The sequence below is a fragment of the Tenrec ecaudatus genome, chromosome 16, assembly GCF_050624435.1.
Source record: "Tenrec ecaudatus isolate mTenEca1 chromosome 16, mTenEca1.hap1, whole genome shotgun sequence".
Taxonomy (NCBI): domain Eukaryota; kingdom Metazoa; phylum Chordata; class Mammalia; order Afrosoricida; family Tenrecidae; genus Tenrec; species Tenrec ecaudatus.
Window position 1 is genome coordinate 72,256,483 of NC_134545.1, and position 72,089 is coordinate 72,328,571.

General features: G+C 39.7%; 1 protein-coding gene across 2 annotated transcripts; it reads right to left on the reverse strand.

Moving 5' to 3' along the window:
• Positions 1-491: 491 nt before the first annotated feature.
• On the reverse strand, positions 492-46,951 carry ATAD1 (ATPase family AAA domain containing 1). 2 transcript variants are annotated; one of them, XM_075534777.1, is made up of 10 exons: positions 46,730-46,951; positions 39,649-39,823; positions 34,159-34,257; positions 31,497-31,617; positions 23,606-23,806; positions 22,729-22,835; positions 13,100-13,189; positions 9,976-10,026; positions 3,898-4,031; positions 492-2,354 (listed from the first exon to the last, which is right to left on the reverse strand). In XM_075534777.1, the coding sequence occupies exons 2-10, from the start codon at positions 39,808-39,810 to the stop codon at positions 2,234-2,236; spliced, it is 1,086 nt and encodes a 361-aa protein (XP_075390892.1). In that variant the 5' UTR covers positions 39,811-39,823; positions 46,730-46,951; the 3' UTR covers positions 492-2,233. The 2 variants fall into 2 exon arrangements, with proteins under 2 accessions (XP_075390892.1, XP_075390891.1); XM_075534776.1 differs by lacking the exon at positions 46,730-46,951 and adding an exon at positions 46,433-46,591.
• Positions 46,952-72,089: the final 25,138 nt, after the last annotated feature.

Here is a 72,089-nt window from a genome sequence, read left to right on the forward strand (position 1 = left end):
ACCCTCGTCACTTGATCGACGGCTCACGGAGGTTGGGTCACTAATAAATGGCTAGTAAGCAGGAAGCCTGGATTTAGATCCCGGCAGTTTGAGTCTAGATTCAGGACCCAAGGTGAAACACCTCAGAGCCCAGAATAGAGTCGTATAAATAAAATATATAGCCACAGAAAGCTAAGCTACCACGGTATCAAATAAAGGTTCTTTAAAATCATATAATAAAATTTTCCGCAATACTTTACAGCCTAAAGTTGCCTTGAGGAATCATGATGGCTCATCAGTATTATTTCTCTAGCGTCCGTTGATAGCTAAATCCATGATAAATTTAGTAACGAACACTATTATTCTAAATTTGAGAGATGGTAAACAGAAAGGTCACAAGAGTGACACATCAACCTTATTTTCAAGCAACACATTATCAGATTATAAACCCCAAAATACACAAGGTTTTAAGTAACCGAAAAGACCAAGAAGTGGAGGTTAAAAAAAAAAAATCAATAAAGGACCCCTTTATTTCTCACTTAAAAATAACAATACAGATGGAGACAACTTTTTGGGGGTATCGGCTTGTGTTCTGCTTTAACATTTTCCATCCTCTTCACAAGTTTTCATTACGGGCTGTCTGTTATCCAAGTGTCCTCCTGTACCTCACCACTCGAGTACAAGGGACGACGAGACTGTCTACCATGTCCTTGTGACTCACGAATCCGTGACTCACGAATACATACTGAGTTTTCAAAGAAATCTAGTGAAATATACGGCGCATCTGTTCTTGTAATTTGGAAGGCACCTCAAGATTGAACTGTGCCTCATGCTGTCTCTTTGTCAATAACAGAACGTGGCTAACAGAATTTCAGACCAAAAAAAATGCGTATGTAGTTTACATGGGATCAACTGACCATAGACACAAGATGAGAACTGTGATGTATATAGTTCTATTTAACTAGGGAACAATGTTTAAGGAAAAAAATGTTAAATTTCAGAGGGAGTATGTTTAGCACATTTAGTAATCTCTAAAACCCACTGCTATCCATTCCGAGGCAGGCCAACCTTACGTCCCTGTGGGCTGCCAAGGACCAAGTCTTTCTGGAAGCAGAAAGCGTCATCTTGCTCCCTCAGAGAAACTGGCGGGGTCGAACTGCTGCCCTTTCAATCACAAGCCCAACATGCAACCTACTCCGCCACCAGGGCTCCACATTTACTCAGAACTACTTGTTTTAAACTATCATTTCATTTCTAAAGACCTAATTATATTTGATCGTGATGAAAGAAAATACAATTTTAGAATAACATAAAAACCAGGGGTACAACAGAACTGAAGGCAGACATCACATACATATGGGACAAATGACACTGAGTTTTTCTCAAAACAATTCTTTTAAAAAGGTTTTAAGTCCATTTTAAAAATTGAAAGTCGAGGAGGAGGACAAAAAAGAAAAAAAAATTGAAAGTTATCTCTGCTGACGGCGCCTGTTTTGAGAAAGATGTGAAGTCAGCACTGCTTTCACTGGCTGCTTTCACTGAGCAAGTATTTTTACTCGCTTTATCTTGACAGTCAATCATCGAGTTACATCTAAATATTTGAGTCAGATGTGCCTGACTGGTTATTCAAGAGCAGACAAAGAATCCCTTAAATTAAAAAAAATTTTAAAAAGGTTCAAGCAAATGATAACCAGGAAAATGGCTGAATCACTGTACCTTTCAGACATAACCTTACATCTTAAGTTATCTTAGTTTGGCTATTTACTATTTGGTACTTTCGATTCAGAGGTTGGGAGTAAAAAAATGTTTCTGTATTCAAAGCTATCTACATAATGTCAATATAAAATGTGTGACTATATACAGTTAACACACACACACACACACAAACACACCTATGAATCTAGGAACCAGCATTAAGGACATCCCCATTTCTCACTGATGGCCCATGACTTCTTTATTACTTTAAGACCAGCTTAGATGCTACAAGGCTGCCACAGCACATGGCTAGAGGGCGCACACACAAGCACACACACTCAGACTATAGTAAATTGTTCCACCTCATGATTTCTGACAAGTAGTAACACCTTTTATATATCAGCTATAGCTCAATAACTTAGAATCCACAGTAAAAAACCAGTGTCATACACATTGAACTTCCTCATTGCTCAAAGAGCACGTTTCCTCCCATTCTAAATCTACTAAGAACAGGGCACACCAAACTTGACCACACCAACTGTACAAATGAGCTTTACTCTTAATCTAAACAAACATGCGTCAAAACATTCTGAAATGCCGCATCCTTCGACTTCTTCATCTTCTCAATTGCCCGATGCAGGTCTTGCTGTTGCACGGGCCGAATTTCATCTTCATCGTGGCTGAAAGGCAAACACCCCCAACAAGATAAGTAAATAACTCTAGTATACTAACATACCATCTCACTGAAATTCTGAAATGTGTAGCAAAAATAATAATTCTCCCTCGATTGTACAAAGGGTTTAACAAGGAAGACTTCTCCTCATGCCTGAGTCCTAAGACAGTCACAACAAACCCCAAGAGAACACCAATTCCCAGGCACTGCCTATGCACGCCCACGTCTTAAGGAGCCCCAGTGATGGCTCAGATTTGGCTCCAACTCAAAAGACCCGAAGTTCTAACTAACCCAGTGGAGTCACAGCAAGAGAAAATACTCCAAGATCCCTTTCTGTAATGGGGCAGTCTTACTCTGCCATGTAGGGTCACACTGTGAGCCAAAACCCTTGATGGAGCACAAGAAGATCACACACAGGCCAAATGGCTGGCTATAAACATTACACTTGTGTTAACCAAATCAAACACTTCACACCAACAATGTACAGAACAGTGCCCTGTGGTAAAAATGTTATATAACAGTGTATTCATCTATCCTTATGGGAATGTAAGTCCAGTCTCAAGGAATCAAGTTATTCCCTAAAACCTGGTACCAAAAATGATCATTCCTAGGTATATATCCATGTTCATGTTTAGCTTTCAATTAATGGACAATGAAATTCCTAACTACTAAAAATCAACTAATTCAAGTCTCTCCTGCTTTAATGATGTAAAAAGAAAACCCTAGTGTGTCTCTTTTATAATTTATAGATAGAAAAATGAGTTATGACAACCTAAATTGATTAAACTAGATTTTTCAGATTGAAAGAAAATTTCCAGGGTGTTGAGGTACAGAATAGCAGGACTCTGCATTAACAGAGTAATTTACTTGTATAATTTTTTTTTTTGTACACAGGTTATATCTCCTATTCAACTTATCTGCAAGAATAAAAACCTTTGGAAGGTTGATTATCCCAGCTACTGAGGTAAAAAAATACTTCCAGTTTTGCTAGAACTACTGAATTAAATCTGGTAACAAATAAATGGCGGGAAGCTCTCCATGCAAGGAGATCCTAACTACAGAGTCCATGGCTACTGGCGGACAGCAGTGCCTGCCTGCAAACCGTCCGTCCAGTGAGCCCATGGGCAGAGGGCTGCTGGATTTGCAGCGCTGAAAAATGTTATCTTTCTAAATACATTACTACTAACAAGTAGAAGCCTGTCTGGTCTCTTTCCGTTTAGAAATGTAAGTTCTGGTGGACAATGCACTCGTTGCCATATAAAATTGAGAGAAGCCTGTTTTCCTAGTACAGGTGGGCAAATGGAGGTCTCTGTCCCAGCTTCCTGCAACACTCTGTATGGATTATCAGCAGAAATTCTGCTTTCATGTCTCCCTCTGTATCACAGGCCATGTCCCATTCTCAAATGCCAATAAACAAATTTAGTTGAGAAGACTGCTAACTCTCAGTCACCCTGCTAATTCTGTTATTTCTATAAGCAGGGTGACTGACTACGAAGAAGCGAAATGCAAGAATCCAAGCTGAAAGTCCTCAGGAGGGTTTAAACACTCACCTTTCTTCAGGTGCAGTGTTGACGTATTCCCTGACGCAGAGGAGGGCAGCGTCTCGGCACATCTCTTTTAAATCACTTCCCGAAAACCCATCTGTCTCTTGGGCAACTTCTAACAGGTCTACATGCCTATCCACCTTAAACAAATAGAAAGCACGCTTTAAGAACCAACAAACAAGGAGGGGGAAGGGGATAATCTGGGGCGGTCAGCATTTATCACTGCAAAACCCCACTCAATGGGATTGAGCAACAGGATTGGATGTGAATGGGTATACTGGATTGTGTACAATAGGGAGAAAAAAACTACTGTAAGGAAAAATAATAACAAGGGATCCTGGGGGTAGGATGGAGAGGGAGGGGAAATAGGGGAGCGGCTATCAAGGAGCCCAAGAAGAAAGAAAATGGGCTGAAACGGATTGTGATAGCATTAGTACTTCACTGCTTGGAATATTATGCTATCTGTAAGAGCTCCCAATAAAATGACTAATTAATAAAACAAAAGATATTTGCAAAGGATCCTTCCATTTAGAATTAAAGAAAGTTAAGGGTTTTATAACAGTGTGTGAAGGAAAATATTAAACAAAAGTTTCCATTCTGTAATTTCAATTTTCATTACTTGTCATGACAGATATGAAAATAGGTCTCATTAGATGTGGTAGGACAGAGAGGAACAGGCATCTACTGTTGGGTTTTCGCCAGAGCCTCAGAGTAGACAATTTCCGATAACATAGTAAACTTGACCTGCCTTGGTCAGAGCTTTTGTAAGAGCAACACTGTGCATATCCCGGCCTTAGTCCCATTCCCACTTCTAATAGTCTCACCTGCACTGTAATGAACTGATCTGCCATCAATTATGATTGTGCGACAGGTTACTTTTACTTGGTATTCCAGGTCTGACATAGCCTAGTTTCTGTGAACCCTGGGACACCGTTATAGTCGTGTGCTGGTAATCTCCCTTACTGGAGAATTTGCCTTTGTCCTGTCTAAGATTTAGTAAATGTGTCCAAAGCCCATACTTGTTAACTATCTCCTATGCCAGATGATGTGTATCAATTCAGGTTAGTTAGTAGAAGGGAAGAAAAAGCTCCCTCCATAATACAATTACCCCTCACTTTTTGAAAGGCTGTTTTACATCATTTTGCTTTTTACAAAAGACCGACATTAGCACCTGTCTTTTGCTGATTGAAATAAGACTACAGATGATTTATTTTGTAAAAATCAAAAGCAGCGTTCAAACATTTGTAGTGAGACATTCAAAAGGCAGCAGGTACCACCGCCACACCACCAGCAGCCTACTGAAGTCAGGCCAATCTCACCCGCCCCCACCAACAACAATGCATACACTTCATTCCTACTTTTTACTGTGTATTTACTGTGTCATTCTGAATTTCCCAAATGTTAGTGTTCTTTAAAGTTTTTTTTTTTAATGTGTTACCTGTCAGGAGTTAGTAGGCTTTTTATGTCTTGGAATGCTCACTCATTTTTCACATGTAAATTAGCGGTAACTATACTTCATGTTACACCACTTCAACGTACAAAAGGTTTCATTGGGACCTACTTTCAGATAGAGGGGGAAAATGTGTACTTGTATAGAGCATAAATTTTACTAAAACTAATTCTTTTTTATACACAACTATAAGCCCAAGCCACTACATTAGCTCTTTTAAATAAGTCATGTTAAGAGCTATCACTCATCAATAAATGGTTATAACAGAGCAAAGCATGTAATCATTCTTTAAAAGCTTCATTCCTTTCGTGGCAGAAAACACAAAATAAAATTCATCATACAAAACCTGTATTCTGCTTAGACATTTATAATAATGGTGTGCTCGTTGTTTAAATAAGTGTGCGTGCTACTTGCTTGTAGCAGCTTTTAACAAAATCATACTAATTTATTTCAGAATCTAGTGAAAGAACAGCATGCCTTCAGCACATAAATGGAAGCTAGTGGGAAATGAGGGATTCCCATGTTCAGCAGCTATTAAGAGGACATTCATATTTGCATCATAAAACTGGTTAGAGACTAATATTTTGTGCTTTCATGAAGAATAAACTAAAGAATGCTAAAAAGTCCCTGCACCCATGACCAATGCAATTCTAAAAGATTTACCAAAGACACTATTGTTTTAAAAAAGAAAAAATGAACATTAAAATCAAGGTTTAAGTTAGACATGAATAATTTACATTTGAATGTAAAACTGTAATAGCCCAAGTACAGCTATCTTATTCAAGAGTTTGAATTTCATCATTTATACATTTATCACCCATGTGTGTCCCTGATATCATAGATATCTACCCTAGATCAGAGCCAACAGAAAACCACAAACCGCTGAGTTAATTCTGGCTCACCGTCCCTGTTAAGAGAGAGGAGAGCTGGGGGCCTCCAAGACTGCAGTTCTATGGGAGCAGAGGCCTCATTTCTCACCCTCAGAACAGCTGATGGTTTCAGAAGGCTGACTTTGCAGTTAGCAGCTCAAAGGGAAACATACTGTGTCATCAGGGCCCTTTGCATGAGACCACATATGTGGTTCAGAATGGTACACTCTTTCAGCTGTGCGATACAATCAACATGCAAACATCCCATTAGCTGGCATGCTTCTGCAAAATTATCAGCAATTGCCTTCTAACAGCTGTTAAATATATTTACATAAACACAAAAAGTCAGTGTGCTAATTTCTCATCTAGGACAGAAGCCCTTAGCCTAGAATCTATGAAAGATTTTAGAAATTTCTCAGAAATTGAACCCTACAAAATCACATTTGTATGTGGTTTCCTTGGGAGGGTTATACATCTTTTATCTGACACTTAAGGGGCCTATGATCCCTGCCTCTCATTTAACAACTACTCATTTAATCTCCATAATTTGCTAATCTTTAAACTTTTCCAAGTGGCAAATATCTTCCTTTTATATATTAAAAATCATTAGACCACTCAAGAATGGCACTAAGAAGACAGAAGCAACCAGAAACATATGCATTTTTGGACAGAAATTCACCTTAAAAATGTTTTGATTCTCTTAAAGTTAATTTATAAACTGATTATGATCCACCTAAAACATTAATGTTTGCTTTATGATGAATAATCCAAAGTGACTCTACAATTCAGAGGGAAATATGAACAAAAATCATGAGGAAAGCTGGGGACACACCATAAGGGATGGTTTGTCCTGCACGATATTAAAAAGCCTCAAGAATTAAAACGTGGAGCTGGTGTGTACAGACACACAACTAATGTCCTGAATACAAAGTATAAAAATACAACCACTCTCTAGGAGAATTGAACACAGGGAGCCAGGGACTAATCAGGTATTCAAAATGTTAACTTGTACCTGCTACCCCCCTGCCTTCTACTTTCATCTTGTTACTAATGTGTACTAAGTACAATGTTGTCATGTGCATTTTGCTGAGGCGGCCATTCTCATGCCAAATCCCAAATCAAAGACTGAATTCACAAAGACATGGATAGTAAGAGGTAGTAATAATGAAAATTAAAAAGAAAAAAAACATCACCACCAATTTACAAGGGAGTTATTGTGGAACAAAACTTCACTGTAAGTCAGGGGCTACCAGTATGCGACATACATGGCCTCTATTCAGCAAAGAAAGATGGTCTGTTCCATGAATGGTATGGGACAACTGGGTATCTCCACGGAGAAACAAAAGCAAAGTTGGATTCATATCATGCATCCAGACTAATCAGAGATATCAATGATTTACACAGAAAATGGCAGAGGAGTTATAGAAATGAAAAAATAAAATTCTACTTAATAAGTCACTCTGCTTCCCTTTCCCTTTAACCTACACCTGCTTCTCATTTACTCTCTGGATTCGCGCGCATTTTTGATGGGGAAAATCCAGACAAACAACCTGACTTCTTTACTATACAATTGAAAGAAAAGGAAGAACGGAGGTTAAGGAGAAGCCTATAATTTAAGAAATTAAATGATACTTTAAAAATTGCAATGTGTGAATTTTACACAGATCCTGCATGAAATGATTTTTTTTAAAAACCTTTAGGAAACCCTGACTGTTCAAGGAAAATAAGAATTACTATTATAATTATGGTACACGAATATTAAAACCGAATACAGGTTTTTGTTGGTGGTGGTGTTTTGTGTTGTTGTTACAGATACGATGGACACGACAGGAAGAGAGAAGTGGTGAGTACAGCAAGAACAGGATTTGCAACGGGGCTAACAGGCGTTCAGAAAAGGAAATCGTAAAAAGGCAAAGATCCCTCTCTGTGCTTTCCCAGTTTAGCCAGCACAGTCAAATAGCAAGATAACAGGTTAGGGATAGAGAGGAATATCATGTTATTCAAATAGATGTGGTTTCTGATTTGGGTGAAAAACAAGAGCTTAGAATCTATAGAAAAGGAATGAAAAATACCTTGTGAATTTAGTAATAAAGGTTGTAACAGGGAAAAAAGCATGAAATCAAAACGACACACTGAAAACAAAACTTTAAGCCATATAACAGTTAAAGGGCAAATACCCTTATTACACAGAGGGGACTATAGGGTGACTACAGCTTGGGACATAATGTCCCCTCACTGGAACATACTTTGACAGAGGACAATACTGGGGACACACAGCAGAGAGTGAGTCCAGTCTGACAACCACTCCCCCCCGCCAGGGGGGCGAACCAAGAAGGGAACCTAACAGGTCAGCAACGGGAGCAAAGCAAAGCCACAAAGCTCCTGGGGAGCTCTCAACATCTAGCTGAGAGGAATTACAAAGAGGAAGAAGGATGAGTGTGATGGTGGGACAGGAGGGAGGTAAAAGGAAACAGAGAAAAGATCTAGGAAGCAAAGCTATGGATAGAGGAATAACATAGGTGTGCACTTATGTAAATATATTAATTCGTAAAAAGAGGTATTGGCATAGGTACTTATATTTATATGATAATACATGGAGGAAGTGGATAGACTTCAGGCCTCTGTTCAAACCCTCCACCAGGAGGGTCCGGGGGAAGGTGGGGGGAGAAGGGGAGGAAAGGGCAACCGATCACACTAATGGACACATAACCCCCACTCCCATCCCGAGGGGGACGAACAACAGAAATGTGGGCGAAGGTTGACAGTGGTTGGCATAAGATATGAAAATAATAATTTATCAAGGGTCATGGGGCTGGGGTGGGGAGAAGAGCTGATACCAAGGGCTCAAATAGAAAGTAAATATTTAGAAAATGACAATGGCAACTTAAGTACAAATATGCTTGATACAAATGATGTATGGATTGTTATAAGAGCCCCCAGTAAAATCATCTTTAAAAAGGAAGTATCATGGCTTGGGTCAGACACATCTTTTTTACAACACTTTAAAGAGGTCTTATACATATTTACCCAATGCAATGTCTCTTGCATTGTAACTTATGAATTTTCTTAATAAGCTCTTTAATAATGAATGTTGTCTGTGAATTCTGTATCATCACTGCATTAGATATTAGAACCCAGAGAAGTGAACCAGAGAACATGAATAGGACAGCACAACTACTTACCATGCATACCGCATACACTCGTACATAAGCCGAGTTCCCAGCACAGTTTTAATGCAGTTTTTGTGGTAAAATTAGGTGCCTCGGCTGATATTCGGGGTGGCTTATACTAGAGTTATACAGTACTTTAACTTTTGAACCATGTGATGACCTTGTCTACAGAAAAACTTAAAAACAAAGGCTATTGATTATTTTGTTTCACTTCTTGTTAAATCTATATTAATTATTTCTTGAAATATCTATATATATTATTTCTTGAAATAATATTACAATCCAATTTTTAAAAAACTCCAAATAGTAAAACACTTCTATTTAAAATCAATCTTTTATATAACCTGCGTAGTTTTAAACAGCTAAGAGATGACAGTTTTTTTAAAACTGAAAGGTTATCTCTTAATTACTTCTTAATTACTTCAAATATACCAGTATACCACAGTTACTGAATTATATGAGTAATAAAGAGTTTTACAGTATTTTAGGTGATGTTCACAGCTACGATATTCTCAGGTTTTCTTTTACTCTTCTAAAATGATCTATGGACATAAGCATGTTTATAGGATGAAGGAAAATGTAATTTTCCACTTACATTTTCATTTTTCAAGATCAGTTTCAAGATTGCTTCTCTCTGTTTCAGAGCCTAAAACCAAGATAATTTTCAGTTAGCAATAAAAAAAGAAAAAAGGCATCAACTACTTTACCTAGTGTTCCTTCCTTTCCAATTGTAACCTGGCTAAAGCAAGTCTTGATTCTAGACTAAACTACAGCTGTCAGCAGGAACAGCATTCTCTCACTCTCTATTCCAGTGCCTCACACGGCGACTGGCAATGAACGACTTCAATGTTTCCTGGGTAAATTAATGTCTATGAATATAACACCTTTCTGCTAAAGCTTGGCAAATCTCTTTCAAAATTTAAGGAAGCTTCTAAAAACTCACAACCACCATAACATTTTATCAATAATTAGAAGAGATGGTAATAATTCCCCTCACAAGTCCATCTACTTCGACATATAACTTTCATGTTCACTAATTTATATCTGTAAATTTTCACTTGGTGCTATTAGTGTTATGTGCCTATAGATATATATGCTTTTGTTCCCCCAGTGATGCCTCAAATTATTACACCAGAGAAAAGAAACGTTAACTCCATTTATAGAATATCTTATACATCCAGACAGTGTAAGTGCTTTTAAAAATCATCATGGCTTGACTCATTCCTATTCCCATAAATATTGACAAAGCAGGGTTAATTACAGAATATCAAATAAAATTATCTGAAAAGCCAAACCAAGACAAACCTCCCGCACTTCAATGCGACAATCAACAGCAAGCGTTAATTTGTTACACTAGCACCAATAGCTACCATTTGTTGATAAAGTAAATGTTTACTTTGGAGGAATTTTCATGTAGCCATACAGCATAATTATGTAACAAAAAAAATTATCTCACAATGAGCACTGTTTGCATTTTGACTAAAAATAGAAAGGGGGCTAAAATTTTCTGTTTCTATGGTGTCCAAATTCACTGGCACTGAGTGGATTCAGACCAGTATTTTGACCATATATAGCTTTTCCTAGACTCTTTACAGGTGCCGACCATCTCATCCTTCTCCCGAAGAGGAACTGGTGGGTTTGAATTGCTCACCGTGCGGTTAGCAGTCCAGTGTCTAACCCAGAGTGCCACCAAGGTACAGTTTCTATGGTAACCACAACTTACACCCCATTTGCTATCTCATACAATTAACACCTTAAACTTACATCTTTAATGAATGCTACTTTCCATACGGCTGTATCCGCCTGTTTTCTTCTGCCATACAAAAAGTATGTTTCCTACTGGACCACTAGCAAAGACTATCAGTTATCACTGTTAAAACTTAAATGAAAAAGAAAAAAGTTCTCATGGATTATAAAATAAAATCCACATAGTTTATCTAAACTTGGCTGCAGCCTCCTCTCCATCTACTTGTCTCAGGGTGCTAAAAAGTCTACTAGAGTTTTGCCACTGAGCATTTGTTTCTGCAGACGAGAAAGCCCTCCTAAGCCCTTCCTTTCCTCATGTGCCCACATGTCTAACCAGCCCGGATCAAGGGCGGCTGGCTGGGTTCTGTAAATCTCTCTGATTCCTTACATGGAAGCAAGTCTCACCATCACTCAGGGGCTCACAGTTCTTTAAACATCCCTTTTTAAAGCACACTCACTTTTTGTGTATCTATCTTCCCAGCGACAGATTTCTATTAGGATAGGGGCATGTACCATTCACCAAAGGTTAGCGGTAGCTGCCACATAGATGCTAATAACTATGACTTATAGGACATAATTTTATAGCTTCCCATATTAAACTAAAAGATATCCTCATTGATTTATCAGTTCAATTTTCAAATAGAGTGGTAATTTTATGCAGATTGTAAATCTGCACGAGAATGGCAAAGTAAAAACTCCTGTACATGATCATACATGGCTGTATGGAGTCCATCGTGCATGACTCAAGCAGGCCTTTTCCTCTTCATCTGAACGTAACAAACCTTACCATTTGAGATTCTGTGAAAAAATTCCAAGGTAGCAATAGTCTATATCCATCTACTTGGGGGTGCTTAATTTTTTAATGGGAATGCTAGAAAGGAGCCAACGCCTTCCTAAGTTGAAGTATAATATCCTATTGACATTGGACATTGATTCAGCTTCAACACATGGGGAATGTTATGTGCAACAGAAGGAAGCCCTGCCAAGCTCTGTGCTAGCACGTTAAATCATCACTGCGGCTACTGTGTCAATCCATCTCACCAGAGGTCTTTCATGCCGTCTACTTCACCAAGTATGATACCACTCACCAGGGAATGATGACATTCCCAAAGCAAGTCCATCTTTCTTATGCTGCAATCCACAGGGCTGTCATTAAGTAATTCTCAGAAGCAGATCATCAAGCCAAGTCTTTTCCTAGTGTCTTAGTCTAGAGCAGCGGCTCTCCACCTTCCTCACGCCACAACCCTTTCATACAGTTCCTCATGTGGTGCTGACCCCCAACCAGAACATGATTGTCATGGCTACTTCATCACTGGAATTTTGCTACTATTATGAATCGGGCGATCCCTGTGAAAGTGGTTGCCACCCACAGGTTGAGAAGCGCTGGTCTAGATGCTCCCCTGGAACTGACGCACTTGGGGGAGGGGGAGCAGTTGCAACACACAGCTTTCAGCACCACAGCAAGACAACCACCACAGTACAACAAAGCGACAAGTCAGCTTTGTATTTGAAGTGATAGCTAATAACTCCTATCACAGGGAAGATGTTAACCAAATGGTCTGTCATTTCCAATTAAGCCTTCAGAGCAGAATAATCCTACAAGTTCATTCCCTTAATTTTATTCTATGCTAAACCCAAAACAATAATTTAGATTTTCTTATATAACTTATTATACCCTAATCACTAAAAACACTAGACTAATTTGAGGTAAATAAAAACATCCAAGAGTCATATATGGCACATAGCAATGATCTTAGGGGTAAAAAAAGGAGAAAGGTAAAGAAGAGTACAAAAGACAAAGAAGCAAATGATTATGGTCCTTGTCTTCTTTCTTCTCTGCCTGTCCCAAAGACTATAAAATTAGTATGACCAGGAAAACAACAAGTACCAACATCCCCTTCTTGGTATCACAATCAAAGACCACTATACATGCTACAATTTAGCTGTTCATTATATCAATGAACACCACCTACCGGTTGATTGATATGAAATCTTGTAGGCATTCTCCTCATGATAGCTGAGTCAAGGTCCTGAGGACGATTAGTGGCTCCCATCACAATGACCTAAATACACAGAGAGTACACACCATAGTAAATTCAACACTGGTTTTCCTTATGTTCACTATTCCTAAAAAGAATAAGCATATGTGGCTTGAAAGAAATCTGTAAGAAGTCTGCCTTTAATCCAGTATTACTCAAATCTAAATTTAAAGTAAATATAAGTTAACCCTAAATAATGTCAAGATTACCAAAACTGGGAAAATTGATCCATTTCACTGGACACCTAGTGATTAAATATAAGTATAACTGCAAGTATAATTACTAAAAAAACAAAAACAAACTTTAATGATTTTAAAACTAATGGATTTTGTACAAAATATAAATGCTTAATGAATATACACCAAATGACTAAAAACCATTTATACTAAGGTTGCAGGTTTGAGCAACACTACTAAAATTGATTTTACCTCTAGGTTTCACATTGACACTCTTTCACTATAAGCACTTCAGTTACTCAGTAACTGAAATAAAACCTCAAACGATGCAACTTTGGGGGAGCGGGGAGGGAGGGAAAAAAAGGAGGAGCTGATGCCAAGGGCTTAAGTGGAGAGCAAATGCTTTGAAAATGATGAGGGCAATAAATGTACAGATGTACTTTACACAATTGATGTATGTATGGATTGTGATAAGCGTTGTATGAATCCCTAGTAAAACGTTTAAAAAAACAATCCAACTTTAAGCGAGGGCAACAAAGTAAAAGAAAACATCAATATGCTGAGAAAGATTTACAAAGTCAGCCCTTCCATGTCTGTAATTTAGTCATAAAAAATACCATGACAACAAGCATCCATTTTAAAAATCAAAACCAGTAAACACAAAGATAAAACTTGCTAATTTCTGCAAGACTTCAATATCAGTTGTCAATATTCTATTATGACCTAAAAAAAAGCATGCATCTGGTATCCAAATGAAATTTATTGATATTCTATGTAAACTTAAAACTCTTCAATATCAGTACATTTTAACCCAAGAAATCTTGGATTTCTGAAGTAATCTCAAATATAACTCCAAAAAATGCTACAATATCTACCAAATCTTATATCCTAGTTCTACTCTTTACATTTAATGCTACACAAGAGCCTCAGAGCCAGGTCACTTTCAGTAACTGTGGGAGACTGCCACCTAGAGGGAAAAACTATCAATTGGGAAACGTCAGTTCAGTAATACAGGGCAACTGCACCCCTTTCCACTCCACCCTCCTGGAATTGCCATTCTCACAACTGGTCCTGAAGAGATCATCTGTCCTGGATTCCCTGTGTTTCCAGTTCCTATCTGTACCAGTGGACATCCTCTGGTCTAGCCAGATTTGTAAGGTAGATCTGCGATCATGATAGTGGGGTGGGAGGACAGGAAGCATTTAGGAAGTAGAGGAAAGTTGTATGTTTCATCGTTGCTACATCGCACCCTGACTAACTCGAATGACTCACCTATTTTTATTGACTTTCCATAAAGCTATAAAATTGATTTTTAAAGAAAAAACTACTATCATATATGAAACAAACCAAATGTTAAGACTAATCAAATGAAATAAGTGCTAAAGACAAAAAATGAGTATAAATTATTACATTTTTTAGATAAAGTCTATTCATCATTAACAGAGATGCAGTGATACAAGAACTGAGTGCACAAAGTCACAAAAGCTACTCTGGGCTTGAGGCGGTATAAGAACAATAACAGAATATGAAAAGCTAGAAAAGGGCCAAGAATTCCAAGTATATGTAGTACAATAGGGCACTAATGAATATGAACAGGATAACTGCAGCTAAGAAAATTCAAGAGTGACTGAAAACACTTGCAGTTTCAGTGAAAGAAATGTTAAGGAGTGCGTTTAAGGCACCAAACCCAACAACCTTCACATATACACTGGCGCTTCCTTTCCCATGCACTGCTTCAAACACTTCATGTGTGAGAATAAGTAAAGAAGCACTGCTACTAGGACTCCAGCTCATACATGTACATACTGATTCCAAAGGAAACGCTTAAACATGCTGCTGTGACCAGTGATGGCGGCAGCCAAGCTCTCGCAATTCTTGATTTGTCTTATTTAGTGTCCTCAAAAAGAGCATCCAATTCAAAGCAGTGACCTGAGGGAATCTAGTTAAAATCAAGGCAAGAAGTCAGTTTGTGAGATTTATGGCAAATGGTTTTTAAGATTCCAAAGGGGTCATGACAGATATTCCCGAAGTTCACAGGATAATCATGGGGGCTTCTGATAAGCATGTTTTAAGAAAATTAAAAACTGCTTTGGTTAGAAAAAGGCCAGGAAAATTGTGCTAAGAAATTTTTTATATTTAAAACAACGTGTCTGCTCATTCTTTTGGAAAACCTATCCCATCCTTCCTACAGCTCCGAATCTTGGCCTTTCAAGATTTCCTGTTGTGCCAAGTGGGAAACCGAGGACCGGGAAGAGCGTGTATGTGGGCAAATTCTTTGTGAGTTGGAGATGTGTACCAGTCACATTCTTATAATTAAAAACAATCCCCACAATATCCTCCCATAAAAGTGCTACCTTAAAGTTACCTCTTACAAGCATGTGGCTGATTGCTATCTGGTGAGCACCTTTATCTATAGGCGGTTGCTCCCCCAGCTCAGGGGACAGTCACTCCCCCATCCCTATTCCTCCAATGAACTCAGGGATTAAGATATTGTCCACTTTGTTATGTATGTGGTTACCTGTAATTAGTGGGGCTTGCATACCCTAAGACTATGTAAATTGGTAGAATACATTCTCTCTCTCTTTCTGACCTGGTTCCTGATACCAAGGAGGTGATCACCCCAAAACTTTTTGTCTGCCTCTTAATTTCTTCCCTTCAATTACACAACCATCCCTTAGGACCCAACTGGATGTGGGCTGGATCCCACAGAGCCGAAAGAAAAGATTTTTAAGGCCCTTGAGGATACCAACAGTGCCAATTTGATATGGGTAAAGAGAAGAGCATGGAATTCTTTAAGGAAAGGTTAGAGATGAAAACACTGCCTCCGAGTATATAGACCTAGATGGAGGATATATTTTTAAAAACTGTCATTTTGATAATGATGTTAATAAAGGTTGCTTGGATTTCATAAAATACTTTATGATTGAATCTAATTAAATCAAATTATTAATTCACTAATTTATTCAGTGCAGATGAGCTCAAATTAAAAATGGAAAGCAGTACTTATTATTTAATAGCTGGGCAACAAAATTAACACATCTCTTAGGCATCAGTTGAGTAAGTCAGAGCTTGTTAAACCTTTAACACAAAATACGAAGATAAACTTTTTAATAAGTTTGACAGCAAACATAATTTGATCTGAACTTATGTCTCAACAACTTTAAGAATATACCAAGGGTTCAAGTAGAAAGAAAATGTTTTGAGAATAATGATGGCAACAAATGCACAAATGTGCTTGACACAATGGAGGTATGTATGCATTGTGATAAGAATTGTACGAGCCCCCAATAAAATGATTTAGAAAAAGAAAAAAGAAATTTAAAATGATATGACATATGGATTCAATTCCAACTAATAATAATAAAAAACAAGTTTAAAATAATAACCCAAAACGTCTATTTATTATTATTATAAAATAATAATAAATAACCTTCACATCTTTCCAGATGAAAAGCACATCGTCAGCTACTTGGTGTCTACTACTGGTGACAGGTTTAATCGGGCTACTCTCCATCTCTGTTCTCCACACCAAGTCACATTTGTAAGAAAGTGCTAACGTACGTGGCTCTACCCGCAGTCACACAACTTTAGAAAAAGGTGTTTGCCTCCTAAGAAAAGTATGCATCAAACTATTCATTCAAATTAATAGTGAATTTTAACTCCCTCAACCAAAGGTTAAAAAAATGTTACTCAACTTTAATAAAAAAGGGGAGAAATTTTCATTTGTTTCCTCAAATCAAAATGAGTCAATGAAAACAGTAACTGCTGTTAGTGTAACAAGGAATAATGTTCTAAAAACTCAGCTCTTAATGTGTGCTCTATCAAAATTATGTTGTGGAACTCTGGTTAGGTGTCGCTGATACATACTTCACCCAATTACCTCTATTTTGTACACTATAAACAGCTTGTGGTAGTAACAATAATCTGGTGTCAATTCGAGGATTAAGAGTGTAGGGGTGGAGTCTAATCTGTCAATCAGGATATAGCCAATGAGGCCTCCTATGTGGGCATGACCTTCTCCTGAGGATTCTGGGAACTCCTGTTATTTCCTACTTGGAGGCAGGAGACTCTCACTCTCTCTGCGAGACAGTCCTGTGTAGAAGGCACATGGAGAGAGGCTGACGGAGCCAGAGCTGAGCCACGTGGAGACCCCTGCCAGTGCTGAGATGCTTACACCGCCACTGGATCCACAAGAGCTTCCACCCATTGGCCTGTGAGCTTCCTACATTTGGCATCATTACATGTGTTGTGAGAGTCTGAAGAGGACTTTATAGACTGTTATCATACATATGGGCTATTATCAGACTTTTGGACTTGATCTGGGATGTTTTCTCAATATTCAATTGCTCTCATATATAAACCTCTTTCTTATACACAAGTGTCTATGAATGTTTCTCTAATCTATCCAGACTAACACACAGATGAACACTACATCCTGGATATAGTACTTACATGTAACCTGAAGCTACTCTTCTATTATGCTTTCTTGTCTAACCAATCAATAAAAGCTTAAGACAACTTTCACTTACAATGAGACTACACTCTGATAAAAGCGATATAGAAAGACATGTTATGACATGTTCTTAATTTCCTCCTTGAAAGTGATATGGTTCAGACTTTTGATTTCATACAATGTGGTGGACTTAAGATATTCTTAAACCTTACTGTAAACATTAAACAAACAATAAAACACCTCAAGCAAATTAATTAACAAGTCTGCAAAAAAAAAAAAGTTAAAAACCAACCAAAAAAAGGTAAAAATAAATACTATATTGGTGCCAGCAGAGAACCTTTGGTAAAATTCAGGTGGACAAGCAAAGGTGGAAGTGACCACATACACTGACCCATGTTCAGAGAGTTGCGTGTGCACTGGATATCTTACAGGTTAGCGTGCTTGATGAGATCACCCTACATATAACCAGGAGTTATATTCTCTGGCCCTGTGAACAATGGTGAAATCTTAGAAAACCCATTCACTAGAGGCAGGCTTAATATCTAGAATAGAGATGTAAATATGAGCAAACACAAGCGCGTGCACACACACGTGCACCTCTTGAGAAATATTTTGGGATTTCAAGGTTCGTAACTAGTAAACCTGGATCTTGGGTCTGAATCTATTTGTTTTAGGGGGAAAATATGGCAGAAGGCAACTGCAAAATTTCTTTAGCACAAATGACCTGCAACTTAGGCACCAAATAATTCTACTACTTATGAGGGGCTTCCAAGAGTTTGTTGGAAAGCTAAAGTTAAAAGACAACGAAACTTCCTGTGAATTTCTGAAGCCCCTTGAATAATCTGGCAGGCACTTTGTAAGCATGTGACTTGCATTCGGTCCTTAAGACTGCACAATTCTTCAGTGGGTTTCATTCTTTCTCCTTTCGATATCAGTCCCACGACAAGAAGCACTGACAGCGGCTGCAGGATTGAGCGCAAACATTACAACGGAAAGGATGGCACAAGCCTGGGTGGGGTTTTGTTCTATAGCATAGAGGATTGCCATGAGTCAGAGACAACTCGATGGTACCTGATAAATGAACTGTCTGAATTAGTTCAATAGGAATGAGTTTGGTTTGTGATTTCTCTGTAAATATTATCCCTGCTATACAGCTATAGAATGATTATATCCACTAGCCAAGGTTAATGCAGCTAATGGAGGCCAAAGTTCTGGTTTTAATTCAAATGGAAACCTGAGGAATGTGCAAGAGTCCATCAAAAACGGCTGAGACCCCTAACAAAGGCCTATCACTTGGTCAACTGCTAAGTGGCTGGAAGAGTCCCTGAGATGGTTGCCCAAGTGAAATCTTGAACTCAGACCCGAAGAAACACCTAGAAGTCACATTTAGTCAAGTAACAGATGGGACTACAAAATAGACCACTCTCAATCCTAAGTTTTCTACTCTCTTAAACAATCAACTACATGGGACTAAACAAGTCATCCTATCCCCCAAAGCAACAATAAGAAGACAAAGAAGGCCAGGGAAACCTGCTCTAGAAAAGCATAAAACACAGACTGGAAATGAGAAGGCTGATACACTAGAACTTCAACCAAATTACAGAAAAAAATGTCTAAAACTTGTCAAATTGGACCCTAACTTGATGTGTAAGCTTTCATCTAACACAATAAAATATACTTTAAAATATGGCCTGACAGACTTGGAAAGAATCTTAGTTTCTAGTATCAAAAAAGTATAACTGAAAGACGGTAAATGAAAAAGTAAACAGCAAAGAAGATCCAACTGAACTTTGATTTGACTTGCAAAATAAAGGTACAGAAATTACCTAGAATATAACACAGAGAGACAGAAATTATGTTCTTTTAAAGTTAAAAGACATGGACTATAAAGGTACATTCAAATGGCAATCTATAAAGACACACTATATGAAAAGGAAAAGCAATTATTTAAAGAAATATTGATTCTCAATACATTGTTAAAAATAGATTACAAAACAGAAAGTATCGCTACAGCTAAAAATAACAAATGAACTTTCTCACCACTTTTCCATGAGATCTAAGGAGTTGATTCATGAAAATAACTAGAGGGTGGAAGTGGTGTGGGATCCTAGGATTTCCTTTCTCAATAGATGACAAATGCCCCCAACAAATACGCAAGATGAAATACCTTCTTTTCCTTTAAAATATCTTACTTACCTGGCACATAAGTGGAATAATCAGAGGACAAGAACTAATTGAAAGTAGGAACCAAGGAGATAGAATGGAGCCAATTTGCTCTTTAGGAGCATATTCCAAATCCAGGGAACTTGGCTTTGGTTTCTAAAGCCTTCCAGGGGAAGAGACAATTCTAAGGATAAAGACTGCTTTGTGTTCAACTAAAAGGCTAAATGGAGGGCTTAGTGTAAGGGAGAACGAATGTGGACAGATTCCCTCCATCACCACCAAGGGCCTGCACAGACAACTAACTGCCTGTCTTATGTTACCTTGGTGTTGGGGGAGGTAATCTCCTCCGAAAATACCCTTGTTGGCTCTCCAGGTGTTTAGTCCAAATCTGCATTACTTTCAGCCAAGAATTTCATTTAAATTGGTCATGGCTTGGTAGTGCCCCTTAGTCACCTGGCAGAAACAAATACAAACCATTTTAGAGAAATCTATCTCCAACCCAGACCTCAGAGAATTTCTTTTCTCAGAAACTGATAGATAAAAGGAGGGAAGTAGGAGGCAAAAATAAACTACTCAATTAAAGGGAACATTATCTGAATCTCTTTTAAAAAATAAACAAACACCAATCTGATGGTTGAAAACCCTTCCTTGGCGGTACCTCAGAACTCTTGACCTCTGGGACACGAACCACGTTTGGACACTAAGCAACTGTGAGGGTTGCCTTTCTTCCCTGAAGGGGGAGGCGGGTGTAAGGGGCACCACAGGTATGTTCTCAGGGAGATAAGCGTCAATAAAAAGAACACATGAAGGCTGAGGGCCTGGAAATATAAATTTCTGTGACTCCATTTTGAAGACCACTGGCCTAACAGACTCGGTGTTAAAGGTAAATGAAGGAGCTCAGTAAAGAGGAAGCGAGTGATCACAAGGGGTCATCAAGACTTACATTTTGTTAATTGCCCCAGTACTGAGAAAACTCCCAAAGCCTGTCAATGATAATGGCTTTTCATTGACATGTCAGAAAGTTATTGTCAATAGGAGAAAATAACATGTCTGCAACTCTTGCAACGTAGAGATGGTTTGCTTATTTTTGGAAGATAGAAATTTAATGTATGCCAAAAACAAATGGATCTACTTTTTATTAAAGGATAAATAACATGAGGAAATTGGGGCTTGGCAAAATTATGAGATCCCTTTTCAGACTGTTCAATTCTCTAGCTTATTTCCAGTTCTCTTCTAACACTGCCACTGAGTCCACTTCTACTCTTGGGGACACTATAAGACAGGGTAGGCCTGTCCCCACCAGTTCCAAGGTGCTACCTCTTAACAGAAGTAGAAAACCTCATCTTTCTCCTTCAGAGTAGCTGGTGTTTGAACTGCTGACCTTTCAGTTAGGTGCCCAACTCATAAGGCACTAAACTCTCATGGTTCTGTTATTCATAAACTGCTACACTGATGCCTCCATTCCCACGACTGTCCCCAGACACCTACATTTTAACACTTTCACAGGCATACATTGCCCAACCAACACTGTCAGTGTCTCAGTTTCCAGGAAGCCATGATCTCAATTGTATTATGTGCTAACACCTACTGGGGACCCGTGTAACCAAGAATCCAAAGTGGGTCTCACCTCACCAATTCTACCAGCCACAGTCCACTGGGACACATGTGTCTCACACCTATACGACCTCAAAAACACTTTTCTTCTTAAAGGGGGGGGGGCATTAAAACAAAAAACGTGCATGAGGTGCACACACAACAACCAATGAGCAGAAGTAGAGGATTTGAAAAACATCACTTAACTGAAGCCAAACTTAAATACGAAAATAACTGGACAGGGAGAATATCTAAGTGAATTGTAACTGTCCAATATGGACTACCATACATTCCTTGGAACACAGTTTGGGAAATGTATAAAGTGTAAAGACAGAAATAATTGTGAAATTGTGTGATGTATGTGTGTTTAAAGCTAAAAGATGTTATCTAGGTCATGGGTTCCCACACTTACTTGGCCTATTGCCCTCTTTTCAGAAGAAAAATTACTCAGCATTCCCATGGCCATTACAGACCTCTGTACTGCAGCGTGTCACCCAGGACAAAGTGTAGGTTTTGCAGTGCCCTGGAAAGATTCAGTGCTCCGTGAGTGGGCGATATCACCCACTTTGGGAAACACTGATTCAGGTGGTGAGATTTAGGATGGGGTTTTCCTGAATCTTGTGATTTTTCTACAGTAAATTGTACCAATAAGGTATTTCTTAAAAAGGACAATTAAACCATAAAGTGGTCAGGGAAAAGCCTTATGTTTTTATCCCTCCACCGGGATGGAGAAAGATAGGGAAGCACGAGCACATGTAATGGGCGAGAATGTGCATGTTGCAACAACCAGTGAAAACAGAGTCATAGAACAGAGGGTAACTGATCACAGCAAATTCAAGTAAGTGGCAAAAGAGTTAAGAGTAAGATTTAAAAAAGAAAATGCACATTTCCTTGTCTTTGCCATAATAGTTCCGTAATTCTGTGGAGAACCTTTCCCCTAGTTTTTCCCCTATTGCATTTGTTTAAAGCAGTTAGGTTATTAGTTATTAACGTTTTGTTAACATAAAACCTCTAAACGGATGAAATTTATACATATCACATTCTCTAAGATTTTCATCACTTAAGTGTCAAAGTATAAATAATTGTGAAAATTTGTGTAAAAAAAGCGTGCGAAGTAAGCGCCTATACTTTAGACTCAAGGCCACAACACAGAAATATGGAAGATTCCTTTCCTATACCTGGCAGCTGTGATCAGTGTCCAATCCGTCCCAGAGGCTCATAAACTGAGCTTTCATCATGGCTGTGGCTTCATGATCAGAACTTGAACGGTTCCGCAGGAAAGAATCTACGAGGCGCAAAAAAAAAAGAAAAGAAAAGAGAAGGAACTGTTTTAAATTATCTCAAATCATTTAAACAAACATAGAAACTATTAAAAATTACAAGGGAAAGGGCTTAATTATGTTTCTTCAGGAGATTATACTGATATCCTGAAATATTTTGAGTAAATGATTCAGTAAGCTAAATTACAATTTGTTATCTTGACTTCCCCAAATTACATTTGTCAACATACGTAAGAGAAGTAAAATACTTGGTATTGAGAGACTGGAAAATAATTACTACACTCAAGTATAAGCCGACCCGAATATCAACTGAAAGACCTAATTTTACCATGAAAACGGCATTAAAAATGTGCTGAAAATCTCCGTTTATACAAGAGTATATATGGCAAGTAGAACTTTGGGGAAAGGGTGTGAGACTAGGAGCTTCCCCTCACAACACAGGAACAGCTCACAGCACGCTGGAATGTAGGTTCTCTGCTTGATTCATACCCAACCCCAAACTCTCTGCCACTGAGCCGATTCTGCCTCACAGAGACCCTACTGAACAGCGTAGAACAGCTCCCTGTGACTTTCCCAGACTGTCCATATTGATGGGGGAAGGTCTCATTTTTCTCCCACAGAACAGCTGGTAGTTTCGAACTACTGTCCTTCTAATGAGGAGCCACTATGCCACCAAGGCTTGTTTTATTAACAGGGCTTATTAATTAAAATTAAATGTTTATCCAAATACGAACTTTAAAAATGCTATTTTAAAGTGATCACATAGAAAACATACCTATTTCATCTATAAAGATAATAGAGGGCTGTAACTTAATGGCAAGGGAGAAAACAGCAGCAGCCAATTTCTGAGATTCCCCATACCACTTATCAGTCAGTGTTGAAGGCTGCAGGTTAATAAATCGACAGCCTGCTTCTTTGGCTGTAGCCTTGGCAATCAATGTTTTACCACAGCCAGGAGGTCCATAGAGAAGAACACCTAGGAATAAACATGAAATGTGATGACATTATTACCTTTAAGAGACTGAGATGTTTGCTTTCATTTATGTGACAATCGCTATATCAATTCTACCTAGCTTAACATTTTCCCTAATAGTTGAGTGTGGTTTTATTAGTCTTTTTTTTAAAAAGCATAAACTATAGAATAATATGAAAAATATATACAAAGTAGTGCCCTACTTAAAATATATTTGAGTTTTGAGTTGTTTTTTTTTTTTTTTTAGTTTCCATGAACCTTATTTTTCACTGGTACCCTGTTAGTAATATAAACTGCAAATATGTTGTGGCACATAATTTACTGGTGTTGACATACGCATGCCAACCCCCAAAGAAAAACGTGTACAATTTATTAAAATATTGATTATAAAAGGCATTAATAATAAAAAAATTTAGGAGGATTCGACTTATATCAGAACCAACTTATGATACAGGAACAGAACCCCATTTTAAGTAAAAATATTTTGGAAATCCAACACATATAATGAAGAAAAAACATGGTTAATAGTTGTTTTCATGAATTAGTTAGAAAGGGAGGTTCTACATTTTAATGACATGTACATGGGAATTTACAGCTTTGTTATGCCTTTCCTTCCATGAGAAAAATTCAGTTCAACAAATACTATTATCAAAACTTACACTAGTCTATCAATGGTTGACAAAAATAATAGAATGCCCTTAACCTTCACAAGCTGTGAGTTAGGTTTACTGTGACAACCTGGTCAATAGGAACAAGTGGAATTCATCAGGTCAGTTTGATTGGAGAGCAAGGCTCTCTGATCAGACCAGTGTGCTGCTGCTTTAGCTAGTTTTCTGCCACAACCTGTGTGCTACACTACCTGTGGGCCACGCCCATCCATGAATCATATACCTAGCTAGAGCTTGAGGCTCCTTTGAGATTTGCTTCGCCATGCTGCTGGTCATACATCACTTCAGGCTGGTGGATGCTGTCACCTTGTATTACTTGAATTGAATAGGTATTCCAACTGGGCCTGCTTAGCTAACCTCCCCAGGTCCTGACTGCTGCTGACCCACCTTGCTGTTTGCTGCCTGTGGCAGACTGTCAGCCTTGCCTCAGGGAGGACCCCACTATCTGCTTCCTTGACTTGGGACCCAGCAATCCATATGAGTTGAAGGAATTCCAAAATATTAACTGTTCCACAAAAGTGAGTTGAACTGAGACCCCCCAGTACTGCTGTGTGGACTAATTAGCTGTTATATTCCTTATTGCTGTATAAACCCATTTATATATAAATACATATTTATATAAAACCATAAGTGTCCTGGTTTTTGTTTCTCTAGAGAACCCTGGCTAACACACAAGCTAATAGAGCAAGCACTTTGATTACCTTGGCTTTTGCTCAAAACCTAAGCTTTGGCCAAAAGGATATGTTTATTTTCAAAAAGATAATGAACTTAAAAAAAAAAAAGATAATGAACTTTACTTAAAAGGAACAGATTTTTTAAAAAAGGAACAGATATTACCAGACACTTCTGTTATAACAGCCAAGGAATAAAACTGTATTATTAATCTACAGCACTCACTGAAAAGTTTGCTTCCAAATACAAATTAAGGTACCTTTAATATACAAAGATTCTAAATAGGTTGGGGTCTTCAATAATCTCAGAATCATCAGTAACTGCTTTTCAACTAAAATGAAGTAGCATTTTACAAATCATAATACTAGAATTATGGCCCTGTGTATAAATAAATTATCTACATATGAAACTGAAAAAGAGTGACTTCATTCAGAGCTTCCTAACTGGTGTCTAGTTTCCACATACATGAGACAGATAAAAATACCACAGCTTGAATCAGACGCATCTCAGTCCTCAAAGGGACTTCTTTGCATACACACACACACACACACACACACACACACACAATTTCTGTTCACCCCTTTAAAGATTTGTTAGAACACCAACTATCATTATGTCTAATTATCTAAAACTAAACTTTTCTAAAGCCAACTTTCTTTTAAGTTTAAATCCAGAAACTCTGCAAGTATTTGTTAATTATTTCTGAGTATTATTTGCAATTTTCAATTAAGTTCATTCAAGTGCTTAAAATTTAGACAAAGCAGATATAATCTGAAGCTTCTCTAACACTTCTTTTAAATGACTCAAGTGAAACAAGAAAGCATGTAAGCCTAATCTCATTTAATTCACATGAAGCTGAAAACAAAGGATGACAGCAAAAGCTTAGGATGATTATACTCATCATTTTGATCAATAATTTCATGAGGAATTCAGAACTCCCCTCAAACTCTCATTCTACACACAGGGCTCTTAAAGCTATGAACACAAACACACCTTCAAATTTTGTTGACTTTGCAGCTGCACCACCACCTCGTAAACATATGCAATGTATTTGGTCAGATCCATTTTATTCAATTACCATTTTGAATATTTTATTCCCATCAGCTTAATTCTGTATGCTAATATTTGATTTACATCGACAAAAAGTAAATTAGTTTCCTTTCAAATTCGTTATTGATTAAAAGTATTTCCAAAACTTAAAAAGTCCAAACAGGGAAAACTTTAAATGATATATGAATTATATATTGTATAACTCAAAAAAATTTGAAATACCACATTTTTCATGCAAGCATACGTTTTCCCCCCCGACCACAGCCTCCACCGTCCAGGTCAGCATACTGTGCTAATATTTTGCTTTGTCTTGCAGATTTATTGAATGAGGGTGTGGCTGGACTTCCTGAGGAGGTCCTTCAAGTCCCTAAAATTGGAGTATAAGATGCTAAATTTCCAGGGGGAATTTCTTCCACTTTCATCAGATACTTAAGACAGGAAACGAAACTGTGTTAGAGACAGTGGCTAAATAGTTGGGAAATATAACAAACTTGTAAAATAAGTCCTAGTGGTTTGTGGTAACAGAGATGAAAAGATGTCATAAAATATCATGTTATTAAAGTGTTTGCTTCTTTTGCTTGAGAAGCAAAAGTTTAATTTCCCTGTGAACTGTGTTGCCTTGCTCTGCTCTCCAACATCAGAGGTGTGTGTAAACAGGAAGTGCAGATGTTCTGTATCTTATTATCCAGTTGGGACATCGCTTGTGGCACATCACAGACTGAAAAGTAAGGCGAGTGTGGCCTGGGAGCAGCCTGCATGTGATTTGTCACTGAGAGTGAGTTTATTGGCTTCTGAGTCGGTTACTTCATCACCCCGAGAACAATTTGCGGCTGTTTACATGCACATTGGTTTTTTAAAATCATTTAATTGGGGGCTCGTACAATTCTTATCACAATCTATACGATACATCCATTGTTAAGCACATTTGTACATTTGTTGCCATTATCATTCTCAAAACATTTGCTTTCTACTTGAGCCCTTAATATCGGCTGCTGCTAATAGTTTAAGAGTCTGTGTGTACGTGGGTAGAGTGGAGGGGTGGGAGGTGGAAGGGAATTGGTGGTGTGTGCGTTATTTGCATAAAAATACAGTACATCTAGGAACTATCTCGTTTTTGGATAATGTTTTCAAATAAGTAGCAGAGTTTTCTAAATGCTGTATGTCCCTTCCATAATTTGGTAATTAGAATGCTGACTGAGGGTCTCAATCAAACTCAATGGGTAAGTCAACAAAGCACCTAGAGTAAGACATGAATGATGAGAAAGGAAGTTTCCTAATAGCACTTTAAAGAGCACTTTACTTTCCTAAATTCACTAGCATGAATTTAGTAAAACTGGGAAGTAAAAAAAGCAAAAGTTTTTTCTTGTTCAGCAATCTAAAGGACTTAAATAAAATCATAATAAACCAAATACTTTTTGTTAACGGGAAAATAGAGGGCACTGTTCCAGAAAATACATAAAATTTTGCTTAATTAATAAACCGCATGCTGTTCTGGGAAGTCATCCTCTTTCAGAAACAGAATTACCCACTTCATAAAAATTCACAGGTTATCTGCAAAAATTCATGTTTGAGGTAAAAAAAAAGATATATATGTATATATATGTGTGTGTGTGTGTATATATACACACACACACACACACACCATATTGAATGAAGGGGGAAGTGCAGAGTGGAGACCCAAGGCCCAAGTGTCGGCCAATGGAGATCCCCTCAGAGGGGTTCAGGAGAGGAGATGGGTCAATGAGGGTGCGAGGTAGTACCGATGAAGAACACAGCTTTCCCCTGGGTCCTGGATGCTTCCTCCCCCCAACTACCATGATCCGAATTCTACCTTGCAGGGCTAGATAGGGCAGAGGTTGTACACTGGTGCATATGGGGGCTGGAGGCACAGGGAATCCAGGGTGGATGATACCTTCAGGACCAGGGTGTGAGGGGCGATGCTGGGAGAGCGGAGGGCGAGTGGGTTGGAAAGGGGGAACTGATTACAGGGGTCCACATGTGACCTCCTCCCTGGGAGAGGGACAGCAGAGAAGGTGGGGAGGGAGACTCCGGATAGGGCAAGATATGACAAAATAACGATGTATAAATTACCAAGGGCACATTGGGAGGGGGGAGCGGGGAGGGAGGGGAAAAAAAAAAGAGGGCCTGATGCAAAGGGCTTAAGTGGAGAGCGAATGCTTTGAGAATGATTGGGGCAGGGAATGTATGGATGTGCTTTATACAATTGATGTATGTATATGTATGGATTGTGATAAGAGTTATGTGAGTCCCTAATAAAATGTAAAAAAAGGAAAATAAATAAATAAAATTGCAAATCATAGGTAATATGGGTAGAATTTGCAAATCATAGGTAATGGTAGAATTGTTAATTTTACATTTCAAAAATGTTAAAAATTCAAATGTTATGTCTTTGACTATACTAAAATTATTGTTGAAATTCTTTACAATGTAGATGGTAAATCATGAATTATGATTTTTGTTACATGAAGATGTATTTAACTTCTTGTTACATTAAATATAAAGTTCTTTTTATAATGCATAAGTATCTTGTATTATAATTTAATTACCTTAGATATGTAAATTCACAATGTAGATGGTAGATCATAAATTATGATTTTTATTACATGAAGATGTATTTAACTTTTTCAGTTATATATAGTAAAATGTGTTTTTAATGTGCAAGTATCAGGTACTGTAATTCAATTACCTTAGATATATAAATTAATGTACTCTGATATGGCTGCAAAATCAGATTAGAAGCAATCATACCTTGAACATACTTCATAGCATTCTGATACTTTCCATCTTTTAAAAATCATTTTATTGGGGGCTCATACAACTCTATGACAATCCATATATACATCAATTGTGTAAAGCACATTTGTACATTTTTTGCCCTCATCATTCTCAAAACATTTGCTCTCCACTTAAGTCCTTGGCATCAGCTCATTTTCCCCTCCCTCGTGAACTATGGATAATTCACAAATCATTATTTTGTCATATCTTACACTGTCCGATGTCTCCCTTCAACCACTTTTCTGTTGTCTGTCCCCCAGGGAGGGGATTATATGTAGATCCCTGTAATCAGTTCCCCCTTTCTACCCCACCTTTGCTCCACCCTCCAGGTATCACCACTCTCACCAGTGGTCCTGAAGGGTTTATCTGTCCTGGATTCCCTGTGTTTCCAGTTCCTATCTTTAACAGTGTACATTCTTTGGTCTAGCCAGATTTGTAAGGTAGAATTGGAATCATGATAATCAGGGGAGGAGACATTTAAGAACTAGAGGAAAGTTGTATGTTTCATCAGTGCTGTACTACACCCTGACTGGTTTGTCTCCTCCCTGCAACCCTTCTGTAAGGGGATGTCTAGTTGTCCACAGATGGGCTTTGGACCCCCACTCCGCACTACCCCTCATTCTCAATGATACAATTTTTTCCCCCCTTTGATGCCTGATACCTGATCCCTTCAACAACCTGGGATCACATAGGCTGGTGTGCTTCTTCCATGTGGGCTTTGTTGCTTCTGAGCTAGATGGCCACTTGTTTACCTTCAAGCCTTTAAGACCCCAGACACTATCTTTTGATAGCCAGGCACCATCAGTTTTCTTCACATTTGCTTATGCACCCATTTGTCTTCTGCGATCATGTCGGGAAGGTGAGCATCACAGAATGCTAGTTTAATAGAACAAAGTATTCTTGCATTGAGGGAGCACTTGAGTGGAGGCCCAATGTCCTTTTGCTACCTTAATACTAAACCTAAAAATATATTCTCATAGCTCTATCTCCCCCCACCCTCATATTTAAATATATTTACATATGTACATGCCTTTATTTAGACCTCTATAAATGCCCTTTGCAGCCTAGCTCTTTCCTCTATTGCCTTTTACTATTGCCTTTTATTGTCCCACTATCATGCTCAGCCTTCACTGGGGTTTCAGTACTTCCTCTCGGTTACAATACCTTTGATCACGCCCTACCTGGCCACCTATACCCTCCTCACCACTGATTTGGATCACCTGTTGTTCCCTTGTCCCTGGGTTTAACACGACTTCCTTCACCCCCTCCCCTCACTCCCATGTCCCCCCGGAACTTCTATCTTATTTAGACAGACCTGAGGAGATAATAACATGCACATCTAAAGGCTGTAATACACACACACACACACACACACACACACACACAATGTCTAACCTTTGCATTCAGTCTTGATTAGCAATATAAAATCAAACCTGTCTACTTTTGCCAATATATCTAACGGAAGCTTCCACTAGATGGAAATAAATATGCTAAACTGTGAGCACCAAACTAAGACATCTATTTTTCTCATTGTAAATTTTTGTGTAATTAACACTTAAAGCACCTTTATAAGCCTTAAGCAGGGTTGGTATCTTGCATGGACAAGAATAAAACTGTGACAGTTAGGAGCAATCTTAATTCCTTAGTTTGAAGGTTTTCAAAAATAATTATCACCTAAGAGCAAGAAAGCTTCACTCAAAGGCAATTTTCTGAAAAGAATCACTGTAATTTAAAAATAATTAAGGTCACTGGGGGGTGGGGAACCTCACCACAATTGAAAGACATCAAAAAGAAGTTTTACCTTGAAAAGTTTTAAAAAAGTAGCTTCATATTTTTACCTCACAATCCATAATTCAATTAGATCAAGCATAATTGTACAATTGTTGCCACTATCATTTTCAAAACATCTTTCTTCTTGAACTCTTTGATATCAGCTCCCCTTTATCCCCTCCCTCTCCCACCCTATCCCTCAGGAACCCTTATTATTACATATTATAATTGCTGTATCTTAACCCCATGCAATTCACCCACAATTCTACTGTTCAACACTGCTATCAGTTCCTCCATCCCCCACTTCCGTTACTGTTTCTGAACAGTTTAATCTATCTTGGCTATCACGCATCGAACAAGCTTAATTATATAAATGAACATACGTCAGTCTAACAAGATTGAGGTAAAACTAAGGCCATAATAGTAAGGGGAGGAGACATTAAAGAACTAGAGGATAGTTAAGTGGCTATATCATCCCTTCTGTGAGAGACTTTCCAATGATCTCACAACACAATTTTCATTACTTGAAAGTAATAGAAATATACTTGAAATAAAGGGGTTGATATGTAAATTTGTGAAAGTGAAGAATAATCTATTATTTTTATAACCACTACCTAGAAGTCATAGATCATGGTATTCTTTTGGAAATCCAGTTTCACAAAAACCAGTTCCATAATGGAAAGTTTCAGTGTTTGTAAGACTTTAGGTTCTTTAGCACATTTAAACTTTTGCCATACCTTTCGGAGGCTGCAGAAGCCTGGAATTCTCAAACAGATGCTTCTTTTTGATAGGTAAAATGACCGTGTCTTTCAGATCTGTAATGACATCATCTAAACCTGCTATGTCACTCCAAGTAACCTGGTAAAATGTAAGGTCGACATGAATTTCAACATTAATGCATTCTCAAGTGAAAATAAATAAGTTCCAGAGACTCGCAACACCTTAGCCAGATTATTTCATTTTAATAATAAAAGTACTAAAATACTTAATAACATGGGTGGGAAACATCTAATAGCAATAAAATTAATAAACTGCTATGAAACTGGAAAAATTCTCTTTTTTTAAACCTTGACACTCTAAACCAGCTGTTCTCAACCTGGGGGGTCGCGACCCCTTTGGGGAGGTCAAACAATTTTTTCACAGGGGTCGCCCAACTCATCACAGTAGCAACACGACAGTGATGAAGTAGCAACAACAATCATGGTCTGGTTGGGGGTCAGCAGAACATGAAGATGGGATGAAAGGGCCTCTAAAAATGATCAATTTCTACACTGCCGCAGCCAAGGGTTCACACACAGAGACAGTAGTCAGAGGCAGTAGTTTACAGATTTACCTTCTTTACAATTTAACATAAAGAATGATAAAAGTGGGAGGGTACAAACCAGTAGCAATTCTTTAAAAAACTATAACCTTACTTTTACTCTAGCTGCCACGAAACACTGGGCCTGTTAGTACAGACTTACTCAGCTGTGTGGGCCTCAAGAAGGGGACTTTATAAATGTATGAATCAATTAGAAAGGGAGATTTATAAATTTAAGTTGGGTATATCACATTTCTATTTACTCGGTTATGTCAACATACTATTAGAGTATCAAGTAAGTAAATATATAATTGCAGTGACAAAGTTACAAATGGTCCTAGTTTACAAATCACAACAATCTGATCTCAAAATAACCCTTATAAAGTCTATCAATTATGCTATTCCTAGATTACACATGAAGGAACTTAGGTTCAAAAAGGAAATCAATTGTCAAAGCAGTAATTGGAAAAATTGATGCCCCAAATCCTATGCTCTGTCTACCATACTATAGGGAACTATAAATTGAAACTCCATGAAGCAAGTATTCACCTGACTTATAAGCGAAATGTGTAATATGCTGCAAAGGGAACCATAAGAGTTTTGCCAAACAAATGTGTACAGAAAAAGATGTAACATGCAAGGACTGATACTATCTTTAGACAGGGCCCCACCCTATTTTCTTTCTTTTTTTAAAAAGTGATAATAGGTTGCCCAATTTCCTTCAAATTCTACCTAGAGTGGTCTTTGGAGGGTGTCTGGGAACATCCATGTACGGAGAGTGTCCACCACTCCCAGATAAGAGTAGCTCATTGTGCTTCACCAGTGCCAACAACAGTTTGTGCTGGACACCTGCTTTCTTTTCCAAGAGTCTAAGACTTGGGTATATATGAGGGGGTACCCCCAAAACAAGCAGAGCTTTCGTAGTATGCAATTCCCCCAACTAGGTGAGCACGGAGCAACTCGCTCTGAGTTAGGGCACCCAGAGGAATAGCCTAGGAAGTTGCTCTCTGCTCACAGTGAATTATTTCATAAAAATAGTTTTGCTCGAACCTCTTTTTTTGTGATGGCCGATTTAAGAGAAGAGCGTGTGGCTGTGAAATTTTGTTTCCTGCTAGGGAAAAATGCTGCAGATTTATGATGTTGAACACAGCTTACAGGACAGCACTATAGGAAAAACTCAAGTGTATGAGTGGTTTTCTCGTTTCAAAAAAGAAATGTTGATTGTCTGACAAACCTCATTCTGGATATCCCTCAACTTCCCAAATGGACAAAAATGTCAACCCATAGTGCGTTTGGAGTTCAATGCACCAGGTCAGACTGTTAAAAGTTTTCTATTTAGAGGTTGTGAAAAGATTACGTTAACAGTGTGTGCCCAAGAAAGGCCTGATTTGTGGCAGACGGGGGACTGGTTTTGCCACCACAATGCACCTACTCACATGCAGCCACTTCAAAGTGAGTCAGTTTTGGGTAAAAAACCAACATGCCTCTCTTTGCCTAATGCATCTTACTCCCCTGACCTTGCTCCGTTGTTTCAGGGAAGGAAGAAGGGCATGAAAGGATAGTGATTTGACTACATAAAAGAGGTGAAGAAACGAGGGAGATGCTGTCAGCCATCCGACCAGATGAATTTGGAAAATGTTTCCAAGAATGAAATTGCGTATGTATTAAGGGTCATGGTGAGTACCTTAAAGGTGATAAGGTTGTTTTGTAAGAACATTTAAAAGCATAGCTTAGGGGAAATGGTGGGTTTTGGGGGGGTACCCCCTCATACTATGTGACCAGTCCCCAGCTGAATCTATCGTGAGCTTCCTTGTAGACAACATCCCACACTTGTCACACCTAACTGCTGGAAGAATTAAGTGCATCCTGTGTGAGTCACTGGGAAAGCACTTTGGGAAACTTCTGTCAGAATTCCTCCAACTACACACTTTTCCCTTTGCTGATTTTGTTTTGGTTCCTTTGCTCTAACAAAGTTTATAGATCACTATTTGCTCAGTTCTGTGACTCTACCTTATAAATCACGGAGCCAGGGCACTTTTGTAGGGACCCTTGACTTAAAATGCTAGACAAAAAGAATCCTTAAGATGAAAGATACGTACGTGCATGTTCAGAGGGTCTACTAGATGAGCAGCAATACTCATTTCATATTCTGAAAGCTTCACATTTTTCACACCAATTTGCTTCATTAGTTTCTCTGCCTAGTAGAAAAAATAAACAGAAAACTTCCTTTAGTTTGATACTTAGATATAGGCACTTCAAAGATTATCTGTCAAGTCTAACGCACAAAGAACAGTCATGCAAGAATTTTCCAAGGCTCTTCTAGGCCTCTTGACCTTAGCCTTCCCTATTCTGAGGCTCCCACTCTAAAGAAACCAAGGCAATTAAAGCCAGCTCTTGGGAGATGAGAAAATAGGATACGTGATTGAAAAGATATGTTTAGGGCCTCCCAATGCTCCAGTGAGACTCTAAGGTCCAGCTTGATTTCGCTCTCCTAGTAGAATTATCACGACAGATGCAAGTGAAACCTCAAGATGAAAGACTAAGGTGTTAAGGATACCGTGAAATATACAATTGCAGGGGTCTCTCTTCCTCATATTAACAGAGTATTCAAGACACAGCCCCAACTTCCTTCAAACTACCTGAGTATATAGTTAAATATATTTTCAGACTAACAAAATACTTTCAAATTGTTCTAACATGTCATCCCTTGTCATGGGTAGGTCAGTTAAAGTCAACTCCTAGGGCTAAGTGACCAGAGACAGGAAAGCCAGTCTGATTGAGTATATACTAATCTTAGCTTGGATCTATTGTGACCTATACAATGACACAAAAGTTTCCATGAAAATAAAAATATGACAAAACTTACTGAACACAGCAAATAGTATAAGCACGACAGATTCAAATTTCAATTAAATTTTTGGAAATGAAAGTACTCTATTTACCTAATATTCTGTCATTACATTTTTCTGAAATATTTTTATCAAAAAATAAGTATTAGGGGTAGTACTACCATAAAACTAGATTAACATCACACAGCATATTAGCTATAACTTGTATGAGATTAGGATAAATGTGTTGATCATAGGGTCATATCCTAGCAACATTTTTTTGTATAGAGCTATGAGCCAAACAGAAGTTGAGGTGGCACTGTCAGTTAGGTGTTTGCCTGCTAACTACAAGGCTGGCAGTTCAAATCCACTAGCCCCTCCCAACAGAAAAAGGAGGGCTGTCTGTTCCCAGAAAGATCTGCAATCTCAAAAAAGAAAGAAAGAAAAGATTTGTTGTCTCAGAAGCCCGCAAGGAGCAGCTCGACTCTGCTCCGGAGCTGCCACAAGGTGGAGCTGACACGATGACAGTGGCTTGAGTTTGTTTAATTGAACAAAAATAAGGAAATAAATACAATTATGGACCATAGCGCTTTTCTACTGTCCCACCCATTCATAAAATTGTTTAAATTGTCTTGAAATCTTTTCTTACTCTTCGGCTATGCGAAATATCCTAAACTGATTTGTATTTCACCATGATGGTTGTGAACAGCTAGCCTTGTGGCAGCTAACAGGCCACTCATAACTCACTATGCCATCAAGTGTCCCCTTCTAGCACAGCCATGCAAATGAGGTGTAGTTCTTCTTTTCCAGATGCATCTGTATGTTCTTTGGACTCTGAGATGCCTGTGCTCTGAACCTCCTACATCCAGGGTAAGCAAGCTGTGACCCCAGAAGTGTGGCAGAAAGAAGAACCAGAGCTTCCCAGAATAAAGCAAAGCTGAGTGCTCTTAGGCAAGAGACTTCCTTGCAGAGTGAAGCACTGAGCACCTCTAGGCTGATGCTGATGACTGAGTGGCAGAGGGTGCCTTGGACATTTATTATCAGTGCTAAAAATGCTCAGAGAAGGAGCTAACAGGTCATGTGGCTAGGAGAGGTGTGCCTATAGGCACTGCTGAGAAGAGGCGGTCCTGACTGGAAGACCTATGTACGTCCTGGGCATTTCTAAATCTGAATTGCAACCTGTTAACTTCCCTAATAAACCTCATGATCTTAAGTACTGTCTATAAAAGAAAATGGGGGAAGACGCTGACAGCATTATATAATTTACATTCCCGTCAGCATTATGCATGTTATTGTTGTTGTTCCATATGCTTGTTGACAATGGACTTCAAAACTACTATGGGGTATCTCTTACCAGCCTCTGTCCATCACCAATAAACTGGAAAGGCTGAGAAAAGGAAAAGTAGAGCTATGTTTCCTGACTTTAGACTGAGGCCTCTTTATCAGACATTTAGTGCCTTGACTCTACCTCAAAGCCTCCCTAGTTACATAAATCCTTTAGCCCAACCTGACTAGTCTATTTACATTTCCTTTAACAGATCTTGTTATCCTTTATCTACTTTAACTTCCCTTTGATGTTTACTCTTTTATTGTATTATTTTATTGTGTTGTTTGCCAGGTCAGTTCTGGCTCATAGCGACACTATGTACAACAGCAACCCTATGTATACAATCTTGAGCCACCTTCAAAATTGTTGCTTGAGCCCACTGTTGCAAGACATAGTCAACTCATCTCCGTGAAGGTTTTCCATTCTCCTGACACTTTGCAAAGCACCACGCATGATGTCCTTCTCCAGAGACTGGTCCCTCATGATAATACACACAAAGTATGTGTGACAAAGTCTTGCCAACTTTGCTTCTAAGAGGCTATCTGGCTGTACTTCTTCCAACAACGATTTGTTCCTTCTTCTGACTTCCCATGTTATATTTTATATTCTTTACCAACGCCACAATTCAACTGTTCTTCAAGCTTCCCTATTCCCTGTCCAGCTTTCACATGTATATGAGGCTTAGGAACACATGACATGGGTCAGGTGTGCCTTAGCTCTCATCTTCGCTCTTTAACTCTTGAAACAGGTCTTTTGCAGTTAGTAGATTAGCCCAATTCAACATCCTGATTTTTTGACTGTTGCTTCCATGAGAATTGATGGTGAGTCCAAGTAAATGAAATCTTTTAACAACGTCAATATTTTCTCCACTTAACATGTTGTAAAAACAACAACCAAAAAACCACGTTGTCTACTTGCCCAGTTGTGAGAATTGCGTCTTCATTACATTGACTTCCAATCTATACTGAAAGGTGCAGTTTTTCCTCCTCACCAGCAAGTGTCTCCAAGTCCTCCTGCTTTCAGCAAGCAAGCTGGCTTCATCTGTGTGGCGCAGGCTTGACAGGAGCCTTCCTCCAATTCTCAAGTGTTCTTCCTCACAGTCTGCTCACCAACCAGACGGACTAAGCATGACACACAGATACAACCCCGATGGTCAACTTTTGTGATATTAAACCATGTTGTATCCCTTTGTTCTTTCTCATGGCCAATCCTTGGTCGATATACTGGTTATACATAAGCACAATGAAATAAGTGGTTTAGAATTACCATTTTGAAATATTATCTATAGTTCATTATGATCCACACAATAAAATGCCTTTCCACAGTCAATAGAATAAGCAATGATGTCCTTTGTTTTAGATCCTATTCTGAATTCAGTTTGAACTTTTGTAAGTTTCCTGTGAATGTACAGTTACAACTGTCTTTTAATTATCTTCAGCATAACTTCACTTGCACGTGACATGAATAATTATTGGTAATTTCCTCATTCTGTTGGGTCCTCTTTCTTTGGAACGAGCACAAGTATAGATCTCTTCCAGTTGGCTGTCCAAGAAGCTGTCTTCAAATTCCTTAGTTCGTGATTCCGGTGGTGTATTTCAAACGGAATTCCGTCAACTCGCGAAGACTTGGTTTTTACTGATGCCTTCAGCGCAGCTTGGAAGTCATACTTTAGAGTCATTGATTCTTGAAATGGCTGAACATTAACCAATTCTTTTGGGTAGTGACTCTTGTATTTCTTGACTCTTGTATTTCTACCTGTGTCTTTTTGACATGTCCTACATTGTTCAATATTGCACCTCAAGGCTTGAGTTTTTTCTTCAGCTCTTTCAGCTTGAGAAATGAAGGGCATATTTTTCCTTTTTGGCTTTCTAATTCCATGTTTTTGTACATTTCATCATAGTACTTTGTCTTCTCGAGCTACTCTCTGAAATTTTCTATTCAGCTTTTTAACTTCATCATTTCTTCCTTTAACTTTCACTACTTTAAATCATCCTAAGAGTTAAGACCACATTATCCTAACAAAGAATTGCTTTGCTGCAGTACTTCAGATGTAGGGTAGAGACACCTTCTCTTTCCACCTTCTTTTGCCAATTCAGACACCAACCATCCCTCCCACAGCACTCTCTACTTCTCTCCTGAGCTGAATAATCTATTACAATAGTCACAGTAAACTTACAGATACTCCTAATTATGGGGCTTCTTAGGGAAGTAAGAGGTTACAGTGCAGGATCAGGAAGGACGTGGATGCAATTCAAACGTATCAGGACACAGTTCTTCAATTAGGACAGCGGTGGCTCAGCTGTGCCCTCAAGCGTGCCTCTCTCCTGGTCACTCACAGAGCCTCTGTCCTGCGATGGCAAGCATTACAAAGCTCTTCAGCTCCATCAGACTAAGCCCGGAGACACTGCCTTTCAGCAAGAAGCCTCCTCCTCTAAGGCATTCAGCTTCCTCACACTGTGGGTGGATGCTCTCACTCGCTCGGTTAGCCCTGTGGACTGGGAAGTTCACAACCCTATTCTACATTATCAGCTCTCTCCTGGTTCTCCCGTGCCATTTCTCTGCCACAGCTTCCCACTGTCTCCAGTAATAGAGCTGTCTGTCTGTTTTCAGGGCCAGAAGGTCCTCAGTGCAAAGACCTGTATCCAAAGGATATGCTTGGCTACTGGGTCTTCTTGGTAGTGCTGTCTCCCCGTCTCACTCTGTGGAACTGCCTCTTTTAAACCTTGTGGGATGGCAAAACTGATCAATCCTCTACACGGATCTACTTCTCTATGTGCACAGTCCACCCCTACAAGGTTCTATGCACCTTATCTTCATTATTAGTAAGCTATTCAATCTCCTTGGTGGGCCATACACACCTTATTTGCATATTCTACCCAATCTTTTGTGGGAGTTAAAGACCATAGCTAGCAAGGCCATATCCTAGTTAATTCACTACACTGCATATAAAGGCCTAAATAAATATATCATCCTAATAGAGAAATAACCACAAGAGCCAGTAAATGAAGGAATACATATAAAACTTACATTAGTAATTAATAGTATTTTTAGTAATTGCTTAATTTTTAGCTTAGTTTCCAAGTTTTATCTAAGACTAACAACTTTCTCAGGGCTCTCCATAATTTAAATGCCATGCAAAGTAAACTATATAGTGAAAATATATTTTTTTAACTGTTGAAAAATTGTACCTCGTTTCACTCACCTATATAGGCTAACAAAATAGTCTAATAAGGATATTGACACCAAATAATCTTTATACTCTTTATTTTTATTTTACTAGTAAGATGCTTATTACTTTAGAAAAACTTTAATGTGATATACAAGCAGACATTTTTATGTGGACCATAGGAAACTTTGCATTAACTTTTAATCCTATCATATTCTTAGATTCATAGGAATATATTTGAAGATGACTTCAAACATTTCAAACATACCTGTTTTTGAGCTTCCACTTTTTGCTTTCTGGTTGGATCAATTGCATCCACCATCCATTTGATAGTAAAGTATGTCACTGCCCCAAATATTGTCAAACGGAAAATTAAACCAACAACCTCATTGCGACTCAAGGGCCGAGAAAAGGCTTCTGCATGTACCATTTTGGTCTTTAACCTTAAAAACAAGCAGAAATGTCATTAGTTATGATTATACTCATCAAAATCAGGAAACTGGTAGGTAAATTAAACTAGACAAGAAGTACTAATTTTTAATCAGATTCAATAATACCCACTGCGAATGGGAGGGAGGGCAGAGTGGAGCTCCAAAGCCCATCAGTAGTTAATTGGACACCCCTTGTCAGAAGGGCCATAAGAACGAGACAACCCAGTCAGGGTGCAGTACAGCACTGACGAAGCACACACCTTCCTCTAGTTCTGTCATGCTTCCCCGCACCCCCTGCCTACTATCATGACCCCAATTCCATCTTACAGACCAGAGCATGTACACTGGTACAGATAAGAGCTTGCAACACAGGGAATCCAGAGCAGATAAACCCCTCAGGACCGACAAGTGATATCAGGGAGGGGGAAGGGAAAAGGGGGAGGGTTTTAAGGGGGAACCAATCATAATAATCGACATAGGCCCCCCTGCTCCCAGGGGGACTGCAGAAAAGTGGGTGAAAGGAGACAGGAGTTGGTGTAAGACATGAAAAAAAAAAAAGATAAATTATCAAGGAGACATGAGGGAGGAAGAGTATTGGAGGGGGGACTGGGGAAAGAGGGAAAAAACTGAGTAGCTGATACCAAGGGCTCAAGTAGAATGAAAATGTTTTGAAAAAGATGATGGCAACGTATGTACAGATGTGTCTGACACAATGGATATATGTATGGATTGTGATAAGAGCTGTAAGAGTCCTCAAAATAATAGGCACTGCTGCCAAGTTGATTCTGACTCACTCAACATTATATACATTAATAATGCTTGATTTTAATAAGAAATGTATTTTTATTTTTTTGGAAACTATAATTAAACAAACACACTTAACGCATCCTTGGAGCATTTGAAGGGGTAAATCTGATTATTAGTAACTGGAATTTTCAATGAACTTCCCTAAAAACTCTTATAGTTACAGGATAATTCTAATTTTAAATTGTAGTCAATAGTCTTTGAATTACAGTGTTGGCAAAGACTAGTGAATAAAACCATGCATCACAGAGCCCTGGTAGCATAGTGGTTATGCACTGGGCTGATAATCACAAGATCCAAAGTTAGAAACCAGCAGCCACTTTACTCCCATAAAAGTTGCCATCTCAGAACTCACAGGGGCAGTTTCATTTTTTTCCTATGGGGTTACTGAGTTGGCATCAACTTGATGGCTGTGAGTTTTTGAGTTCTGCCGGATGAAAGAACAAATCTGTTTGGAAGCAGTATAGTCAGAGTGCTCCTTGAAGGGGAACACGAGAGATTCCGTCTCATGTTATCAGGAGAGACCAGGCCCTGGAGAAAGAAACCATGCTTGGTAAAGACCCTCAACAAGATGGACTAACACAGAGGCTGCAACGACAGTCTCCGAGATGGCAGCGACTGAGGACAGCACAGGAGGAAGCAGTGTTTCATTCTGAGATAGGCAAGGTCGCTATGAGTTGATACCAATTCTAGTGAACCAAACAATATTTACTCCTCATGGTAGCTTTTGAATAACTGTTTTGGAGTCTAGAAAAACAATGGCTATAACACTAATAATACTGAAGAAAGCCATTCCAACAATGATCGTCCACAAAGGTAATGACAAGAGTTTCTTCTATTTAAGTGTATTTTTAAATCAAATCCAGTGACCTTAATCTCTTTTTCCTTATACTTACTTTTAAAGGTGTCCAAGACCTTCAATTTAAACATGTCATTTTCTCAAAAAGTCAGTGACATTAACATTTTGGGGCCATCTTACTGCTTTCCCCAATTCAATTAAACATTAAGCAATAAACCTTCATTATTTTTGAAGCAAAAATATCCAGCACAAGAAAACACTTATCCAATAAAGAGAAGAAAAGAGCTTCCTTGTGCCTATTTTCACATACATCTCCTGAGCAAGTCTGTCCCCACCAGCTTCGGCTCTCCAGAGCCACCTGCGCGACAGGAGGACCGTGAAAAGAAAGAGAGGAGAGAACTAGGAGGCAAAAGACACTTATAGAGGCATAAATAGAGACACATATGTAAATATATTTATACATAACAATATATAGGGATATAGATCTGTGTACATATATTTATGTTAAGTATTAAGTCATCAGATGGAAACTGAGCCACACTACTCAAGTACTTCCTCAAAACAAGAACACTTTGTTCTAATAACGTGGCAAATCACTGAAGACAAAATGGGTGCATAAGCAAATGTGGTGAAGACAGCTGCTGGAGCCCAGATATTAAAAGATATAGCGTCTGGGGTCTTAAAGGGAAGTGAAACAAGCGGCCATCTAGCTGGGAAGCAACAAAGCCCACACTGAAGCACACCAGCCTATGTGATCCATCAGGAGCTATTGACAGATCAGGTATCAGAAGGCCAAAAACAAGCAATCACATCGATATGAATGACGTGGGCTGGAGTGGAGACCCAAAGCCCATCTGTAGACAATGGCCATTCCCTCACAGAAGGAAGGAACAAGTCAGCCAGGGTGCAGTACAGCACCAATGCAACACATGACATTCCTCTAGTTCTTTAATGCTTCCTCTGCCCTCCTCCACTATTATGACCCCAACTCTACCTTACAAATCCGGCTAGAACAGAGCATGTACACTAGTACAGAAAGGAGCTCTGGACACACGGAATCCAGGATAAACCCCTCAGGTACAGTAATGGAAGTACCGCCCCACCACCCTCCCAGGAAACAACAGAAACTTAAGTGAAGAGAGACAGCGGACGGCTGTATGATATGAAAATAATAGTTCAAATAGAAAGAAAATGTTTTGAAAATGATGATGGCAACAAATTTACAAATGTGCTTGATACAACTGATGGATTGTTTTAAGAGCGGTAAGAGCCAAAAAAAATAAGAACCCCCCCAATAAAATGATTTTTTTAAGCCACTTGTACAAGGCAGTAACTATTCAAGAGAATAAATTGGTTAGGGATGATCTAACTATCAGACCTGGCAGACAGGCTTTCACTTTCAAATGACAACACGGGACTATGCTCAGTGCTATGTATGGTACACAGAGGGGAAGGTAAAAATCAGGTACTGCTATCCATACCCCCTCAAGCTCTGAAATTAGTTTTCTTGTTTCTCATTGGCCCTACACAATTACTGACTGTGTTCCTCTCCTGCTCTCTGGAGCAGTTCTAACAGTGTTTCTGGTCCTAGGTTGCTGTGTGCTGGGCCAGTCAATTCTGACTCCCAGGAACCCTATTCGACAAAGCAGAACTGCCCTAAATCACCACCATGACAGGGACACACTGCCAGCTCTCCTGTCCCTCAGCACAGAGCAGATTCGAATCTCCAATCTTTGGGTTAGCACCAGTACAGCTCCACATCTTAGGATCCTCACTGATCAAGAGAAAAACTCCTCCCTGATCAAAAGCCTCAAAGATGTCCATCGATGGGGTAAATTCCCAATCTTTCATGACTAGCCTAGTCCTGCCACTTTCAAGCATTTTACCTCCTACCCTTTTCCCAGCAGGAACGCTCAAGAGCTATATTGGCATGTGAAAATGCCACAAAATAGAATTTTTCCATGAACTTTTTAAACTCCTCATAGGAATTTTTTTAATTTAGACCTATTACAGTATTATAAGAAATGTCTTGTTGCGTGTTCTTAGTCATTGAACTAATATGACATCCAGTCTCACTATCTAAACCTGCAAATCCTTATCCACAGGATTTATTCTTCTTTGCAACTCTCCCAGAACACAAAAGCAATTCAATAGTTATCTGCTCAGTAGATTAATTGTAAATGCAAAAACTCTCCCATTCAAGCATTCCAATGGAGTAGCTGCCAGACTCTGACTAATGAAAAGCCAAGGGTTCCATCACTTCTCTTCCACTTCTCCATCACTAGGGGCCATACATATCAGTCACAATTATTTCCCTTCAACTTAACTACTTTAGGAGCACAAGTGGTTTAGTGGTGAAGTGTAAGGCTGTGATCCCAAACTTAACTACTTAATTGAAAGCTTTCATTTCTGATGAAGAAACTTTGTCCTATCAAACGCCAAACTCTCTGCCACCAAGTAAATTCTAACACGTAAACACTACAGGGCAGTGTAGACCTGCCCCTGTGTGTTTCGGGCACTAATTCTTTAAGAGAGTAGAAAGTCTTGCCTCTCCCTCACATCGAGTGACTAGTGGTTTTGAACTGCTGACCTCAAAGTTAGCAGCCCAGCAACCACTATGCCACCAGGATTCCTGGAGACCCTATAGGTCCGAGTAGAACTGCCCCTGAGGGTTTCCAAGACTGTAACGTCAGGGGAATAGAAAGCCTCGTCTTTCTCTTGCAGATGGCTGGTGGTTTCAAACTGTTGACCTTGCCAGTAGCAGACCTAACATGTAACCGCTATGCCAGTAGAGCACGGGTCCTCAAGCTTTTTAAACAGGGGGCCAGTTCACTGTCCCTCAGACCGTTGGAGGGCCGGACTATAGTTTTAAAAAAACTATGAACAAATTCCTATGCACAATGCACATATCTTATTTTGAAGTAAAAAAACAAACGGAGCAAAAACACCCAATGGGCTGGATAAATGTGCTCGGCGGGACGCATGTGGCCTACGGGCCAAAGTTTGAGGACCCCTGCAGTAGAGCTCCAGATTTGTCCTAAATGTATTAAATAATTTAACTCACTCAATAAAACACTTTGAACATCTATATATGTGGGAGCATCAAAGAGTTCGTGGAAGAGTGAAATTGAAAAATGGGATATTCCCACAAACATTTTGAAGCCCCCTTTCAACCATTTTAACATCTATTGATTACTGGTGTAACAAAAAATGACTAGCATACAATTATTTTATTCATGGGCACCATAATTTATAAAAGAAAGCCCGCTGCTGGAGTCAATTCAGACACATGCTGCCACTATGAAGGAGTTCCATGACTGTTAACTCTTCATGGGAGCAGACAGACTCATCTTCCTTACCGCAAGGGGCAGACTGAACCACCATGGACCTTGCAACCCAATGCCCAACCCATAGCGAGAAAAATCCAGTTAAAATCTTTCCCTCATTGTAAAAAAAAAAATCAAGGTGTGCGTTCTTCCATTAGCAGGAAGTCCTAAAAATGAGTTATAGGATAGTCTATTTTTCTTAGGAAGTGAGAAGTTGAGTTCTCTAAGTCCTGTTCCAATAGAGTGAATGTGAAAACGCAGTCGGATATGCGTTGTCATTTTCTAAATACAAATCATCTGTTCTGCAAACTAAAGGTTTCATCAGCTCAGCACCTGGTGAGAACTACAAATTCCAAGAAAATACTTTCACTTAGTTTGTGCTGGTGTCGCCAAAACTGCCATCTACTGGATGTTCCCTGAACATCATGAACAATTAAGGGTGTTACCAGTACAACCCAAGAAGGGAACAGTTTTTAATCTTTAAATAGTATCAAAACACAAACCCAAGTCACTCATATATTTTCCTACGCTGAAATTATTAAGTACAATAAGGTGACTTCTAAAATATCCTCCATTTTTCAAAATGGCTTCAAAATCCTGAAATGAAACAGAAACTCCTTTGCATTACGTAACCTGGTACTTTTATTTCACAGCTCCTTGATCACTTCTATGGCACCCACGTGCCAACACTTTAAGGTCTTTACAGCAAAATGAGCATACAGCAAAGGCATACCACCAGGGTGAGTGCATTTCAAGCATGCATAATAAACATCAGAGAACTAAGAAAACAAATACAAATATGTGCACATACAAAAAGGCTTCCCAAAAAAGTTCGGAAATATTGAATTAACAGATAAAGAGATTTTTCCATGAACTTTTTGAAGCCCAGTCACACACAGTGTTATGGGAAACTAAGAAATATTGTAAACTGTCTAATCTAAATATTTAAGTCACTTTCAACCTTGGCGTCTTCCTTTAATACAACACACTCTTAGGAGAAAGGGATAGGTGCACATTGGGAATACTAGTTTGCCATTACTAGAAGTTACACATGCCTAGCACACCTTAATTAAGTACAGGATTATTCGCTAGGGATGCAAGGTGGTTGAGTTTTCACTTTAAAAGGGATCTCCAATGCAGGGGACGAGTCCGGCGGGGAGTGAGGTAAGCGCGCGCAAACGGGTGTTCGTAATAGCTACTTAATGAGCAATTATTGACGGGTGAAAGACTGAGACTACAGGGTTCAAATTATAACACTGCTCTCAATTAACCGGAGTTTCTCAATCCTCAATTTCCCAGACATCGTGATTGTACGAATAAAGTCTATGCCACTGAAAGCCTGCCAATCTTCACAAAGAGCATCACCATCCTCTGCGAAAGCTCTCCGCTTTTGCTCCAGGTGGTAGCTGCACCTGTGCGACAACCAGGCCCAGTTCAGTCCACTGCCTTCGCCAAGGAGCAAGGATCTGGGGCGCCCGAGGCGACTCCGAGGGCTCGCCTACAAAGGTTCCGGCGGGTGTGGTATAATTAATTCTAGGGCAGTGCCACCGGAGACGTAAGGTCTGCCTCGAAGCCATGGCGAGGCCTGGGATGCCCTTGGAGGTTAGTCCGCTCCCCGCTGCGGGTCGCTGGGTGGCGGCACTGAGAGGGGGCGTGGGGAGAGCGCGGGGTGACCTTCCTGAGTCGGCTTACCGGGTCCAGGCCAGTTCATGAGGGTGTTCCGCGGAATTCAGCAACCGCCCCCACGAGACCCCGAGGAGAGCCGCTACTCGGCCCGGGGTAGAGACAAGAGGCGCAGGCAGGAGCTGGAGCTGGAGCCCACTGCCGGCCTGGCACCGGAAGGAAATGCCCCTGGGAGTAAGCGCTTCCGGTAAGTGACCGTGACTCGCACGGCGCATGCGCAATCCACGGCCGCCCGCGCGAAGGCTTCCGGTTTTAGAGCAGGCCGTGGAGCGAGTTCCCTTTCCAGATCCTCGGTCTACAACTTACTGGGTTGAGGCTCTCGGGGAAACCTGTGTGTCTGCGAGCCCGACTTGCCCAGGCTCTGAGGTTAGCTCGTCTCAGAGATCACGTTGGGGACGTCATAGATGGCCGAAGGTCTCCGCTGTACTCCCCTCACAAACGGGGACCCCTCGGAGGGCAAGGAAGCGCCCCGAGCGGTCACTTATCCCCTGCAAATTCCACGGAAGACCGTTAGCCTTCCACCGGTTTCAACCTCAGTAAAATCTCGCTACCGCGGCCGCTCTGTCAGTTAGCCAAATGGCAGCCGCGCCTGGCCGTTCCCGCCCGCACCTCACCTCACCATCTGCCTATCAGTTTCTAGCGTGAGCTCACTGTCCCCCCCCCTTCTCTGCGCTCACAAGCACTTGGGGTGGCGCCTGAACATTCTGCGGCGAAAAGTGTCCGACTAGGACCTCTGCTGCCAGGTTTTGCATCTCAGGGGACTTGCATTTCCTTCTGAACCTTTTCCTGAGTAGGTGATGAGGTCCAGAGGTCTCAAGGTAGCAAACACGAAAGCCAGCTCCTCCTAAATACACATTTGCCAAGGGTAAAATGGCTTTCGACCCTGTCTCAAGATAGGAAGCCATGACTGCCTTCGGTTAAAGGCGGTCAGACTGTGGAGTAGTAATTTTTTGGGTCCGGTAAGGCAGTTCCGAATGGACAGGAGGCGGCGGATTTAGTTTGAAAACGCAGCTTTAGGGGCCCTGGTGGCGCTGTTGCGTAAAGGGCAAGTTATGCTCCTTGTTCACCACGAGGTTGCAGTTCAAACTCACTAGCCTCTGCTGGGAGAAAGATGGTAACGTTTTACAGCCTCCAAAACCACGTACTATAGAGAGGCACTATGCGTTGGGATCAACTCAATGGCAGTGGGTCGGGGAAGGCACTTTGTGCTTCAGTCTATGTTTTTGACATCTTTAGTGGCTGTCTTGGGTATCTTAACAGAGATTTCACCCCTGTCTTTTTAACAGAATCCACTCGGGGTCAAAAAAAAAAAAAAAAAGCAAAACTAACATTGAGTCGATGCCAACTCATAGTGACCCCGTAGAACTGTCCCTGTGAGTTTCGGAGGTAACTCTTTATGGGAGTAACCGCGGTAGTTAGAACCGCATATGAGTGACCACTATGACATAAACTCAAATTCAGAGCACTAAGGGAAGGGTTTTTCTAGCTGTGGCCTCTGAAGGAAGGTCCTTGTCTCATTACAACTATGTGCCTGGAATTCTTTGGAAATCTGTGTTTGTCTTGGCATCAATTTTTCCCTGGGTCTAGGAGATTCTCAGCACAGGAACTCTGAGTCCAAAATACACTCTCCAGTGCTGACTTTTCTTTCTCGTTAGTACTGAGGTCCCTCCTCCTCTACTTGCTTCTGCGTCCTTGTATTTCTTATAAGATAAAAGATGACAGAGACCAAATTCCAGGGAAATACCTCTTAAACGTGATCAAGGCTTAGAGTCTGCATTCCACCCTAATCTTACAACTGTTTGAGTACTTCAGATCACATCGTGGCGATAAGTACATCATTGCATAGCTACCAAGCCACTAAGAATCATCGCCCAACCAAACTGACACATATTTTGGGGAGCCACAAATTAATCCACCATAGTAGCTAAGAATTCTGCCACCGTAAAATTTAGCATTTGCTACCTTTGTTACCACCTTGTCATCATGTAGTGAGGACAATAGCTACACTTACAGAATGTAACAGACACAATGCTGGATTTGTGCTGTACATTAATATAAAGTCCTTTAAAAACCTCTAAATTAGTGTTTTCTTCATTTTTATAGATGGTAAGAATTTTAAAAAGTGTTAAGCTTAGAGAATTTACTGAGTTCATGTGCTTAGCTAATAAGTGGCGAACTTTCATCGGAAGCGAGATTTGTTCAATTTGTTCCCTTTACAGTTTCTCTTTGAGAGTGTAATATCCATGGAATGGAGAAAAATCTAGTAGAAAGAGAGATAAGACTATGAAATGACAAATCACAGCTTTAAAGAGTAATGAAGGGAAAAGAGGTGTGCATCTACTTATATCTGTCTAAATTTAAAATACCCGACTAGGATTATTTTCCATTATTAATGAAAATTAAACTTTTAAAAATTTTAATTAGGTTCATTGACTAGAATCAGAAGGGAGTTTAATAGTGTTTTGTGTTGCATTTTTTCTATAAAGCTCTGTGTGTGTATACCTTAATAAAATATTATTTTTAATTTGGTGTAATACTAGATTTGGGAATACAGGACTGATTAGTCAGTCTTCAAACAGAGAGCTAGACCTTTGAGAAGAATAGATTGCTTTGGGGACCAGAACAATGTTAAAAAAAGAATCTGCAGCCACCGAAACTGCTGGTAATCAGCGTTCTTGGAAGAGATCCTCCACTGGGTCCTTGTGGTGATGCTCAAGCTGAACCACTGTATGGAGACTCACAGGGATGTGGCTTTGCAAGGCTAAAAGGAAGGCCCTTTGAAAGAAAGGACTTCAGCTTTTGCTGAAATCTGATTTTAAGAGTAATCTTCAACACTGGTAATGTTGTGGGTTGGGCATCTGACTGCTAGGTTGGCAATTCAAACCTACCAGCCACTATGTGGAAGAAAGGTGAGACTTGTCTGTGACTATAAAGATTTACTTTCTCAGAACCCCTATATAGGGTCCCTATGAGTTGCAATTGATTCGATGGCAGTGGGTTTGGGCAAGGTAGTCATAGGAACATTGGTTGTCAGTTGGATAGATGTGTACTTAGTGCAGCCATGGTGAGAGGTATTCATATTTCACTGTGGGTAGATTCACTTGAACAACTTGGTAAAATGCAGATTCCTGTGTCCCAGCTTAGAGGCCAGTTACTCTAGGATTTGGGCCAAGGAACCTCTAAGCACCTGAGATGGTGCTGATAAAGGGAGATGGTTTGTTTGTTTTTTTAATCATTTTATTGGGGCTCGTATAACTCATCACCATCCATCCATCCATCTATCCATTGTGTCAAGCACACCTGTACATATATTGCCATCATCATTCTTAAAACATTTGCTGTCTACTTGAGCCCTTGGTATCAGCTTCTCATTTCCCCTCCCAACCCCATACACCCTTGATAATTTATAAATTATAATTTTTTCATATCTTACACCATCCGACATCTCCCTTTGCCCACTTCTCCGCTGTCCGTCCCCCAGGGAGCAAGTTTTATGTAGACCTTGTAATCTGTTCCCCCTTTCTCCCTCACCTTCCCTCCACCCTCCTGGTATCGCCACTCTCACCACTGGTCCTGAGGGGTTCATCTACCCTGGATTTCCTGTGTTTCTAGTTCCTATCTGTGCCAGTGTACATGCTCTGGTCCAGACAGATTTCAGATTTGTAAGGTAGAATTGGGATCATGATAGTGGGGGGGGGAGGAAGCATTCAAGAACTAGAGGAAAATTGCATGTTTCATCATTGCTACACTGCACCCTGACTGGCACATCTCCTCTCTGCAGCCCTTCTGCAAGGGGATGTCCAATTTCCCACAGATGGGCCCTCATTCACAATGCTATGAGTTTTGTTTTGTTTTTGGGGGGAGTCTTTGATGCCTGTTGCCTGATACCTGACCCCTTGTGATCTCACAGGCTGGTGTGCTTTTTCCATGTGGGCTTTGTTGTTTCTCAGTTAGATGGCCCTTGTTTATCTCCCAGCCTATAAGACCCCAGATTCTATAGCTTTTGACACCCAAGCACCATCAGCTTTCTTCACTGCATTTGCTTATACACCCGCTTTGTCTTCAGCGATTGTGTTTGGGTAGGTTACTGTGCTTCTGCCATGTGGGCTTTGTTGTTTCTCAGCTAGATGGCCACTTGTTTATCTTCAGGCCTTTAAGATTTCAGATACTGTATCTTTTGGTAACTGGGGAGTTTTGAAGCATACATCGAGTAACTACTGTGGGGAGTGATGGTTCTAGAATTCTCTCTTTCTCTCTCTTTGTTTTTAATCTTTACCATCTCAGCACAAATGGCTTATCTGGTCATTGAAACCATTAACCCAGCTGGTATGCATCAAGTAATCAAGACAAAGACCCTATGATTTTGAATAAAGTCCCTGTAGAAGGGGAAAAAAAATCTGACATCTTTGAAGAATCTGGTAAACCTAACAATGTTCATTGTTCATTAGAAATGATTCACGTGATGATTTAGAAAGAGCAGAACTTCAACAAATAGATAAAATTATATAGTAGCAATTATGCTAGCATAATAGTCGCTAGGTAACCTTGGTTCTTTTAAAAAATATTTCACTGGGAAAGAATAATCTTGATTATTATTTTGACAAGTAAAGTTAAATAGAATGGGTGGGGAAAGTAAAGTAAAGCAAGAATTTGAAGCTGTATCTGAAGCCACAAAAGCACCTGAGAAGGGACCAAGATTAAGTGCTTAACGCTTCAGGAGAAAGACTACGATCGAGCCAAGGCAAAGTAATGGCAAAATTAAATTTTCAACAGGAAGGAGTGGGGAATGAATTGATAGTCCCAGTCCACGAAAAGCACAGGGAACTAAAAGAAAGTTGCACCAGCACAGTTCAAAGAACATATTGTTGTCAATCTCCTTTCCAAGCACTAATGTTTTTAAATGTTACACATAATCTAAAATGAGTAGAAAGGAAAAACAAGGAAGCCAGGTGAAACAGACATTAATACACTCAATTGCCTCATGAAGCCTCAGGGTTCAAGCTCAACGACTGCTCTGCAGCAGAAAGACGGGGCGGGCAGCTGGCGCGAGGATGCACAGCCCTGGCAACCTGAGACATCTCGATTCTGTCCTGTAGGGTCCCTTTGAGTTGGAATTGACTTGATGGTCTTGAGTTTGGTTTGAATATAAAAATTTGAGTGTAGTAGTTTCCACACTTTATCAGGATAACAATAGTCAAATCTTATATTTGTACATAATACTTTTCCCCCCCCTAAGGGCAGCTGTGAATTTTAAAACACTTCTATATAAATAAAAAAATTTTTCTAGACCGTAAATATGTGTGGAAAACCTACAAAATGTTGCTTTTTAAACTTTAACACCATACTGAAAATATGAGGGGAGAGGGGTGTTCAAAAAGTGCATGGAAAAAGTGGAATTAAGAGATCATTTTTTTCCATGAACCTTCTGAATCTGTCCTCCCCCATGCTCCCTATTGTTCAAGGAATGTTATCTGTGAAGTCAGTGTTGAACAGAAGCAGAGGACTGAAGATTTCTTACACTAACTGTACCCACATTAGCAAAAGTTTTAAGTCATGGGTGAAAGAAAGGCCTCCCTGGGATTCATTTGGGACTTAATATCAATGCTCATCCATATGTTTGTTTGTTTTAATGCAGGAGGGGGACAGGAGGAATAGATAAGGATAGATAAAAAGGAATTCCTCATCCAAAATAGAAGAAAAGGTAGTAGAAATGTTAATTCTCAATTCCTGTAAAATCAGATTGATAGATGAAGCATAAAATAAGACCAGATGCTGTGAATTCCAGGATGCACTTGACTTCCCATCCTCTATAACCCGAAGCAATTTTTGCTGTAAGTAGGTCACTTGCTTGCTCTCATTTACCTGATTCTAGGAAAATGCCCTTGAAAGTAATGGGGAAAATATTATGTGCTGGTGCTTAGCATTAAAAAAATAAAGATTGCGTAACCCAATCCCCTTTCTCTATTAAGCAGAATAACTTGTAACCTTGATGCATATGTGGACTTAAAGTGGACAAGTAGAGAATGCGCTCTTTTGTTTCTTAGCACGGGGAGCCTGAAATCTGTATCCCTGCTGTGGGCTTCCATCTTCTTTGTGCTCGGCATGGGCTTAGGAAGGACCTCACAAAATTATAATTGGGCTTTAGGTTTTCTTTATTCAACTATGAACTTCTTGAGAAAAGACATGCTTAGGACATGCAAGGGGCTCAGCCAATGTTTTCATTAATAACTCTTTTTTCAAATATAATTTATCTGATGGGATTTTTCACGACCCATTCTTGTAGATTTACCGTGATGGAGGAGGGCAAGGAAGACAAATGATCCATATACCAAAAACAACAACAACACAAAGCACAACAACCAAAAAATGTTGCCCTGGCGCCTATCCTCACTCTTGGGACCCTTCAGAGAAGAATAGAACTTTCCCAGAAGGCTTCCGGTGTTTAGGCGCCAGGCAGCGATCCACATGGTCAGCAATTCAAAACCACCAGCAGCTCCACTGGACAAAGACTGGGCTTTCTACTCCCATAAAGCCTCAGAACCCCACACGGGTCACTATGAGTCAGCCTTGATTTGACAGCAGTGAGAGTTGAGAGTCTTTATGGTGGTGCTGTAGTGTAAGCATTGGATGTATAGATAGACCATAAGGTCAGTGGTTTAAACTACACAGAGAAGGCTCTCTGCTCTTGTATAGATATGCAGCCTTGGAAACATTATATAGGGTCACTAAATGAGTTGTAATCAACTTGATGGTAGTGAGAGTTTTTATAGAAGCAGACAAACTGCCACATCTTTCTTTGAAGGAGCTTAACGACTGAACATCCAGGGTTGCTGTTGGCTTCCAAACTAGAACATATCAAAACAAGTTATCACAAAGACAATGTTCTACATCCTACATTAGTGAATAGTGGCTGAGGTGTTAAATGCTTGTAAGCAATCATCTATAGTCCAACTGTCAGTCTCTGCATGAAAAAAATTAGTCTAATGGGCTAAGGCACCACACAAACCTCCGCCTTCATCATCCCGAGACCAGAATAACTAGATGGTGCTAGGCTACACTGCTGGCCATGCTGCAAGGGATCATTGGAGGTCCTGGATCGAGAGGGAGGAAAATGTAGGACAAAACTCAAAATTACGAGAAAAGGACCAGAATTCCTAATCAGCAAGAAACTGCTGAAACCTCCAAGACTCTGGTCCTTTGACCAGCTGACTCAACTTTCAGCTGCACCACAGACAGGCCTGTAAAGTGAACTGTAACACCAGGAAGAAGTGCACTCATTAGAACAATCAATCATACAAGATCAAAAAGGCAGCATCTAACCAGGGGCAAAGCTCGGCACACAGAAAAGGACAAAGGAAAGTGGTAAACAAAGAGGAAAGAGGGAGGGGGGTGCTGTGGCCTTGTGGAAATACCCACCTAGGTCACAAAACAAAATGTGTATGAATTGTTACATGGAAAGCTAATTTGCTCTGTAAACTTTTCCCCAAAACACAAATTTTAAAAATTGTACAATTACACATATGCATGTATATACTTTATCATATAATATACTCCTGTCAATCAGAGACAAATTCCATCAGGGCAAATCTTGGTGATATACATAATATCCACAGGCATCTTAATTTAAGTTTACTATCTACTAGCTTTGGCTTTGGGCCAGTTACTTAAACTCTTCAAACCTCAATTTCTTCATCTTTAATATGGGAACAGTAACAGTCATACTATGGAGTTATAATGAGAATTAATGAAACAATGCATGCTAACTACTGGGCTTAGTGCTAGGACTTAGAGTTCAAAAAACATGTTCATCAAATGCCTCAAATGATAATATAATTGTACTCTTTTTTTAAAACAATTTTTAACCATTTTATTGGGCGCTCATTCAACTCATCACAATCCATACATACGTCAATTGCATAAAGTACATTTGTACATTTGTTGCCCTCATCATTCTCAAAACATTTGCTCTCCACCTAAGCCCTTGGCATCAGCTCTTCATTTTTCCCTGCTCCCTCCCTACTCCCCCCCTCCCTCATGAACCCTTGATAATTTATAAATTATTATTTTGTCAAATCTTACACTGTCCGACATCTCCCTTCACCCACTTTTCTGTTGTCCATCCCCAGAGAGGAGGTTATATGTAGATCCCTGTAATCAATTCCCCCTTTCCACCCCACCTTCCCTCCACCCTCCCAGTATCGCCACTCTCACCACTGGTCCTGAAGGGTTCATCTGTTTTGGATTCCCTGTGTTTCCAGTTCCTATCTGTACCAGTGTACATCCTCTGGTCTAGCCAGATTTGTAAGGTAGAATTGGGATTATGATAGTGGGGAGGGAGGAAGCATTTAGGAACTAGAGGAAAGTTGTATGTTTCATCGTTGCTACACTGCACCCTGACTGGCTTGACTCCTACCCGTGACCCTTCTATAATGGGATGTCCAGTTGCCAACAGATGGGCTTTGGGTCCCCACTCTGCACTCCCCCTCATTCACAATGATAGGATTTTTTTATTCTTTGATGCCTGATACCTGATCCCTTCAACACCTCTTGATCACAGGCTGGTGTGCTTTTTCCATGGGGGCTTTGTTGCTTCTGAGCTAGGTTGCCACTTGTTTATCTTCAAGCCTTTAAGACCCTAGATGCTATATCTTTTGCTAGCCGGACATCATCAACTTTCTTCACCACATTTGCTTATCACCCATTTGTCTTCAGTGATTATATTGGGGAGGTGAGCACATAATAATATGAATATTTGTTCTTTGATGCCTGGTAACTGATCCCTGTAAGTACTCTTAAGTGATATTCTCTCATCCTCACAAGTTTATAAGTATAAAGCTTCCATCGTGTCTTCTCTGTTGCTATTGTGAGTTCATCACCGCTCTCAAATATGCGTCTTGTCTGACGAGGGGAGAGGTGATGCTTCTCCAGCCTTTTAACTTTAGGCTGAGACTTACTGCTGATCATTTATCAGTCACTTATGATAGTTACATAACACCTTATAGCAACCCTATAGGAGCGAGGCTGAAAATCTTTAGAAGAGCATAAAGTTTCATCTTTTCCACTTGGAGTAGCCAGAGGCTGTCCAGGCTGACTCTGTATTTCATGGTCCAGCCTGTCACCCACCCACTGTGCCACAGGGCTACAGGGTGGCTATGAATCGGAATGGACTCTCTGTCAATGAGTTCAGTTTGGGGTATAAAACCTGTACAATTCTATCCTTTTGATTCAAGAGAATTACACTTAAATCACTGATCAGTCCATGGAAATAACTATATGTGCACTTCTCATTTCTTTGAAGACCATCATGAATGTAGGCTGTTATGATCATCTGTCTACCAACTGCCATTTATTGAGGTCCTTGTTATCATGGAACACTAGATATTAAAAGCATCCTTTCAAAATGCAAGTCTTCATAGAGCTGTTGCTCTGTTTCTCTTTCAGGTTTGAGATTTGTTCTGGTTTTCATTCCTATTCACTATTTACTTAAGTTGCTGAGTGTGTTTCGCACAAGAAAAAAGAATTTAGTCCAATAGATGAAAGTGAGATGCTGATCCAGATGGGAGATTTCAGAAGTTGATATGTTGCATATCTTAAATTTCCTCTGCAAACCATAGCCTTCTTAGTTCCCGTGGGGACTATTACTACATCAAGGCCTGCTAGTCTTCATATAAAATTTAATTTATTTGAGTATAAGCATGTTTTCTTAATATATCCTATGTGCAACTCATGGAAACTTTCCCAGAAATGGAAAAAGCTTTACCGAGCACAACAAATGATATATCTTGCCCAGTGATTGAGTGCACTGCTTCCAAAGGCAAAGACCAGGGAGAAGCTTTCCAATTTCAGCTGTTTAGAAATGAAATCTCTAGTAGGCCTTCTTTTACCTACAGGGGCCTAGCAGCAGCACGCTAGCAGGTCAATATCACCATTACCCTCACTTTAAAAATATATGTATTGTCATTGTTTCGGCAACCAGAAAAATCCAACAAAGGGGAGATAAATAAATAAGCAAAGCCTGTAACTTGAGAGACAAAAGTTCAGGAAACCAAAGCAATATATTCAGTTGGCAGTGCTCAAAATTCCATTCAACTTCAAAACAGAATACCTGATAGAGTTTCACAAACCTTTCTGCTTTCTAACCTGCTGCCTATTAAGTTTAAATGAGGCATGCCCCACACCCATTTCTTTATACCTTCTGAGTTCTCAGGTAAGGGACCAGAAGAATGGCTAGTAAGGGAAAGGGCACAAAAATGCTGACTCTTAGACAGTGTTTTCTTCCCTTTGGTGCTTTGCAAAAAGCTGGAGAGCTCCTAAGGATTCTGAACTGACTACAGCAGCTATAGAATTTTACCTAAGTGTTCTTGCCCTTCCCTGGACTATGTCCCACCTTACACATTCCAGCCCATCCATCTCCTAATCCTACATTTGCCAGGTCAATTAGCTTTCCATCATCTCATCTTATTGCTCAAGGAGCCTCCCTCCACTGCCTTGGGTTTTCACAAGTAGAAAAATTAAGTAGTAACTGGTGGCTAAAGTAAAAATAATACAGGGGCATTTTAAAATGAACAATTGTGTGGATTTCTAGCACATGAATACCCACATAGACCGCAACAGGAGATAACTAAAAATCTTTGCTCACTGATTGCCATCAAGCCTCTTCTGACTCATGGCAACCCTATCAGACAGAGTGAAACTGTACTGTTGGGGCTCATACAACTCTTATCATAATCCATACATCCATCGTGTCAAGCATATTTTTAAAAATCATTTTATTTGGGGCTCGTACAGTTCTTATCACAATCCATACATACATCCATTGTGTCAAGCACATATGTACATTTGTTGCCATCATCATGCTCAGAACATTTGCCTTCTACTTGAGCCCTTAATATTGGCTGCTCATTGTCCCCCTCCCTCCCCACTCCCCCCTCCCTCACCAACACTTCATAATTCATAAATTATTATTTTGTCATGTTACACTGTCCGACGTCTCCCCCGCCCTCTTCTCTGCCTATACATTTTTACAGTAACAGATAAGCTCTTCTTTCTCCCTCAGAGCCATTGATGGGTCGACTGCTGATCTGGTGGTTAGTAACTAAATGTCTACGCCACCATACCACTTAGGCTCTATAAAAATCTCTGTCTGATTGATTACACTGGAAGATGGGGTGCATGGCATTCCATTTTGTTTGTTTCTGTACCTAACATAGGGATGCTAAGCACAGAGTGTCAGGCAGATGGAAAACAAAAACAAACAAGTTCCAGCCTCTGCCAAAATCACTGTGCAAATCAAGTCAGTTCAGACTCCTAGTGACCCTACTGGACAGAGGCGAACGACCCCTGTGGGTTTCTGAGCCTGTACCTTTACTGGAGTAGAACGCCTCTGCTTTCTCCTCAGGAGCAGCTGGTGGTTTTGAATTGCTGACCTTGCAGGCAGCCGTCCACTACGCCACCAGAAGCACTAGCAAGACAGCTTGAAACATGCGGGCTGCAGAGGATTTGCCGCAAAGCGATCGAGACTTTCTAAATTACTGCTGATGCTCGAGTCTAAGCCGACCCAAATATCAGCTGGAGCACTTAATTTTACCATTAAAAATGTGCTGAAAAAACACGGCTTATATACGAGTACAGATGGTCTGACAGCACAAAACAAGATGTTTGTCCTGTGACCCGTGACCAAGCAGATGATCTTTCCTGGGTTTCCTCTGCAATTGATGTGGTTCTACCAACTTTTAAACTGTAATGCCGCTTTTCTCTGACTCCTTCTGATCTAAGACTTGGATAACTTGTATTAGAATTGTTTTCCCTTTGAAGGCCAGAAACACGAGCAGTCAGTAAATGACTATGGCTGTTGTACCAGAATTGTACCATAAGTGATAATCAGGCTTACTGGGACATCCCCAGGTATGTGGCATTCATTAGCATAAGCACAGTCAGTTCCTCTTTGGGAAGCTCGTTGGTGTTAAAACTGTAGATTAAGCCTCAATCTTTTCCTGAGCCTAAAAACTTCACCTATTATTCTCATTCTCCAAAGATTTAAGTCTGTGAGATTAGATTAAGCCATTGTCCAAAATGGAGCGTATACTCAAAGAGTGCTGCGATCAGTATCAGCCACTCAAAGCCCATGGCCACTGAGTCCAATCAGACTGAGTGCCCATTGAACAGGGCAGAATAGAACTGCTCCTTGTGGTTTCCCAGGACATCATTTTATTTGTTTGTTTGTTTTTGGACATCAACTTAATGGGAGCAGAACATCTCATTTTTGTCCAGCAGCTGGTGGGTTTGAACTGCCGACTTTGAAGTTAGCATCCCAGGGCTCCTTGTACCAAACCCATGGCCATTGAATCCATTTCAACTCACAGTGACACTATGGGACAGAATAGAACTTCCCTTTTTGGGTTTCCATGGCTGCAAATCATTAGCAGCTCAACTCGAAGCACTACACCACCCGGATTCCTTACACAGACTGTTAGAGATTCCTAAAATCCAAAAAAATATGATAATTTATGCAGTTGGGTCCACCACCCTTAAGCTTTATAAAAGAGTGTTAGAGAATATCCTTTGAACTTCTGTTGATTTGATTTATGAAAATACAAATGTGGACTAGAGACAATACCTTATTGTAGGTGTTTTGAGTAGTATCTGACTTAGAGTGACCCTATAGACAACCAAACACCTCATGGCTTTGTGCCATCCTCTCAATCAGTCCTAGGCTTGAGCTCATTGTTGGATGCCCCAAATCAATCCACTTTTTGAGGACCTTCAAACATGATGCCTCTATGTAGTCACTTGTCCTTTCTGACAACACAGCCAAAGTACCTGAGTTGAATATTCAGTTATATGGTACAATTGTTCCAACACAGATTTTAAAAAATCATTTTACTGGTACTCGTACAGCTTTTATCACAATCCATCCATCCATCCATTGTGACAAGCACACTTTTACATTTGTTGCCCTCATCATTTTCAAAACATTTTCTTTCTACCTGAACCCGTGGTATCAGCTGGTCAGTTTTTTCCCCTTCCTCGGCACCCGTCCCCCATGAACCCTTGATAATTTATTATTTTTTCATGTCTTATACTGATGTCTCTCTCTTCACCCATTTTTCTATTGTCTGTCCTCCTGGGAGGGAGTTATATGTAACTCATTGTGATCAGTCCCCCTTTTCTCCCCCAACCTTACCCTTATCCTCCTGGTATCGCTACTCTCATTAGTGGTCCTGAGGGGGTTATCTGTCCTGGATTCCATGTGTTTCCATGTCTTATCTGTACCCATGGACATGCTCTGGTCTAACCAGATTTGCAAGAGAGAATTGGGGGTCACGATAGTGGATGGGGGGATGAAACATTAAAGAACGAGAGGAGAGTTGTTTGTTTCATTGATGCTCTACTACACCCTGACTGGCTCATCTCGTGTCACCCTTCTTTTAAGGGATGTCCAATTGTTTACAGATAGGCTTTGCTTCTCCACTCCACACTCCCCCTCATTCACATTGATATGATTTTTTTTCTGGGTCTTTGATGCCTGATACCTGATCTGACACCTCATGATCACACAGGCTGGTGTGCTTCTTCCATGTGGACTTTGTTGCTTCTCAGCTAGAAAGCTGCTTGTTTATGTTCAAGCCATTAAGACCCCCATCCCTGTATTTTTTGATAGCTGAGCACCATCAGCTTTCTTCACCACATTTACTTATGCACCTGCTTTGTCTGTAGCGATCCTGTGAAGCTGAGCATCACAAAATGCCAAGTTATTAGAACAAAGTGTTCTTGTTTTGAGGGAATACTTGAGTCGAGGCCCAATGTCCATCTGCTACTTTAATACTTAACATATAAATGTATGTACATAGATCTATTTCCCTATCATTATATATGTTTACATTTATACATGGCTGTATTTAGACTTCTATAAATACCCTTTTCCTCCTAGTTCTTTCCTTTCTTTCCTTTCATTTTCCTCTTGTCCCACTATTATGTTCGACCTTCATTCGGGTTTCAGTAATTCCTCTTGGTTACATTGCCGTTGATCAAGTCCTACCAGGCATCATATACCTTCCTTGCCATCAGTTTTAGATCACTTGTTCCCTTGTCCCTAGGTTTCCAACATGGATTTTTATTCATTCTTCTGGCAATTATATATTTACTATTCTTTGCCAAAACTACTATAAAATGCATCAATTCTTTTTAGGTCTTTTTATTCGTTGTCCATCATCCTTGGGAATAGTGGGTGATTGAGAATAGCATGGCTTGGGTCAGGCTTCAAAGTGACATCTTGACTTTTAGACACTACACAGACTGCTTGCAGATGTCCCCACTGCAATATGTCATTTGATTTCTTGACAGCTGCTTCATGGATGTTGATTGTGGATCCAGATCAAGTGAGATCTTTGATAATTTCAATCTTTTCTCTATCATGATGTTGCTTATTGGTCCAGTTGTGAGGGCTTTTGTTTTCTACATGTTGTAGTATAATCCATATTGAAGGCTATGCCCTTTGATCTTCAGCAGGAAGCACTTCAAATCATCATCATTGCCATTTTAAAATAACATTTTGGATTAAGTGCAGGATGTGTGTGTTACATTTTAGACAACCAACTCTGCAATCAGCAGTTCAAACCTCTCATCAACCATCCTCTCCTAGTCTATCCCACCCCATCTCCCCTGAATTCTCTTTCCTCTCATGGACTTCTGTCCTCCTTTAGACTCAAGTCTTTGCCCTCTGGAGGCTTCCTTGAGAACCTCCAAAGTTTGTTCCTTTTTGATATGCCAAGTTTTGTCTTGGTGTTTATCCTTATAGTAGTGCATTCAGACCATATTTGCCCCTTTGTGATTAGCTAATTACATTCAGCATAATGTTCTCCAGAGCCGTCCATGTTGTGAAGTGCTTTGTGGCTTCATCATTATTAGTTGGCACTCAAGTCTTCTTCATTTTCAGCAATCAGGGTCATGCCATCTGCATCTCACAGGTTGTTAAGGAGCCTTCCTTTATTCCTGATACTGTGTTCTTTATATAGTTCAGCTTCTTGGATTATTTTCTCAACATATAGATTGAGTAAGTATGGTGGAGATTGAAGATGTATGGACACCTGTCCTGATTTTAAACCATTCAATATTCCCTTGTTCTTTGCCAAATGACACCTGTAGGTCTATGCACAGGTTTTGCATGAATATAATTAGTAAAACTCTGTTTTTACAATATTGTATTTTCAACCATATGAGGAATTAATAAAGCCTTTGAATTTTTATTATGATATATACTTATTTGGAGAGAAATGAAGGTTTCAAATATTAGAGCAAAATGCATTTTTAAAATTGACATACTATAGAGTTGATTTTTTGTGTGTATGAATACATTTCTTCAAATTTTAGCCACCACAATTAAGATGTAGAAGAATTCAATTTTTAAAATGCAACCCTGTATGTTGCAATTTGTAATTACACCCTTTTCCTATCTAAATCCCTACCAAGCACATATTTGTTCTCCAGAAAGTCATTTAGATGAAGCCATATGACACGTAACCTTTTGAGACTGGTTTATTTTATGCAGCATAATGCTTTTTAGGTTTATCCAAGATTTTACGTATGTCACTCGTTCATTCCTTATTGCTGAGTATTAGTTCACTGTACAAACAGGCCAGTTTGTGCATTCACTCATTAAAGGATGTTTGGGTTGTTTTAGGTTTTTGTAATTATGAATGAACTCAAACTCACTGCCATTGAGCCAATTTTGATTCGTATTGACTCTACCAAAGTAGAGCTGCCTGGTGGGTTTCCAAGGCTGTAAATCTTGATGGGTGCAGGCTGCCTCATCATTCTCCCATGAAGCAGCTGGTGGGTTTGAACTGCTGATCTTGCAGTTAGCAGCGCAATATATAACCCACTATGTCTACAGATATTTATGTACAAGTTTTGGTGTGAATATAAGTTTGTTTTCTTTTTCTGTAGGATAAATACCCAGGAATGGAATTGCTATTTGTATGGTAAGGATATCTTTAACTTTATTGTAAACTGTCAAACTATTTCCAGAATGGCTGAACTCTCTCACATTTCTACAAGAATGTATGAGTGTTCTGTTTGTTCTGCACCCTCAGCAGTACTAGGTATGGTCAGTATTTTTAATTTCAGGCATTATAATAGTTCATGACTAATGACACAAACCACTTTCCATGAGTTTTGTTTGCAATCATTTATTCATTTTGGATAAATAGACATTTGACTTTTTTCTCCATTTTAAAAATTGGGTTGTTTTCTTACTGTTGAATTTTGAGAGTTCCTTATATAATCTCAGAGGATAGTTCTTGCTCCCCTTGAAGAATGAATAGGTGTAATACTGTGATGGGGGAAAACCACTCCTCACTGCAAATCTCCTGGATGTTTTCTCACCAATGAAGTTTTCTGTTTGTTTGGTTTTTTGTTTTGTTTTGTTTTTTATCAATTTATAAGCTTTTACTTGTCCTGTGTCCTCTGGGAAAAAATTATCAAGGTTACCCCTTTGAAATTTAAAAACCAAAACCAATCACTATAACCTTCTGGGATAGTCGACCTCACTACCTCGAATTTGATCAACCCAGCAGATGCACTAGGAAGTCATGTCTTCATTGGACCTTGCTCTCTAGAGCATAAGAAGCCCTGGGGGAACTGCAGTTACACGTTGTCCTGCTGCTCACAGCAAGGTCAGAAGTTCGAAATCACTAACTGCCTTACTGGAGAAAAAAACAAAGGTGTCTACTCCTGTAAGGAGTTACCGTCTTGGAAACTCATAGAGGCAGTTCTACCTGTCCTATAGGCCCTATGAATTGGAATCAATTCGATGGCAGTGAGTTTGGAGTTCTCTAGATCACATTAGTAAACCTATAATTTGTCTCGAGTTATGAATTGTTCCATAAAATTGTCTTCATTAGCTTCAATCTTAAGTAATGCATGGAAAGATCAACTTTTAAGTAAAGGATCTTCATGCAATACCTTCTAAAGCCAAGATGTTTGCTTATAATTGAAATGTTGAATCCCAACTCCAGTAGCTAACTTTTCAGTGGTTAATTCTGTGGTCTTCTTCCCTCAGTTTCTAGACTTCAATCATAGTTTCTTCATTAAAACACTTAATCCATCCCCATATTGTTACTTTACTTGTTGTAAAACTTCAATGATTTAAGGAGATGTTCACTTGAGTCTTGTTAAAAGATCTGTGCATTAGTCCAGGTAGTCTAGAGAAACAAATTCACAGACACTCATATATGTATAGGAAAGAACTCTGTATAAAAGAGCAATTGTATATTGGGAAACATCCCAGCCCATTCCAGATCAACTCCATAGTCCAATATTAGCCCATATGTTCAATACTAGGCCATCAATTCCTCTTTAGACTCATGCAGCCAGGCAATAATACCGAATGCAGGAAGATCACATGCCAGTGGGTGGAGAGGCTTGTAGATCCAGTGGCAGTGGAAGAATCTCAGCGCTGGCATGGGTCTCCACGTGGCTCCTACAGCTATTGTTCTCTGGCTCCATCATTGTTTTCTATGTGACTTGTCAATAGGAATGTCTCACAGGTAGAGAGCAGACAGAGTATGTCCTGACTTTAGGAAGGACGACAGGAGTTCTCAGACTCCTCAGAAGAAGGTCATATCCAGACACAGGCCTCCTTGGCTATGGTTTGATTGACAGGCTAGACTCCACCCCTTTGTAAATTGACAGATTATGTAACTGACGATCTGCTATTAGCTCTGGCACAAAAACATTTTATGTTTTAGAAGGCCCCTTGTAATACTAAGAAATGATACTACTGAGAGGACTTGTCTGCAGCCATCATTGATCACAGGACAGGTTTGTTCTGAATAAACCAGGTAGTATAAACTGGATCCCTACTAGAAATGCTTTTTGACTTACCATGATTGAGACTACTTGCTTACACAGTGGGTGGCTAATCACAAGGTCGGCAGTTCGAAACTACCATCTGTTCCATGGGAGAAAGGCGAGGCTTTCTATTCCCATAAAGTTAATGTCCTAGAGGGTCACCTATGTGTCAGAAACAACTCAACAACAGTGAGTTTTGAGAGTTGTATTTATATTTGTTAGAATTTACCTAAATAATCAGTATTTACAGTGCTATTGTAAATATTTATTTTAAAAATATTTCTAGTTGTTATTCCAGTTGCTAATATACAGAAATAAGAGTTTTATTTACATTATGTTTTGCCCTTAATTTTCAATTTTGCAAATTGATGTTATTGTTCTGTATTTGCCAATTCCTTGATATTTCTATGTAACCAGTCAGTTGACATAAAATTAGGGATTTGGGGGGATAGGAGGTGGTGTTGACCAATCCAGGGACAAGGGAGCAACAAGTGATCCAAAATTAGTGGCAAGGAGGGTGTGAGAGGCCTGGTAGGGATTGATCAAGGGCAGTGTAACTGAGAGAAATTACTGAAACCCAAATGAAGGCTGAGCATGATAATGGGACAAGAGGAAAGTAAAAGGAAATAGAGGAAAGAACTAGGAGGCAAAGGGTATTTATAGAGGTCTAAATACAGGCAAGTATATAAGTAAATATATTTATATAGGATGGTGGGGAAATGGATATATGTACATATGTTTATAGTTTTAGAATTAAGGCAGCAGATGGACATTGAACCTCCACTCAAGTACTTACTCAATGCAAGAACGCTTTGTTCTATTAAATTGGCATTCCATGATGCACACCTTCACGATATGATCACTGAAGACAAATGTGTGCATAAGCAAATGTGGTGAAGAAAGCTGATGGTGCCCGACTACCACAAGATATAGCATCTGGGGTCTTAAAGGCTTGCAGGTAAACAAGCAGCCATCTAGCTGAGAAGCAACTATGCCCACATGGAAGAATCACACCAGCCTGTGTGACCACAAGGTGTAGAAGTGACCAGGTATCAGGCATCAAAGAAAAAAAAAATCATATCAGTGGGTACCCACCTGCCCGATATGATCACTGAAGACAAATGGGTGCATAAGCAAATGTGGTGAAGAAAGCTGATGATGCCTGGCTATCAAAAGATATGGTATCTGGGGTCTTAAAGGTTTGAAGATAAATGAGCAGCCATCTAGCTGAGGTGCAACAAGGCCTACATGGAAGAAGCACACCAGCCTGTGTGACCACGAGCTATTGAAGGGACCAGGTATCAGGCATCAAAGAACAAAAAATCATATCATTGTAAATGAGGGGGAGTGCAGAGTGGGGACCCAAAGCCCATCTGTAGGCAATGGACACCCCCTTATAGAAGAGTCATGGAGAGGAGATGAGCCAGTCAGGGTGCAGGGTATCAACGATGAAACATACAACTTTCCTCTAGTTCTTAAATGCTTCCTCCCCCCACTATCATGATCCCAATTCCACCTTACAAATCTGGCCAGACCAGAGGATGTACATTGGTACAGATAGGAACTGGAAACACAAGGAATCCAGGACAGATGAACCCTTCAGAACCAGTGGTCAGAGTGGCGATACCTGGAGGGTGGAGGGAAGGTGAGGTAGAAAGGGGGAACCAATTACAAGGATCTACATATAGCCTCCTCCCTGGGGTATGGACAACAGAAAAGTGGGTGAAGGGTGACATCAGACAGTGTTAAGGTATCACAAAATAATAATTTATAAATTATCAAGGGTTCTTGAGGGAAGGGGAAGTGGGGAGGGAGGGGGAAAATGAGTTGATACCAAGGGCTCAAGTAGAAAGCAAATGTTTTGAAAATGATGAGGGCAACAAATGTACAAATGTGCTTAACACATTGAATGGATTTATGGATTGTGATAAGAATTGTACCTGCCCCAATAAAATTTTTTTTAAAATAGGGATATTTTTCAGTCTTTCTTTCCAATCTATATGCCTTTTATTTTCAATTCATACTTTATTGAACGTGCTAGAACTTCTAGCATCATATTGAAGAGTGGTGGTGATCTTAAGTGGAAAACATTCAGTCTTTCACCGTAAGCATGAAATCTAGCTGCTGGTTTTTGAATATGACCTTTATCAGACTGAGGAAATTCCCTTCTGTTCCTAATTTGCTGAGGATTTTTCACTATGAATGCATCTTTCATTTGGTCAAATTCTTTTTCTTTATGAAATGAGACCCAAGACTATTAATATGATAGATTACATTTATTTATTTTGAATATTGAACCAGCCTTAATTTTGGGGGGATTCATGCTATTAGTGTACAGTATATAATTTTCTTTATATATTCTGCTGGGTTTAATTTGCTAATATATTTTTTAGGATTTTTATTATCCATGATGAGGGATATTTGCCTATGGTGTTTGGGTTCTTTTTTCCTTTTAGCTTCTTCTTTTATACCGTCTTTGTCTGACTCTGGAATTATACTAATGTTTGTCAAAGAAAACTGAACTGGGAAGCATCTCCTCTTTTATTTTCTGAGAATGCACAGAAGCGTGTGTTTTCATTTTAAATAGTTAATGTTATTTGACCATTCAATTATCTTCATATGAAAGCTTTTATTCTTATTATTAATTTAACTTCTCTATAGTTACAGGATACAAATCCTCATGGCCTAGTGATTTTGTTGTATTGCTAACCATAAGGTCGTCAGTTTGAGACCACTAGCTGCTCTGCAGGAGGAAAGGAGACTTTCTACCCTAGTCAAAAATCCCAGCCTTGGACACCCACAGGAGCAGTTCTACCCTGTCCTGTAGGGTCTCTCTGAGTCAGAGTTGACTCAATGGCAGTGAGTTTGGTATAGATATAGAGCCCAGACTCTATTTCTCCTTACGTGAGTTGTGATCATTTATATTATAGGATTGGTCCACTTCATCTTGTTTTATCCTTTGAATGTCTGCAGGGTCTATATTGATTTCATTTTTCATCCTGATAATTTATGTCTTTTCCTTGTTACTCTTCCTAGAGGCTTATTTATGTATTTATTTAAGGACTCCTAACTTGTGCATCTTGAGGATAGGCTTGGTTTATAATTTATAATTAGGAAGATGGTCCTCAACCTTCCTGATGGCATGACCCTTTAATATAGTTCCACATGTTATGGTGACCCCTCCCAACCATAAAATTATTTTTATTGCTACTTCGATACTGTACTTTTACTACTGTTATGAATTGGGTGACCCCTCTGACAGGGGTCGCGACCCACAGGTTGAGAACTGCCGGGCCTTTATAATAACCACTATGAATTGTTTTCTTGCATTTTTTCCTCTCCACGATCTCTGATACGTTCTGGTTCCCTGCAATCCCCTTGTTCTACCCTACAGCCAGAAGAGTTACCCTGCTCTGCGGCATGTTTTCTCCAGCTGCGCACTAGAGCGTCTTTGGGGAGGAAAATCCCCCTCCCTCAGAGATTTTGGTGCCTGTGGCCCCTGCGATTACTGCAGTCTTTGTCACCGGAGGGTGGCAAGTTTCTAGGGTTTGGGGTTCTAGGAAATGGACAGGAGAGCAATAATAACAACCAAACCAACTCGAGCGTTAGGAGTCCCTGGACTTGCTCCTTTGGCCGGATCAGGGGCTTTCTCCGGAAATTCTCTGTCTGCTGCTGATGTCCATTTTAAGTTTCATACTACCTATCCTAGGTCTAGGTCGAAGTATTCTCGTGTGTGTGTGGGGGGGGTGTGTGTGGGGGTACACAAACATAGAAATTTTCCAAACTTCTCTTTCCCCCCAGTCTGCCTGCTACTACTTACCTTTCAAAGTTCTCAGATATTTGCTCCATGTCTTCTATCTAGGTTTTATGGCCTACATTCAATGAGAGAGACATGGTAGTGTATGTCTACTCCATCTGACCAGACCTGGAATAATATATCATGTTTTACATTGCCAAAATATTCATGAACAAAAAAATGCATCCACCACATACTATATTATCTTTCCCAATTCAATCATTACTTTCTCTATCATTCTACCTGAACATATTTTGTGCAAGATTTAATAACAAATTATAATTACCCAAAATTCTAGAGAGAAAAATATTTCTCCAAAAATACATATTCAATAACTTTATATTGTTTCATTTTAATACCTCTAATATATACATTTATAGTTTTGTGTTTTGCATTAATGCACTGCTTGATTGCCTGGTCCCTACCTAGCTCCCTTGACTAAATTTACTGAATGTTTCACTGCAAAGTAATCTCAAGGCTGTGTGATCGCGGGTGTATTTTCACCACTTGCTTTTACATTTCAGGTCTCTGAGGAGCTAACTCAAGAAAAGAACATAAGATTAGAATCCCTCCATCCTTTTCCTTCATATAGCAGCCTGGTCAGCTATAAGAAATGATGATAGCACAGAAAAAATACAATTAATATGAAGGAAGAAGTTTGCTTGTCTTCTGCAGTTAAGATTATCAACTCATATCTGAAAAGAATCCCAACACTAGTGATTATTGACTAGCAAAAAAGGCTAAGTCTTCCTAATTGGAGTGGTATTGGACTGAACAAGGCTAAAGTCTCCAGTCCAGCGAAGGCTCTAGAATACTTCATCCAACCCTTGATACCCAACAGCAATTTCATGCTGTGCTCCATTGCTGTCCACCAGATGGGGCGCTTTCTCCCGCCCACCACGTCAGTCATCGTTTTCATCTCATCTAGTCCCTTTTGCTGTTGCCTTCTTCACAATCTTAGATGTCTATGCACTTGAGTTAAAATCCACTTGGGTGAAATGTACAGCGGCTGCTGGCAATCCTTGAGGGCAGTGTCTTTTGTAGTCAAGTACACCCCCACCTTTTCCCTCTGTACTCCAGACCTATTCTTGTTGGGCCCTGCCACCCGCCCTCTTCATCTGCTCTCTCACTGGCTTTGTCAACATATGGCTTCCATCACCTGGGGGTGGGAGAGAGGTGTTCTTTTCCTCAATTTCAGAATAAAATTATTGCATTTCTTTCCTTTTGCATGACAGTTTTACTAAAGCATTACATTAAAGGACATATTACATCGGGCGAATCTGCTGCACAAGAGTTCTTTAATGTGTTGAAACAGAAGGTTACCACTTTGAGGACCAAGGTCTCCTGCCCGAGCAAAGCCAGGCATTTTCAGTCAGCTCATATGCATGTGAAAGGTGGGCAGTGGGTAGGAAGACAGAGAAGAATGAATAGATTTGAACGGTGGTGCTGGCAGAAAGTACTACCGACTGCCAGAACAACTCCACCGAGCAAAAAATCTGTCTCGGAAAATGTACAATCAGAATGCTCCTTAGAAGAGAGGATGGTCAGACTTCCCTCAGGTACTTTGGATATGTTATCAGGAAAGACTAATCACTAGAGAAGGACATCATGTTTGTAGTGGACAGGCAGCACAGATAGGGGAGGACCCTCGGCTCCATGGATGGACACAGTGGCTACAATGGGCTCAAGCACAGCAGCGTTTGTGAGGGCGGCGCAGAACAGAACCGGGCAGTGTTTGGTCCTGTTGTGCACAGAGCTCCTATGAGCCAGGATCTACTGACTGGCACCTAACACCGCCAAGAGCTTCACATTGTTCCAGAGTTAAAACAACGTGAAATTACACATAGTTTTCATTTGGCTATTTCCATTGTAGAGAAAACTTAAAAGAGAAGTATTACAAAATGGTATTTTTTTTTTGTTTTCTTTAGGAATGTTGGCCTCTTAAACTGGGAGTCTCATAATCTGTGCCTTTTGGGCCATTTTTAATACGCCGCAACTCAGAGTAAGGGCTCAAGACTGTGCTTGGTTTGCAAGTAATAGGGCCTCATAGACACGCTCTCTCTTTCTTACCTCCCTGTTCAGGGCATGGGATATTAATTAAGCCTGACATTTCTGTTATTGATAATCCTTCAAGAAAAAAAGATGGAAATAATGATTAACATTTTTCCAGCTAATTTACCATGCCAAAGTGTAGAAAGGAATATATGTCATGACATGAAAACATAACATAAAAAAAGTCAAAAATTTTTATCTCAGCATATATATTATATCTATTTATTTACACATGTATTTTTAATGTGTACTTTTCTTTTGTTATTTGTACTTTTCTTAGTTATCGACTCTATGAACATGTGACTGAGTGTCCACATGATGTGTACAAACTGGGGTAGGCATTGTCAGGAGTACACATTTCTGCCCAACATACTTTCTTTTAATCTCCAAGGCTTTTAGGCGGAAAATGGGAGCACCTTTCCTATAAAGACTAAGGTGTAGCTAGGAGTTGTCAAAGCTTTAAAGAAGCAGCCTAGCTGAAGTTTTGATTTTAAGCACTACTGTACCTCACGGCTAGTTCTTGGGGAGCCCACACTGGTTTTCTCTTTGCCCAGTTCAGTTGGGGCCGTCATCCTTGTAGTTCCGAGGAGACATTCTGCAGGAATGTGGTTAGGTCATGAGAGAAGTGACATCTCCTGCACCCAGGCCCCACTGAGAACTTTGCATGGGTGGAGAAAGGAGGCTGTGTGCATTCTTTCATGTCATAATGTTGGGCATGTGACTTAAGAGAATCATGTGGCTGTCAATGACTCTAGAGTGACTCAGAGGCAAACGCAGCTCACGTAAACTCCTGACTGAAACCTTAGTATGACTGAAGATTATACCAGTAAAGGACACAAAACCATCTTTAAATACTGTCTTTATTGGGACAATTTTTAATAGTTGTTAGTGTGTTCATTCAGCATTTATGGAAACCTGGCCACATGTGAAATGATATGCAAGGTGTCAGAAATGGCATCAAGAGTACAACTGAGTAACAAATTCAACAATAATAACAGCTAATACGTATAATACTTATTAGGCTTGTACCAAGTGTTTTATACATGACCTTAGTTCTCATTCAAAAAAATTAGGAGAAATTCTCACTCTACACCACCATGAAGTGGATGCTTTCATCAATCTCAAGTTACAAATGACTACAGTGGAATACAGAGAGATTTAACAGAGATCTCACAACTGGTGTGTGACATGGACAAAGAAATGTAGACCATTTTGTTCTTGAAACAGTGTTCTCAACCCCCATGCTACATTGTCTCCCAAGGAATTTATGATCTGAGTATTCAGAATGAATAGCATGTTGGGGTCAATGCATGTATCAGAATGGTGGCTGGGGAAGAAAAAATTCACTCAGATTTCTCTTGTAAACTGACACCAAGGGGACTTAACCCAGGAAATACTTCAATCTTAACACCAGAGAAAATCATGGCAGTAATGGGATAGTATTAAGAGTAACAAGAAATTGGAACTATTTACCAGTGAATGACAATCCAGTTCAGATTCTTTGCTAGGACTGCAACTCTTATTCGACTGAAGCCTTCCTTCATATATGTGAGGGTATTTATTTTAATGCACAAGATCATAAAAACTTTTTAAAGCAAAAATAACAAAATACTAGGCTACTGTTTCTCAACATGTCCTCCATCTAGGTCTATACACCTCTGAAGCAGTGGTTTCCATCTCTTACCCTTCTCCAAATAATTCTGTGCTCCTCAATTTCCATCTTGTCAAAACTGCAGTTTGGGCATTCTTGAGGTACTCAACTCATGTTCCTTTTCAATGTTTTCTAAGTTTAGGGAACAGGAAGAAGTCTGAATGGGCACAATGAGGGGTGTAGGGAGAAAGAGATAAGATTCTCCATGGAATGAACATGTCATAGAACAGCCCTTGCTACCCATGGAAGAACGAGTAGGTTCATTGCTGTGATGAAAAGATACTCCTCGGCATTGGGCCTCCACTCAAGTACTCCTT

What these genes read in the sequence shown, in the direction of transcription:
- ATAD1 (XM_075534777.1), bottom strand. Translation starts at nt 39,810, where the DNA reads ATGGTACATGCAGAAGCCTTTTCTCGGCCCTTGAGTCGCAATGAGGTT. An exon ending in TATCTTTATAGATGAAATAG is followed by an intron (nt 22,836 to 23,605) that starts GTATGTTTTCTA and finishes TGCGCCTCGTAG; the next exon opens with ATTCTTTCCTGCGGAACCGT. An exon ending in GATTTCATATCAATCAACCG is followed by an intron (nt 10,027 to 13,099) that starts GTAGGTGGTGTT and finishes TCTTGGTTTTAG; the next exon opens with GCTCTGAAACAGAGAGAAGC.